Consider the following 72,089-nt stretch of genomic DNA (forward strand, 5'->3'; position numbering starts at 1 on the left):
TGAATTCGGAAAATTCTGTTGCTGTACATTTCAAAAGTGCTGAACAAATACTTATATTTACTATGTCCGTTGTCGCTCGCTCATTAATGTCTTATAATCGAAATTGGAGGTGTATATTATTATTATTATTATTATTATTATTATTATTATTATATTACCTCAATGATGTAGTTCAAGACCTACCTTCAGTGCCTTGAACTTGACATCATGGGAAAATCTAAAGAAATCAGCCAAGACCTCAGAAAACAAATTGTAGACTTCCACAAGTCTGGTTAATCTTTGGGAGCAATTTCCAAACACCTGAATGTACCACGTTCATCTGTACAAACAATAGTACGCAAGTAATAACGCCATGGGACCATGCAGTCGTCATACTGCTCAGGAAAGAGATGCATTCTGTCTCCTAGAGATGAACGTACTTTGGTGCGAAAAGTGCAAATCAATCCCAGAACAACCGCAAAGGACCTTGGGAAGATGCTGTAGGAAACAGGTACAAATGTATCTATATCGTGTATCTATATCCACAGTAAAAATGAGTCCTATATCGACATAACCTGAAAGGTCGCTCAGCAAGGAAGAAGCCACTGCTCTAAAACGGCCATAAAAAAGCCAGACTATGGTTAGCAACTGCACATGGGGACAAAGATCATACTTTTTGGAGAAACGTCCTCTGGTCTGAAACAAAAATAAAACTTCAGCCATAATGACCATCATTATGTTTGGAGGAAAAAGGGCGAGGCTTGCAAGCCGAAGAACACCATCCCAACCGTGAAGCATGGGGGTGGCAGCATCATGTTGTGGGGGTACTTTGCTGCAGGAGGCACTGGTGCATGTCACAAAATAGATGGCATCACGAGGTAGAAAAATGTTGTGCATATATTGAAGAAACATCTCAAGACATCAGTCAGGAAGTCAAAGCTTGGTCGCAAATGGGTCTTCCAAATGAACAGTGGCCCCAAGCATACTTCCAAAGTTGTGGCAAAATGGCTTAAGGACAACAAAGTCAGGTATTGGAGTGGCCATCACAAAGCCCTGACCTCAATCCTATAGAAAAATTCGTGGGCAGAACTGAACAAGCGTGTGAAAGAAGGAGGCCTACAAACCTGACTCAGTTACACCAGCTCTGTCAGGAGGAATGGGCCAAAATTCACCCAACTTATTGTGGGAAGCTTGTGGAAGGCTACCCGGAACGTTTGACCCAAGTTAAACAATTTAAAGGCAATGCTACCAAATACTGTCAGGATTTGGCCAGGGTTGTTCCGGTTTTTGGTCACTAGATGCCCCCACATTGTGCTTTTTGACCTTTTGTTTTCCCTTGATCCCCATTATTATTTGCACCTGTGCCTCATTTCCCCTGATTGTATTTAAACCCTTAGTTTTCCTCAGTTCTTTGCTCTGTGTTTGTATGTTAGCACCCAGCCCTAGTATTCTGTGAACTCTTGTTGATCCCGGTGGACTCTCTTGTGGAATTCTGTTTTTTGTTCTTGTTTATTTATTTTTGAGTATCTTTTGAGGCTTTTTATGCTTTACCTACCACCTTGTGGATTTTCCTTTTTGTCTTGGAGGATTACCTTTGTTCTTGTGGAATTCCTTTTGAGGTTGTGGAGTTACATGTTTTCCTGAAGGACTTCACTTTTTACTTCATTAAATACACCGTCTCAAGTACTGCTGTGTCTGCCTCATCTTCTGGGTTCTGCCGACTATTCGTGGCTCAGTTGGTTAAGTGACTGTTTCTCACTCCGGAGACCCGGGTTTGTAACCGGGTCCTGACAAATACTAATTGAGTGTATGTAAACTTCTGACCCACTGGGAATGTGATGAAAGAAATAAAAGCTGAAATCATTCTCTCCACTATTATTCTGGCATTTCACATTCTTAAAATAAAGTGGTGATCCTAACTGACCTAAGACAGGGAATTGTTACTAGGATTAAATGTCAGGAATTGTGAAAAACTGAGTTTAAATGTATTTGGCTAAGGTGTATGTAAACTTCCCACTTTAACTCTATTCCTTTTGTCCATGTGGGTGAGGGCAGTGTGGAGTGCAACAGAGATTGCGTCATCTGTGGATCTGTTGGGGCGGTATGTATGTATATATATATATACACACATTCTATAAATGCTTTAAGCCCATCCACCTTTGACTCCCTCCTTCTTGCAGAGACCTATTCCAGGTTATGGCACTGTGCAATGTCAATGTGAGTGTTGAGTTTGAACCAAGTCCACAAGTCTGTTAGTCGGCAGGTCATATTATTATATTATTAAAATTATTTTCAAATTGTCCATTCCAACTGTGGTGGATGCGTAATCAGAGGCACTAAAACGGAGGAAAGACTATTTATTGTTAGCTGATGTCTCTCACTAAGTATGTGTGATCAGGCCAGCACAGTACAGCTTGGCTAGGTCGCTTCAGTAGTGTGAAAAGAGTGAAGCATAATATGTTTATGGGGTTGCTTTATCTTAGAAATACTACAATGTAGCCAGAAAGAGAGATTTTTGGCCCGCTATAAAATGTGGTACATTTTTGGAACACACAGGTGACGCTGGGATTGAGTTCTTCGATTGAGGAGCTGCATCCCCATAGAGAAAGAAGCTTTGTGACATAATTTACACACCATTAGGTGATTATTTCTCTATATCTAAAGTTAATTATATATTTTCACTAGATGCAATCAAACTCTCAGATGTTAGTATTTGTTAGGTCCAAATTGTAAATCCTAACGTTATATTCATTATCTGAGTGAATTCCGTGAGTTATTGCGGCTTCCGTTTTACAACTACAGTTTGCTAGCTACAGTAGCTTTAGTTTACATTCGCTGGGCCTTGTTGGTTAGCCTTTGTTTCAACAGGGAAAAAGTCAACATTTTGCTTTATATTTGGGATATAAAGCCAACTTGGTCTCTTTGTTATTCAACGTCTGGCTGATGAGATAGCATCTTGTTTCGAAAATGAAAACCGAAGTCTCAACAGCAGCCAGCTTTGTTGCCAGATTGCTGAAAACAACTGGATACTTGTCAGATGACCAACTGAAAGAGTTCACCCATTCCTTGGAGGAAGCTTTAGGAGGTATGTAGCTAGCAAGCTTGGGTGAAATATATTTGTGTTGTTGACATCAAACAGCCAAGTAGACTACTAGCTACTTAGTTACTGTTAAGCAGTCTGTTTTTCGCCCATTACCCTATTTTACAGAGCACTACCAACTCCACTGGTTCCCCCAGGCTCCATGCAAAGGCTCAGGATTTGTATTTATTTGTATTTTATTTACCCAGGAAAGTCAGTTAAAAACAAATTCTTATTTACAAAGTCGGCCTACCCCGGACAAATCCGGATGATGCTGGGGCAATTCTGCGCCGCCATATGGAACTGACAGGGATTGACGGCACTTGCATTGAGATGCCAGTGCCTTAGACCACTGCGTCACTTGGGAGCCCAATGGGCTACAGATGGCGCTGACAGAGATGGTTGCCTCGCTTCAGGTCCTTAGATAGCTATGCAGTTATTTGTTTTTTTCTTTATTATTTCTTACATTGCCAGCCCAGAAAATCTCAAGTGTGTTATTACATACAGCCGGGAAGAACTATGGATAAAAAGCGCTGTCAACTTATCATCATTACGACCAAGGATATGTCTTTCCCGAAGCGGATCCTTTGTTCGGACCTCCACCCTGGACATGTGATCTTATCCCAGAGGCCGACCCAAAACAACATGGTCGCCGCAGGAGAGGCAGACCGAGTGGCCTACTGGTCAGACTCAGAAGGCGAGCACCGCTTCCTAGTATATTACTCGCCAATGTCCAAGATCACAGGGTGGATGAAATTAGGGCACAAGTTACCTGCCAGAGAGGAATCATAGATTGTAACATTCTCTGTTTCATGGAAACAAACATCTCTCTGGTAAGAAGGGCGGGGGTGTTTGCCTTATGATTAACGACTCATGTGCATCGGAGATGTCGTACCCGCTGTGACTATTAAAACCTTCCCTAACCAGAAACCGTGGACTAATGGCAGCATTCCCATAAAACTGAAAGCGCGAACAACTGCTTTTAATCATGGCAAGGTGACCAGAAACATGACTGAATACAAACAGTGCAGCTATTCCCTCCACAAGGCAATCAAACAAGCAAAGCGTCAGTATAGAGACAAAGCAGAGTCACCATTCAACACCTCAAACACGGTGTTGAATTGTATGTGGCAGGATCTACAGTCAATCACGGATTACAAATATAAAACCAGCCCCGTCGCAGACATCGACGTCTTGATCCCAGACAAATGAAACAAGTTCTTTGCTCGCTTTGAGGATAATACAGAGCCGCTGACATGGCCCTCTACCAAAGCCTGTGGCCTCTCCTTCTCCGTTGCCAACGTGAGTAAAACATGTAAACGTGTTAACCTCTTGCTCCTACCTGACACGCAGGCGTCCCATCTAGACATCTGGAAATGCAAATGCACTATGCTAAATGCTAATAGTACTCGTTAAAACTCAAACATTCATTAAAATACACATGCAGGGTACTGAATTAAAGCTACACTCGTTGTGAATCCAGGCAACAAGTCAGATTTTTAAAATGCTTTTTGGCGAAAGCATGAGAAGCTATTATCTGATAGCATGTAACACCCCAAAAGACCCGCAGGGGACGTAAACAAAAATCATTAGCATAGTCGGCGCTACACAAAACGCACAAATAAAATATAAAACATTCATTACCTTTGACCATCTTCTTTGTTGGCACTCCTAGATGTCCCATAAATATCACTATTGGGTCTTTTTTTCCCGATTAAATCGGTCCATATATAGCCTAGATATCGATCTATGAAGACTGTGTGATCAACGGAAAAAATAGCGTTTTATAACGTAACGTAATTTTTTAAAATGAAAAAAGTTGACGATAAACTTTCACAAAACACTTCGAAATACTTTTGTAATGCAACTTTAGGTATTAGTAAACGTTAATAAGCGATCAAATTGATCACGAGGCGATGTATATTCTATAGCTGTACGTCTGGAAATAATGTCCGGGTAAATCTCAACCAAAATATCCGGTCGGCGACCGGAAGAACTGCGCTGCCTTGTGTCTGTTTGACCAAGAAACAAATCGTAGGCAAATGACAAGACTGTTGACATCGTGTGGAAGCTGTAGGTATTGCAACCTCAGCCCCATTTAATGTGGATCACGTTTAACAATGGGTTGAAGTGGTGCATGGATATATTTTCCCATTTTCAGTGATCAGATTTTCCTGCACTTTTCGATGAAACGCACGTTCTGTTATAGTCACAGCCGTGATTTAACCAGTTTTATAAACGTCTGAGTGTTTTCTATCCACACATACTAATCATATGCATATACTATATTCCTGGCATGAGTAGCAGGGCGCTGAAATGTTGCGCGATTTTTAACAGAATGTTCGAAAAAGTAGGGGGTAGGAGTAACAGGTTAACCCTTGCAAGGCTGCTGGCCCAGAAGGCATCCCTAGCCGTGTCCTCAGAGCATGCGCAGACCAGCTGGCTGGTGTGTTTACAGACATATTCAATCAATCCCTATCTCACTCTGTTGTCCCCACATGCTTCAAGATGGCCACCATTGTTCCTGTTCCCAAGAAAGCTAAGGTAACTGAACTAAATGACTACCGCCCCATTGCACTCATTTCTGTCATCGTGAAGTGCTTTGAGAGACCAGTCAAGGATCAATTTGGACATTTTCACTTAGGGGTGTACTCACTTTTGTTGCCAGCGGTTTAATGGCTGTGTGTTGAGTTATTTTGAGGGGACAGCAAATTTACGCTGTTATACAAGCTGTACACTCACTACTTTACATTGTAGCAAAGTATAATTTCTTCAGTGTTACCACATGAAAAGATATACTCAAATATTTACAAAAATGTGAGGGGTGTACTCACTTTTGTGATATACTGTATTTATATGTACATATCCTCATTCACCCCTTTGCATCTGTGTGTATAAGGTAGTTGTTGTGAATTTGTTAGATTACTTGTTAGATATTAACCTGCGTAGTCGGAATTAGAAGCACAAACATTTCGCTACACTCGCATTAACGTCTGCCAACCATGTGTAGGCGACCAACATTTTGATTTGATGTCTCTGGATCAACCACAAAATGGACCCAATTGATTGGCAAGGCAGCTTGCACCATTGGACTCGCTGGAGAACAACTCTTCTCCCCCCGCTGCCCAGTGAACTGACAATGTGGGTCGATCCATTTGAGGTGTCCTTTCGGATAGGAGAGGATGGCTCCATCTGTGTCCTATACGAGTCAACTCCACCGGTGCCAACTTATGCTAACACAACAGACATGATCAGCTGCAAGGAAGAAATTAGATTCGAGAGGTCAAGCCCCTCCAAGTCGTTCAACGTGATGACAGTCTCAGGCTAATATTTCTTTATGTTCAGAGCTTTACCTGAGCACTTGTGTATCATTTCTGCCTAACATTTTGATGTAATTAATTCTGACATTTATGATGTTAGTATTACTGCCTACACCCAAATTGTTAATTGTGAATTTCATCTGTAAAGGATCTGTAAAATGATCCACTGTCCTGAAACAAAAGTTATACAGATTTATTTTACAATGGTCATGTTCTTGTGTATTTGCAATAAATTCCTCATACGCAATTGTTTTGTGATGGTTTCTCTATCAACAATGGTCTTGTGGTGGGTGGGCAGGATCATGGTTGTGTTCAGGAGGCATGAAAACAGGAAACATTGACACAGAAAATGAAAATGCATGTTCTTATTGGAAACATCTATTTTCTCCTGTTTAGTGCAGATTAACTTCTGTTACAGCAATGAACCATTTCCACATACTTACCTTTTTCAGTAAGACAGACACATTCGTACAAGCAGCACTGTTTCAGTGTCTAAGCACAACTAGTCCTGTGTAGCAGGTCCTACAAAGACTCCCCTGAAACCTACATATTTTTTAAATATCTACAGCTGTAATGAATTTCCTGTAATGAGACTCCGGCAGCAGACTTCCGAAGAGGAGAGGCGAAACGGATCAGAGGACCAATATGCGGCGTGGTAAGTGTCCATGGTTCTTTTTAATGCGTTAAGGTACACATGAACAACTGACTACAAAAAAACAAGAAATGTGCAAACTCAAAACAGTCCTATCTGGTACAAACACAGAGACAGGAACAATCACCCACAAACACACAGTGAAATCCAGGCTACCTAAGTATGATTCTCAATCAGAGACAACTAATGACACCTGCCTCTGATTGAGAACCATACTAGGCCGAAACATAGAAATTCCCAAAACCTAGAAAAACAAACATAGACTGCCCACACAAATCACGCCCTGACCATACTAACTAAATACAAAACACAGGAAATAAAGGTCAGAACGTGACAAAAGCAGCCTTCACTGGAAACACATCTCTGTTGCAGTAATCAAACGATATCCTCAAACACACGGAGGCCAAGATTCTGAGTAGCAAATAAATGGGGAATACATGGAAAATGTCAGTCACACCTTACACAAAAACAATACATTTTTTGGGAGCATGTTTGTATCTATTATATGTCAGATATTAACATTATATACACTCACCGGACAGTGTATTAGGTACACCACACCGTTCACGAAAATGGATCGCTCCTACAGAGAGTGAGTCACTGTGGCTGTGGCTTGCTACATAAAGCAGGCATTGAGGCATTCAGTTACTGTTTTTTATTTTATTTTTTATAATATGTTTATTATTTTACAATAAAAAATATAAAAAAAGACAGCAATACTAACAATGACATTCATTGTACTGTTGAATGGGATGGCCAATTTAGAGGACAAAACAAAACTTAACTCACACATACACAAAATAAAACAAAATCCTATTAGGTGGTACATGTATAAGAAGACAGCATATAGTCATTACAAGCAGTGTAGTTAAGCTAAAAATAGATATTGAGTGGAGTACAGCACAGAGTAGCAGCAGATCGTCAACCCAGTTATGAAGCGGGACTAGACCATTTATCCAGTATCGGCTGCCATATTTTGTAAAACATTGGACTTCTATTGGAGGTATTGTATCGAATCATTTCCATATGTATTACATTCCCTAAATCCCGTAACCACATTTCAAAGGTGGGTACAGTCTCCAGTTTCCAAAATTGCAATATGAGCCTTTTGGCTAATAGAGTACAAAGAGAGACAGCTTTCCCTTCGTGGTTATTCCCATCAACTGTACCAAAAAGAGCGGTCAATGGGTCTGGGGTTAGAACTCTATCAAAGGCTCTAGATAAATAATCAAAGATGAGAGCCCAGTAAACATGTAATTTAGGACATGTCCAGAATAAGTGGGTCAACGTCCCCTTATCCTGCTTGCACCTCTCACACAGTGGTGAGGTGTCCGGGAATATTTTATGCAGTTTTACTTTTGAGTAATGTAACCTGTGTATTACCTTAAACTGTACAAGGTTGTGTCTGGCATTCACTGAACTGTGGTTTATATTCCTGAGAGCTTCTACCCAGTCCTCATCTGAGATTTCTGACCCAAGTTCTTGTTCCCAAGCCCTTTTAATGGTGTCTGTGGATACCTCTATGTGGGCCTGTAGCACATCATACAGTCTAGAGACCGACCCTTTTGAATGGGGTTTGACAAGGATCAAGCTATCTAATGTAGGACTATTTGGCTTCATGCCATACTGTGGGATATGTGTCCTTACGAAATTCCTGATTTGGAGGTATCTGAAAAAATGTGTTGTTGGCATGTTGAACTTTCCCTGCAATTGTTGACATGAAGCTAACTGACCATCTATGTATAGATTACCAATTGTTGTGAGCCCTTTCTCCCTCCACTGTGAAAACACCACATCATCCAATGCGGGGTGGAAAGCATGATTCAGGCACATCGGGCTGTCAATGTATACAGTGGGTATGTTAAGAAAATACCTAATCTGTTTCCAGATCCTAAGCGTATGACAAATGACTGGGTTAGAGTCATAAGTGGATTTTTTCACATATTATGGGCTATTAACAAGTGCAGGGAGTGAGGAATGTTGACAGGAGGCCTGCTCAATCAAAAGCCATGCAGGCATATCCTTCTGTCTCATCGCAGGTAAGCTTTCCCTCCAGAAAGACACAATGTTCAGATTAGCAGCCCAATAATACAGTTTAAAGTGAGGAAGGCCAAAGCCCCCCTCTATTTTGTACTTGCATAAATGCTTCATTGAAATTCTGGCTGCCTTGTTATCCCATAAAAATGGAGTTACTATTGAATCCAGTGTCTTAAAATAGCTTTGTGGTATGAAATTGGGTAGACATTGGAAGAGGTAAAGAAACCTGGGTAGGACAACCATTTTAATAGCGTTTATACGACCAACCAATGAGATAGGCAGAGTTTTCCAAAAATCTATATTTTGTTTAAGCTGATGTTAGTGTTTATATATTGGAGAGTCGAGACCAAATCACGGGCGCTGGACAGAGTGGATTTCAGTTGTAACAAAAGGCAGTTTTAATGAGTCAATAGATATCTTGTGCCGCAGTTTTACGTGCACGGATCTAGTTCATATAACTCGGTAATGAGTCAGGTGAAAAAGAGAGCTTATACAAAGGTTACATTCATTTTTATACATAGAATAAAGTAGGTAGAGTCTTGTCGTGACGCCTTCTGAATGGTCCCGTAGGGTTGGAGGCGGACCCACTCTAGCCAGAGTAGAAGCCCCCATTGGTGCACAGCAGTCTTCTGTTCTGGGCACCCGACCAGTAGAAGGGTGGGAAAGTGTGTTTATACTAGGAGATGTTTGTGTCAGGGGTTCGTGAGGTAGAGGGGCAGTTTTTATGGCTGGGTGTATGTGTTCATGCGATGGAATGTCTTTGTTTCCTGGGGTCGGGAGACAACAACGCTGAGGGGATAGTGTTAGGGGGGTAGTTTTATTGCTGGCTGTGTGAGCTAGTTCCTGTTTTAGCAGGGGTACGTAAGATGACTTGAGTCAGGCGGATTAGCTTAGCGCTGTATAATATATGAGCTATGTATATGAATGTTTACATATATATATATGACACTGATATATTTTCATGTCCCAATTCGCTTTCAATAGCTGATCAAGGTCTCTTGTCACTACAATGCCAAGGCTTGTGAACTTGTCCATCACTGTTCTAAACGGGGTAGATTGCAGAAATTGCATATCCACAGGCCGTGATATTGGCATCAACTCACTTTTTGCCAGTTTATCTTGTAGCCAGAGAAGGAGCCAAATGTGTTTATCAAGTTAAGTAAGGGTGGAATAGAAGTTTTAGGCTTGGACAAAAACAAAAGAACATCGTCTGCATATAGGGAAATTGTGTGCTGTGTGTCCTTTATTTTAACAGAAGCTATATCGTCGGTACATGCCCGAATGCGAGTAGCAAGGGGTTCCATGGCTATAGCGAAGAGAGCAGGCGAAATAGGGCACCCCTGTCGGCACCCCTTGAACAAGCGGAATGACTGCGACATTTCTTGATTGGTTACCACGGACGCCATTGGGTTTGCATAAATAATTCTTATCCAATTAATAAATTCCTTTCCGAACCCGAAGTGCTCTAGAACCGACATCATATATTTCCACTCCATCCGGTCAAACGCCTTCTCTGCATCAAGAGCTATTACCACTGCCTCAACCTTATGATTGTGATACATTACATTGAAAAGACGTCTCAAATTGTAGTGTATATGTCGGCCCGGGATAAAACCTGTCTGGTCAGGGTGTATGATGTCAGAAATATATGTTTTCAATCGGTTTGCCATTATCTTTGTCAACACCTTGTTTTCTATGGGGAGTAACGACACGGGGCGATAAGACGACATCTCCATGGAATCTCTATCTTTTTTCAAGATCAGTGCTATGGCAGCCTCATAAAGTGTTTGGTGTTTTCTTTGGATTGTTTAAACATTCGCAACATAAGTGGAGCTAGACTGGCGCAGTACTTCTTATAGAATTCTATTACATGTCCATCGGGCCCAGGGGCCTTGCTGTTTGGAAATTGTGCTATCGCTGTGTTAATTTCCTCCAAAGTTATCCCTGCATCGAGTGCAGAAGCTGCCCACCTGTCTAGTTTAGGAAGTTCACATTCAGCGAGAAAGCGTTCCATAGTTTGTGGATCAGTAGCATCGCATTTTGATTGGTATAGCTCTGAGTAAAACTGCGCAAAGCATTTATTAATATCCTGCGGATCTGTTACTATTTTACCCTTCTTGTCTTTTATTTTGTGAATAGCTCTAGATGCCTGTACATGCCCTAGCTGTCTTGCTAATAATTTATGTGGTTTGTCACCCAGTTCAAAATAACTTTGTTACGTTCTAGCAAGTAAAGTGCCCACCCGTTTCGAAAGGATGGTATTGTATTCATATTTTAACTTTGTGATCTTCTCAAGGACTGTATACCAGAAATTCGTCCTAAAAACATTCTCCTGTTCCCCTAACTCTCTTTCGATTTCTCTTAGCCTAGTATTGGCGCGTTTCTTCCTCTCTGATGTATAAGAAATAATGTAACCTCTAATCACAGCCTTTAGAGATTCCCAAAGGGTGGAGTCGTCAACATCCCCCATGTCGTTAGGCCTGAGGAAAAAGGCAATCACTCCTTCAAATACTGACAAAAAGCCTCATCTTTCAGCAGGTATGCGTCTCAGCGCCACGGTCGCCGACCTGTCGACATATTGTCAAGTTTCAGCACCATGGACATAGGAGAGTGGTCCGTAATTAGAATAGGGTGATAGGTAAACGACTCAGCAGCTGAAATTAGTTTGGAGTCCAACAAAAAATAGTCAATTCTGGAATATGATTTATGAACTGATGAAAAGAAAGAGTAATCCCTGTCTGTTGGGTGCGTCAAGTCTCCAAATATCGACAATGTTAAGGTTTGTCATCAATGTATTTAGACAGACACTGGCATTTGATTGTTGAAGTGACCTTGATAGTTGTTTATCTAAAAGAGGATCTAACGTACAGTTAAAGTCCCCTCCAACAATAACACTTGTATCCGAGATATTTGGTATGTCCTTAAATAAATAATGGATCATCGAAGTTGGGTCCATATAAATTGACCAACATTACTGGTTTCGAATTCAGTGTACTAGCCACAATAATATACCGACCATTAGGATCTGAAATCGGGGTTGAGTAAACAAACGGAATGTTTTTCCTTATCAGGATTGCTACCCCTCTCGCTTTTGCATCAAAGTTAGACTGGTATATCTGACCGATCCAGCCGACTCGTAGCTTGGCCTGAGCGGAGCGTTTAATATGAGTTTCTTGAAGAAACACTATGTCAGCACCCAGTGATTTAATATGAGAAAAAACCTTAGCTCGTTTCACCACATGCCCTAAGCCATTACAGTTCCAGCTGACTATCTTTATTCCACCTTGTCTACTCTGTGCTCTGTCACTATGTGGCATTTCTTATTTTAGAGCAAATTGTTGCTGTCATACAAAACCCAGAAGAAAAACGTCCCGCCGTGCAGGAGCTTGTCATGCCACCTGTACTAATAATAAACGTGAACATAAAACACTTACCCCATCCCCCCTCTTGTCCCTTTACTGAGTGACTTCCCCAAACGAAGCACTCCTTGGCTAACACACAAACCTTAGGGTGTCTAGACATACAGCTTGAACTAACTCGTCGTCTATAGATGCTCCGCATATACGTTAATATTAAATAACACAACACTTAACTCTCATGTTAGGGGGTGAGTGGCGCTAAAACATGATGTGCCAAACAATGCTATATTAGCCACAACATCTCACCAATCATAAGTCCCAAATTCTGATCTTCTAATCGAAAAGACATAGTCCGGAAATCCAAACACATTCCTGGCCTGTATTTGGTCATTTAGCCAGCTGACACAGCCGTTCCGTATCCTCAGCCAGGGAGCTTGCTTGTCAAGAACAGATCGGCCTCTTTTGGGTTGTCAAACGTATGTGTTGATCCTTCGACTGTGACCTTAAACCGGGCTGGGAAGAGGAATCCATATCGGATGTTGGCCGCCCTGCATTTGTTGCGTACCTCATCATACTCTTTCCGTTGCTTCCTCACCTCCAAGGTAAGATCTGGGTAGAAAGACACCCTGGCCCTGTTGAAGTTAAGGGGGAACTTTTGACTAGCCAGCTTGAGGATGAGATCCCTGGTCTGGGGATAGTGCAGCCGTACAATGAATGGCCTTGGTGGCCCACCCTTGGCCGGCTTCGTTGCCTGAGATCTGTGTGCGCGGTCGATCAGGATGGCCGTTTTGAAGTGTTCACTCCCCAGCAGGGCCAGTATTAGCTCCGAGACAAATTCAGTGGGTTTCCCTTTCTCAGTGTCCTCCTGGATGCCACATATTCAGATGTTCTGGCGACTTGAATGCGACTCAAGCATTTCCAGTCGGGCTTTCAGGGTTTTGTTGTAATTTTTCAACGTTGTGCACTGTTTATCTATGTCCTGTAGCCTGGCCTCGTGATCGACTGTCGTCTGCTCAACCTCATGCCACCCTTCTCTGAGTTGCCTTCACAGTTTCGGCCAAAGTCCCAATACTCTTTGAGATATCAGCCAACTTGTGTCCACCTTCTTGCTTAGTGAGTTTATGGCAGCCAGTATGTCACTTTGCGTAGGCTCTGTGGGGATCTCTTGGAAGCTAGCCTCTTCAGCTAACTCCTCGTGGGTTGGCGACGTTGAAATTGGTTTGTTGTCTATCTCATTCAAATGATCTTGTTTATCGCTCCCTGGTGCCTTTTCCCTTTGTCATATTTGTTTGAAGATATAGGTCGTGAGAGGTTAAGATAAATACTCATTTGTTTCAAAATGGAGCGGAACTCTAGCAAAGGACGTCTACTCCAAAGCACGCTCTCTAGCGCCCCCCCAGTTACTGTTTGATTGAACGTTAGAATGGGCAAAACGAGTGACCTAATTTACTTTGATTGTGGTGCACAGGATCCAATATCTCAGAAACGACCACCTTCCTGGGATTTTCACGCACAACTTTACCGAGAATGGTGCGACAAACAAAACATACAGTCAGTGGATGTTTCAACTGTGGGTGAAAACAGCTCGTTGACGAGAGAGGACGAAGGAGAATGGCAAGAATCGTGCAAGTTAACAGGCGGGCCACAAACAGACAAATAATGCCACAGTGCAACTGTAGTGTGCAGAACAGCATCTAGGAACACACAATGTCACAGATGGGCTATTGCAGCAGATGAACACACCGGTTTCCACTCCTATCAACTAAAAACAAGAAGCCACTCCATTGGGGACGCGATCACCAATACTGGACAATTGAGGAGTGGAAAAACATTGCCTGGAACATGACAGCGAGTTCAGTTTACTTGAGTGGCCTGCGCAGTCCCCAGACCTCAACCCAATAGAGCATCTTCAGGATGAGATGGAACGGGCTACTCGCAGCATGAATGTACTGTCATCCAATCTGCAAGCACTGTGTGATGCTATCGTGTCAGCATGGACCAACATCCCTGTGAAATGTTTCCGAGACCTTGTAGAATGCCCCGAAGGATTCAGGCTGTTCTGGAGGCAAAGGAGGATCCGACCCGGTACTCGACCCGTGTACCTAATAAACCCGGTACTCAACCCGTGTACCTAATAAACTGTCCGGTGAGTGAAAATTGTCTCTGGGAACTCACTTCTAGGGCCACACATCTGTTGTATAAAACATTTACCAAAGACCTCATCTCTTCACCTTCGATTATGTACAAGTGAGTTTTGCAAAAGTATGCTGACAGTATGATGGATATTATAAATTAATGAAATTACACCATCCTGTTATTGCATTGAAATTGTTTTAGATATCTCACTTACACCATGCCAATTGGAATAATGGATTGGAACAAATAAGGATATAAACCATGCCACATAAACCATGCCAGAGGAGAACCTTGACTGTATATATTTTCAAGGAAAATGGAGGAAAACTGTCAAGGTACTCAGGATGAGGAATGTTTTTAATTTGTGTTAAAGCTAATGGAGATAGTTGAATCGTTATGTGTACAGCCTAGTTTGAGTACAACAGTTTAATATACAAGCCTTACATATACTTTTAGGTATGCATTTGTCTTAATATTGGCTTCTCCCTTAGTTGGACAAGCTCTCAAGTAAACTGTTTTCATCACATTGACAAAGTATGAGCATCTCTGGATGTGGACACCTGCAGAGTCTGAAAACATTATAGGAGGGGCAGACAGTAGATGCTGACTTGTAACAAACACTTCTACACAAAACATGTTCAAATGAAACCACAAGAGACCAGGGGAAACCTTTTTGATTGGGTTTTTTAAGTAAGAAAGGGAGGTGTTAGTAAGAAGAATTAGATGTTTAATCACTTCATGCAAAAGGGTTCTGTCCAAAATTCCAGTCATCATATGCCATTGCTCTTTACTTTTAGGTTCCATTTCTCTCCACTGACCACACCATTCAGTATTTTCCAGATAAACAGTTATTATTTTTAAAAGCCAGCCTTTTTCCATGAACTTTTTTCCGACATACATAGCACAGCGGGTTTGTCAGTCCATCCAATATGGACAAAGGTCTAATTTTTCATTCAAAGTGAACCTTTTCAACATAATGGTTGATTTCATGGGGATGCAGGTGTATGTGCCTACAGGTTGGGCATGCTACAGCATACAGAAAGGCAAACAAGTGGGTGTGATATGCATTTTACACATGTTCATCTTTTCATCACATTCTAAAATGTTCTACTCCATGACATTTTATAATTTCAACGGTATTTTACAATAAAATCATTGCAGTTAAATATTTTGTTTTCAAATGTTATGAACCAGTATGATTTAGTTGAAATGACATGCATCCCTGGCCTACTGTCAGCTTTCACAACTGTATACAGCAAAGCTGTCAAAACAAAAGAGATGAGACTTTGACAGCAAGAATCGGGTTAAGGTTGATTCTTATTCTTGCTCAGTACTACACTGGCAGCTTCTCTGTAAAAGTGGATGGAAAATTATCCTTCTTCTCACTCAGATCTCAGCCCTGTACTCAGAACCCTAGCCCGCTCTCCTCAGTACTGCTCTGCTCCCCTCCCAGCTGTTAAAACCTCTTGGGGCTAGGGGGCAGAATTTTCACTTTTGGATAAATAGCGTGCCCAATTTCAACATCCTGCTACTCATGCCAAGAATATAAGATATGCATATTATTCATAGACTTTGATAGAAAACACTCTGACGTTTCTAAAACTTTTTGAATCATGTCTGTGAGTATAACAGATCGTATGTAGCAGGCAAAACCCCAAGGACTAACTGTTCAGATATTTGTTTTCTTCCTCTCTCTGTTCCCTTTATTGTTATTGCCAAGGGATATTTGTTAGGAGCCTGTTTTCGGTTCCTACCGCTTCCACTGGATGTCACCAGTCTTTGGAAGTTTGTTGAGGTTATTCCTTTGTGCAATGAAGAAGTAGGCCAACTAGGAACTGGGTACACTTTTGTGAGTTGCGCAAGACGTGAAAAGTGGCGCTTGTTTGTTTTTATTCCTGTATTGAACACAGATAGCCTAGTCTGTAATTTGATCGATTATTATTGTTTAAAAATACCTAAAGTTATATTACAAAAGTAGTTTGAGGAATTTTGGCAAAGTTTATAGGCAACTCTTGAAATATTTTGCAGTGACGTTGCGTTTTTTTTAAGCTGTTTTTTTTCTGGATTTTCTGGATTTTGGATATATAGTGGAGCAAAAACATATTTAGTCAGCCACCAATTGTGCAAGTTATCCCACTTAAAAAGATGAGAGGCCTGTAATTATCATCATAGGTACACTTCAACTATGACAGACAAAATGAGGGAAAAAATCCAGAAAATCACATTGTAGGATTTTTAATGAATTTATTTGCAAATTATGGTGGAAAATAAGTATTTGGTCACCTACAAACAAGCAAGATTTCTGGCTCTCACAGACCTATAACTTCCACTTTAAGAGGCTCCTCTGTCCTCCACTCGTTACCTGTATTAATGGCACCTGTTTGAACTTGTTATCAGTATAAAAGACACCTGTCCTCAACCTCAAACCGTCACACTCCAAACTCCACTATGGCCAAGACCAAAGAGCTGTCAAAGGACACCAGAAACAAAATTGTAGACCTGCACCAGGCTGGGAAGACTGAATCTGCAATAGGTAAGCAGCTTGGTTTGAAGAAATCAACTGTGGGAGCAATTATTAGGAAATGGAAGACATACAAGACCACTGATAATCTCCCTCGATCTTGGGCTCCACGCAAGATCTCACCCCGTGGGGTCAAAATGATCACAAGAACTGTGAGCAAAAATCCCAGAACCACACGGGGGGACCTAGTGAATGACCTGCTGGGATCAAAGTAACAAAGCCTACCATCAGTAACACACTACGCCGCCAGGGAATCAAATCCTGCAGTGCCAGACGTGTCCCCCTGCTTAAGCCAGTACATGTCCAGGCCCGTCTGAAGTTTGCTAAAGAGCATTTGGATGATCCAGAAGAAGATTGGGAGAATGTCATATGGTCAGATGAAACCTAAATATAACTTTTTGTCGTGTTTGGAGGACAAAGAATGCTGAGTTGCATCCAAAGAACCCCATACCCACTGTGAAGCATGGGGGTGGAAACATCATGCTTTGGGGCTGTTTGTCTGCAAAGGGACCAGGACGACTGATCCGTGTAAAGGAAAGAATGAATGGGGCCATGTATGGTGAGATTTTGAGTGAAAACCTCCTTTCATCAGCAAGGGCATTGAAGATGAAACGTGGCTGGCTCTTTCAGCATGACAATCCCAAACACACCGCCCGGGCAACGAAGGAGTGGCTTTGTAAGAAGCATTTCAAGGTCCTGGAGTGGCCAGATCTCAACCCCATAGAAAATCTTTGGAGGGAGTTGAAAGTCCGTGTTGCCCAGCAACAGCCCCAAAACATCACTGCTCTAGAGGAGATCTGCATGGACGAATGGGCCAAAATACCAGCAACAGTGTGTGAAAAACTTGTGAAGACTTACAGAAAACATTTGACCTCTGTCATTGCCAACAAAGGGTATATAACAAAGTATTGAGATAAACTTTTGTTATTGACCAAATACTTATTTTCCACCATAATTTGCAAATAAATTCATTAAAAATCCTACAATGTGATTTTCTGGATTTTTTTTCTTCTCATTTTGTCTGTCATAGTTGAAGTGTACCTATGATAAATTATAGGCCTCTCTCATCTTTTTAAGTGGGAGAACTTGCACAATTGGTGGCTGACTAAATACTTTTTGCCCCACTGTATGTACAGAAAGACTCAAGGCCAAATTACAGAGGAGGAACTGCTTGATGCAATTGGGGCCTTTAAGGATGGGAAAACTCCAGGGCTGGATGGCATACTAGTGGAAGCATACACAACTTTTTTTTATATACTCAAAGGACCATTATTAGCATGTTTTAACCACTCCTGGTGGTAGATTATCAGACACCATAATTTGCAAATAAATTCATAAAAAAATCCTACAATGTTGTAAAGGATTTCCTCCTCTTCTTCCGAAGAGAAGAGGCGAAAAGGATCGGAGGACCAATATGCGGCGTGGTAAGTGTCCATGGTTCTTTTAATAAGAAATAGTACACATGAACAACTGAATACAAAAACAATAAACGTGGAATGAACGAAACCCAAAACAGTACCGTGTGGTGAAGAACAGACACAGAAACAATCACCCACAAACACACAGTGAAACCCAAGCTACCTAAGTATGATTCTCAATCAGAGACAACTAATGACACCTGCCTCTGATTGAGAACCATACTAGGCCGAAACATAGAAATCCCCAAATCATAGAAAAACAAACATAGACTGCCCACCCCAACTCACGCCCTGACCATACAAAATAATGACAAAACAAAGGTTAGGTCAGAACGTGACAAATGTGATTTTCTGGATTTTTTTTCTCACTTTGTCTGTCACAGTTTAAGTGTACCTATGATGAAAATTACAGGCCTCTCTCATCTTTTTAAGTGGGAGAACTTGCACAATTGGTGGCTGACTAAATACTTTTTTGCAACACTGTATATGGATGGAATTAATCGAACAAAAGGAACAATTGTGATGTTTATGGGACATATTGGAGTGCCAACAAAAGAAGCTCGTCAAAGGTAATGCATGTTTTATATTTTATTTCAGCGTTTTGTGTAATGCCTGCAGGGTTGAAATATGCTAACTCATTTGTTTACTGCTGTTGCAGATGGTGCAGGCTATCAGATAATAGCTTCTTATGCTTTCGCCAAAAAGCATTTAAAAAATCTGACATGTTGGCTGGATTCACATCGAGTGTAACTTTAATTGAATATCTTACATGTCATTTAATGAAAGTTTGAATTTTATAGTATTTTATTTGAATCTGGAAGAAACTGCATTATCCCTGGCAATTGGCAAGTTGAGACATTTGCATCCCGCCTATCCCTAACTATTAAGACACAATGATGAACCTGAGGACTTTCTTTTTCACCATCATTCTGGTGCCGTGGATGCTCTCTTCTGCAGCAAGAAATGGAAACGTGGAAGCAAGGAAACCTAAGGTAATTTTTTAAGTGAATACCTTTTGTAAATGTTTGTACCAATTGTTTGATTATTTGATTTTGTTTAGGGTTTATGAACATGTTTTTTTGGGGCAGGATCCCATACCTCTAAACTTTCTTAGCAGAATTTGTTCTATAATTTTGAAGCTTACGCTTTGCATATGAAAGTCCCATGTACAAGGTGCCAAACCCTATCCCTGCATAAATGATGACTCGACATAGAGTACATTTAGTTTGTGAAGACTATACCTTGGGAGTCTGAGAATACAAAAAAAACTTGCTCAGCAGATGATCAAACTGTTTGTAAAACTTCATTGGTGTGAATTAAATTACCCAGTTTGTCTTTCTTGTGAGGTGATCTGGAGACATTTTTTCTAAACAATTCCACAGAAAGAGGTTATGACCATCCCAGACTATGACAATACTGGAGACTCAGATACAAGCCCAGCAGCAGCTCCTAAAGAAGAGGGTGGTGAGTTTATTTACTGAAATTCAAGCTATTCACAACCACTTATTTATTAATACCATATGCTAGGTCTGACATATGCTATGTCTGACATATGACTTATGACATTTGTCATAAGAAACCAGCAACCTGGAATACAGAAAATATCCGAGCTCTGAAGCAAGCTTCCAGAAAATTGGAACGGAAATGGCGCCACACCAAACTCTAAGTCTTCCGACTAGCTTGGAAAGAAAGTACCGTGCAGTATCGAAATTTATTTTTGATACTGTCGCAAAGCTAACTAAAAAGCATCATTCCCCAAGAGAGGATGGCTTTCACTTTAGCAGTAATAAATTCATGAACTTCTTTGAAGAAAAGATCATGATCATTAAAAGTTACGGACTCCTCTTTAAATCTGCTTATTCCTCCAAAGCTCAGTTGTCCTGAGTCTGCAAAGCTCTGCCAGGACCTACGATCAAGAGAGACACTTAAGTGTTTTAGTACTATATCTCTTGACACAATGATGAAAATAATCATGGCCTCTAAACCTTCAAGCTGCATACTGGACCCTATTCCAACTAAACTACTGAAAGAGCTGCTTCCTGTGCTTGGCCCTCCTATGTTGAACATAATAAACGGCTCTCTATCCACCGGATGTGTACCAAACTCACTAAACGTGGCAGTAATAAAGCCTCTCTTGAAAAAGCCAAACCTTGACCCAGAAAATATTTAAAAACTATCGGCCTATATCGAATCTTCCATTCCTCTCAAAAATTTTAGAGAAGGCTGTTGCGCAGCAACTCACTGCCTTCCTGAAGACAAACAATGTATACGAAATGCTTCAGTCTGGTTTTAGACCCCATCATAGCACTGAGACGGCACTTGTGAAGGTGGTAACATTTTAATGGCATCGGACCGAGGCTATGCATCTGTCCTCGTGCTCCTAGACCTTAGTGCTTCTTTTGATACCATCGATCACCACATTCTTTTGGAGAGATTGGAAACCCAAATTGGTCTACATGGACAAGTTCTGGCCTGGTTTAGATCTTATCTGTCGGAAAGATATCAGTTTGTCTCTGTGAATGGTTTGTCCTCTGACAAATCAACTGTAAATTTCGGTGTTCCTCAAGGTTCCGTTTTAGGACCACTATTGTTTTCACTATATATTTTACCTCTTGGGGATGTTATTCGAAAACATAATGTTAACTTTCACTGCTATGCGGATGACACACAGCTGTACATTTCAATGAAACATGGTGAAGCCCCAAAATTGCCCTCGCTAGAAGCATGTGTTTCAGACATAAGGAAGTGGATGGCTGCAAACTTTCTACTATTAAACTCGGACAAAACAGAGATGCTTGTTCTAGGTCCCAAGAAACAAAGAGATCTTCTGTTGAATCTGACAATTAATCTTAATGGTTGTACAGTCGGCTCAAATAAAACCGTGAAGGACCTCGGCGTTACTCTGGACCCCGATCTCTCTTTTGAAGAACATGTGAAGACCATTTCGAGGACAGCTTTTTTCCATCTACGTAATATTGCAAAAATTAGAAACTTTCTGTCCAAAAATGCAGAAAAATTAATCCATGCTTTTGTCACTTCTAGGTTAGACTACTGCAATGCTCTACTTTCCGGCTACCCGGATAAAGCACTAAATAAACTTCAGTTAGTGCTTAATACGGCTGCTAGAATCCTGACTAGAACCAAAACAATTTATCATATTACTCCAGTGCTAGCCTCTCTACACTGGCTTCCTGTCAAAGCAAGGGCTGATTTCAAGGTTTTACTGCTAACCTACAAAGCATTACATGGGCTTGCTCCTACCTATCTCTCTGATTTGGTCCTGCCGTACATACCTACACGTACGCTACGGTCCCAAGACGCAGGCCTCCTAATTGTCCCTAGAATTTCTAAGCAAACAGCTGGAGGCAGGGCTTTCTCCTATAGAGCTCAATTTTTATGGAACGGTCTGCCCACCCATGTCAGAGACGCAAACTCGGTCTCAACCTTTAAGTCTTCACTGAAGACTCATCTCTTCAGTGGGTCATATGATTGAGTGTAGTCTTGCCCAGGAGTGGGAAGGTGAACGGAAAGGCTCTGGAGCAACGAACCGCCCTTGCTGTCTCTACCTGGCCGGTTCCCCTCTTTCCAATGGGATTCTCTGCCTCTAACCCTATTACAGGGGCTGAGTAACTGGCTTACTGGGGCTCTTTCATGCCGTCCCTGGAGGGGGTGCGTCACCTGAGTGGGTTGATTCACTGTTGTGGTCATCCTGTCTGGGTTGGCGCCCACCCCCTTGGGTTGTGCCGTGGCAGAGATCTTTGTGGGCTATACTCAGCCTTGTCTCAGGATGGTAAGTTGGTGGTTGAAGATATCCCTCTAGTGGTGTGGGGGCTGTGCTTTGGCAAAGTGGGTGGGGTTATATCCTTTCTGTTTGGCCCTGTCCGGGGGTGTCCTCGGATGGGGCCACGGTGTCTCCTGACCCCTCCTGTCCCAGCCTCCAGTATTTATGCTGCAGTAGTTTGTGTCGGGGGGCTAGGGTTAGTTTGTTATATCTGGAGTACTTCTGCTGTCCTATTCGGTGTCCTGTGTGAATCTAAGTGTGCGTTCTCTAAATCTCTCCTTCTTTCTTTCTCTCTCTCGGAGGACCTGAGCCCTAGGACCATGCCCCAGGACTACCTGACATGATGACTCCTTGCTGTCCCCAGTCCACCTGGCCATGCTGCTGCTCCAGTTTCAACTGTTCTGCCTTACTATTATTCGACCATGCTGGTCATTTATGAACATTTGAACATCTTGGCCATGTTCTGTTATAATCTCCACCCGGCACACCCAGAAGAGGACTGGCCACCCCACATATGCTCTCTCTAATTCTCTCTTTCTTTCTCTCTCTCTCTCTCTCGGAGGACCTGAGCCCTAGGACCGTGCCCCAGGATTACCTGACATGATGACTCCTTGCTGTCCCCAGTCCACCTGACTGTGCTGCTGCTCCAGTTTCAACTGTTCTGCATTATTATTATTCGACCATGCTGGTCATTTATGAACATTTGAACATCTTGGCCATGTTCTGTTATAACCTCCACCCGGCACAGCCAGAAGAGGACTTCCTAGGTTTTGGCCTTTCTAGGGAGTTTTTCCTAGCCACCGTGCTTCTACACCTGCATTGCCTACTGTTTGGGGTTTTAGGCTGGGTTTCTGTACAGCACTTTGAGATATTAGCTGATGTACGAAGGGCTATATAAATACATTTGATTTGATTTAGCACTGACGTCTGTAGCCAAGAAGTGCTTAGAAAGGCTGATAATGGCTCACATCAACCGTAGACCCACTCTAATTTGCATTCCGCCCCAACAGATCCAAAGATGATGCAATCTCTATTGCACTCCACACTGCCTTTTCACACCTGGACAAAAGGAACACCTATGTGAGAATGCTATTCATTGACTACAGCTCAGCGTTCAACACCATAGTGCCCTCAAAAGCTCATCACTAAGCTAAGGACCCGGGGACTAAACACCTCCCTCTGCAACTGGACCCTGGACTTCCTGACGGGTCACCCCCAGGTGGTAAGGGTAGGTAACAACACATCCGCCTCGCTGATCCTCAACACGGGGGCCACTCATGGGTGCGTGCTCAGTCCCCTCCTGTACTCCCTGTTCACTCATGACTGCACGGCCAGGCTCGCCTCCAACACAATCATTAAGTTTTCCGATGACACAACAGTGGTAGGCCTGATCACCGACAACGACGAGACAGCCTATAGGGAGGTCAGAGATCTGACCGTGTGGTGCAAGGACAACAACTCTCCCTCAATATGATCAAGACATAGGAGATGATTGTGGACAACAGGAAAACGAGGACCGAGCATGCCCCCATTCTCATCGACGGGGCTGTGGTGGAGCAGGTTGAGAGACTAAAGTTCCTTTGCGTCCACATCACCTACAAACTAGAATGGTCCAAACACACCAAGACAGTCGTGAAGAGGGCACGACAAAACCTATTCCACCTCAGGAGACTGAAAATATTTTGCGTGGGGCCTCAGATCCTCAAAAGGTTCTGCAGCTGGACCATCGAAAGCATCCTGACGGGTTGCATCACTGCCTGGTATGGCAACTGCTCGACCTCCAACCGGTACTACAGAGGGTAATGCGTACGGCCCAGTACATCACTGGGGTCAAGCTTCCTGCCATCCAGGACCTCTATACCAGCCGGTGTCAGAGGAAGGCCCTAAAAATTGTCAAAGACTCCAGCAAGACTGTTCTCTCTGCTACTGCACAGAAAACAGTACCGGAGTGCCAAGTCTAGGCTTCTAAACAGCTTCTACCCACAAGCCATAAGACTTCTGAACATCTAATCAAATGGCTAACCAGACTATATGCATTGCTCCCCCCTCTTTTATGCTGCTGCTACTCTCTGTTATTATCTATGAACAGTCACTTTGATAACGCCAAAAGTTTTGAGAATGACACAAATATGAATTTTCACAAAGTCTGCTGCCTCAGTTTGTATGATGGCAATTTGCATATACTCCAGAATGTTGTGATCAGATGAATTGCAATTAATTGCAAAGTGCCATGCAAATGAACTGAATCCCCCAAAAACATTCCACTGCATTTCAGCCCTGCCACAAAAGGACCAGCTGACATCATGTCAGTGATTCTCTCGTTAACACAGGTGTGAGTGTTGATGAGGACAAGGCTGGAGATCACTCTGTCATGCTGATTGAGTTCAAATAACAGACTGGAAGCTTGAAATGGAGGGTGGTGCTTAGAATCATTGTTCTTCCTCTGTCAACCATGGTTACCTGCAAGGAAACACGTGCCGTCATCATTGCTTTGCACAAAAAGGGCTTTACAGGCAAGGATATTGCTGCCAGTAAGATTGCACCTAAATCAAGCATTTATCAGATCATCAAGAACTTCAAGGAGAGGGGTACAATTGTTGTGAAGAAGGCTTCAGGGCGCCAAAGTCTAGCAAGCGCCAGAACCGTCTCCTGAAGTTGATTGAGCTGCGGGATCAGGGCACCAGCAGTACAGAGCTTGCTCAGGAATGGCAGCAGGCAGGTGTGAGTGCATCTGCAAGCACAGTGAAGTGAAGACTTTTGGAGGATGGCCTGGTGTCAAGAAGGGGAGCAAAGAAGCCACTTCTCTCCAGGAAAAACATCAGGGACAGACTGATATTCTGCAAAAGGTACAGGGATTAGACAGCCGAGGACTGGGATAAAGTTTTTTCTCTCTGATGAAACCCTTCTGATTGTTTGGAGCACCCAGAAAAAAGCTTTTCCGGGTGAAGACAAGGTGAGCGCTACCATTAGTCCTGTGTCATGCCAACAGTAAGTATCCTGAGACCATTCATGTGTGGGGTTGTTTCTCAGCCAAGGGAGTGGGCTCACTCACAACTTTCCCTAAGAACACAGCCATGAATAAAGAATGCTACCAACACATCCTCCGAGAGCAACTTCTCCCAACCATCCAGGAACAGTTTGGTGACGAACAATGCCTTTTCCAGCATGATGGAGCACCTTGCCATAAGGAAAAATTGATAACTAAGTGGCTCGGGGAACAAAACATCGATATTTTGGGTCCATGGCCAGGAAACTCTCCAGACCCTAATCCCATTGAGAACTTGTAGTCAATCCTCAAGAGGCGGGTGGACAAAGAACACCCACAAATTCTGACAAACTCCAAGCATTGATTATGCAAAAATGGGCTGCAATCATTCAGGATGCAGTCCAGAAATTAATTGATTTCTGGACTGCATGCCAGGGTGGATTGCAGAGGTCTAGAAAAAGAAGGGTCAACACTACAAATAGACTCTTTGCATCAACTTCATGTAATTGTCAATAAAAGCAATTGACACTTATGCTATACTTCAGTATTCCATAGTAACATCTGACAAAAATATCTAGACACTGAAGCATCAAACTTTGTGTAAATTAATAATTGTCTCATTGTCAAAACTTTGGGCTACAACTGTACATATTACCTCGACTAACCGGTGCCCCAGCACATTGACTCTGTACTTGTACCCCCTCGCTATTTACTGCTGCTCTTTATTTTTTTAAACTTTTATTTTTTTTGGTATTTCTCTTAAAACTGCATTGTTGGTTAAGGGCTTGTAAGCAAGCATTTCACTGTAAAGTCTACATATTTTCAGTTAGCGTTTGGTTAACTGGAACAGATGTGCCAGGTACCTCAAGATACAATATGTAGTGTGATTATCAATTATTATAGTCCAAATTGTACACCAATGACAATTCAATTCACACTTTATTATATTATCATATTGAGGATTTCAGCAATATGTGTTAATGTTAGATAGCGGTTACAGAAGACGGAAATGCAGTGTCCCACTTTTCCTGAAATCACCCTACTATAGATGGGTTGGCTGACAACTTCACGAAAACTAAGTGTACGCGGCAATGGGGCAGGAGTCAGAGTTGTTGTGATTCTGGATGGCCAGATAGCTAGCAACAATGACAAAGAAAATACCATGTAGGGAATCGTGACTCATTTCATCTTGTTTTCGATACCATGTCATTTTGACTTATTGCATGTAACTGCAAATATGGCTCAAATTCACTAGCCAGCTAACCAACAACTTTACTGATGTATTTAAGAGACAAGTTCTCATTGTGCAAATGTATGTTTTCAATAAACATTGGAGACAAAATAGTTTACATGTTGTCAAAAATCTAAGCCAACCCAGTCTGCCTTGCCCCAAAGTTGCAAAAGCGTCAGTTTTGTGGCGCAGCGGTCCAAAGCACTGCATCTCAGTGCTAGAGGCGTCACTACAGACCCTGGTTCGATCCTGGACTGTATCACAACCGGCCGTGATTTGATTCCCAAAGGGTGGCACACCATTGGCCCAGCGTCATTAGGGTTTGGCCAGGGTAGCCAGTCATTGTAAATAAGAAGTTGTTCTTAATGGACTTGCCTTTAAGGTTAAATGAAAAAAAGACAGCCCCACTTTAGCTACTCCATGCTGTCTTACTTCAGCTAGCTATGGTTGGTAAAGCAAGATAACAACAAAAAAAAAAAGACAATTACAAAATTGAAACCTAATATGGGAAACTTTATTTTTATGCACCAGTACATAGTATGCACATTTACGTCACAATGCATTATTTATGACAATTTTATAACCTTAACATCAAAACAGCAAAAAAATATGTCACTGATCTTACCGTGTGCTCCGTGGGGTGTGCATCCTGTTTGAAGCTTGCTCTGCACTCTCGCTGATGACACAATTTTAGGGCTTTCTGTATAGTGGTCTAATGTTGGTGGGGTATTTCAGCCTGTTTTAATGTTAATCCTGAATCACTATCATAAAAAGTTTGAGTTTACATTTATTTTTATTTCACCTTTATTTATACAGGTAAAACAATTAAGAACAAATTCTTATTTACAATGACCTATCAAATATCAATAAACAATACTATAGAGATGTACAGCGCATTCGGAAACTACTCAGACCCCTTGACTTTCTCCACATTTTGTTACAGCTTTATTCTAGAAACAGGATTTCTTAAAAATCCCCCTCAATCTACACACCCCATACCCCATAATGACAAAGCGAAAAAAGTGGTTTTTAGAAATGTTTGCAAATGTATTACAAATTAAAAACAGAAATACCAAATTTACATAACTATTCAGACCCTTTACTATGAGATTTGAAATTGAGCTCAGGTGCATCATGTTTCCATTGATCATCCTCGAGATGTTGACAACTTTATTGGAGTCCACCTATTGGTAAATGCATTTATATATCATTTATTTTGACTGTTGATACTTCACCCCTTTTCTCCCCAATTTCGTGATATCCAAATTGATAGTTACAGTCTTGTCCGTACAGAAGTTGCAGAGATGGGACTCGGGGAGAGGTGAAGGTCGAGAGCCATGCATCCAAAACAACTGCGCCAAGCCGCACTGCTTCTCGACACATGCTCGCTTAACCCAGAAGCCAGCTGCACCAATGTGTTGGAAGAAATACCGTACAGCCGGTGACCGAAGTCAGCGAGCATGCGCCCGGCCACCACAAGAAGTCGCTAGAGTGCGATGGGACAAGGACATCCCAGCCGGCCAAACCCTCCCCTAACCTGGACAAAGCTGAGCCAATTGTGCGCCGCATCATGGGTTTCCTTGTTGCAGCCAGCTGCAGCACAGCCCGGGATCGAACGCAGATCTCTAGTGAGGCCTCTAGCACTGCGGTGCAGTGCTGTAGACCACTGTGCCACTCAGGAAGCCCTTGTGGTAAATGTAATTGATTGGATATGATTTGGAAAGGCACACCTGTCTTTGTAAGGTCCCACAGTTGACAGTGCATGTCAGAGCAAAAACCAAGCCATGAGATCAAAGGAATAGTCCGTAGAGCTCCGAGACAGGATTGTGTCGAGGCACAGATCTGGGGAAGGGTACCAAAACATTTCTGTCGCATTGAAGGTCTCCAAGAACAGTGGCCTCCATCATTCTCATATGGAATAAGTTTGGAACCACCAAGATTCCTCCTAGTGCTGGCTGCCCGGCCAAACTGAGCAATCGGGGACAAGGGCCTTGGTCAGGGAGGTGACTAAGAACCCAATGGTCACTCTGACAGAACACCGCTGTGGAGATAGAACCGTCCAGAAGGACAACAATCTCTGCAGCACTCCACCAATCAGGCCTTTACTGTAGAGTGGTCAGACGGAAGCCACTCAGCAAAAAGTACATGAAAGCCCACTTGCAGTTTGCCAAAAGGCACTCGGACCACTAGAAACAATATCTTCTGGTCTGATGAAACTATTTGGCCTGAATGTTAAGCGTCACTTCTGGAGGAAACATGGCACCATCCCTATGGTGAAGCATAGTGGTGGCAGAGTCATGCTGTGGGGATGTTTTTAAGCAGCAGGGACTGGGAGATTGGGGGAAAGATTAATAGAGAGTGCAGAGATATCCTTGATTAAAACCTGCTCCAGAGCGCTCAAGACCTCAGACTGGGGCGAAGGTTCACCTTCCAACAGGACAACGACCCTACGCACACAGCCAAGACAACGCAGGATTGGCTTTGGGACAAGTCTCAATGTCCTCAAGTGGGCCAGCCAGAGCCCGGACTTGAAACCAATCATATATCTGGAGACCTGAAAATAGCTGTGTAGCGACGCTTCCCTTCCAACCTGACAGAGCTTGAGGATCTGATAAGAAAAATGGGAAAACTCACCAAATACAGGTGTAACAAGCTTGTAGCGTCATACCCAAGACGACTTGAGGCTGTAATCACTTCCAAAAAAGGTGCATTAACAAAGAACTGAGTACTTATGTAAATGTCATATTTTTAATAAATTTGCACACAAAAAATTACTTTTTGGCTGTCATTATGGGGTACCGTGTAGATTGAGGAAAAACACTAATCCATTTTAGAATAAACCTGAAAATTAACAAAATGTGGAAAAAGTTAAAGGGTCTGAATACTTCCCGAATACACTGTACATACACACACAAAGTAAACACGAAAAGCAAAGCACACCCATATAAAACAAACATTCAGTAAAAAGTCCCTCTAATATCCACCTGAATTGCCCTAGAGCAGGGATGTCAAACTCATAGTCTTCTGTAGCTCAAATGGTACACCATTGCACTTGCAATGCCAGGATTGAGGGTTTGATTCCCAGGACCACCTGTATGCAAAATATATTCACGCAAGACTAAATCGCTTTGGATTAAAGCGTTTGCTAACAGGCATATTTTAATCCATGGAGGGTTTAGTGCCTGCAGGTATTTCCTTTCAATTAAGCACTAGACAACCAGGTGTGGGTCTCTAATTAGTTCCTTACTAATTAGAGACCTTAATACATCAAGTACAAGGAAGGAGCGAAAACCCAGACACTTGGATTGAGTGACAGCGGTGCGCTGGAGACACCAAATCCACCAACTTTATGAAAACTTTGAGATCACGAGGTGCAAAAAAAAAAACTAAAAGCAGATTTACCTAACTATGGAGATTGAAGGGATCTCCTGGGTTAGCCATCCCTGAGTCCGAGCTGAAATTTACTTCAAAGTGCATTTCAAGAAAACATTGGAGAGATGCTCAGCTATATAGAATTAATAAACTGATATGTGCTCAAGGGGTAATCCTACAGATTCACATCTTTCAATGAGAAACTGATTTTAATTAGATCAGTAAGGTCAAATAATTACATTAACATATATTGCTAAGAATGAGAGTAGTGGGTCTCTAACCCATGCCACCAGCACCAATGACAAACACACTAAGCACTCTCCAATAAGGGATATCCCTAGGACATGTGCTTATTGGGCCAGTATAGTAAGGCCCTGTCCACAAGCAAACCAAAACCCTCGGCACTTGTGTACATGTGAAACAGTCTAGGTGTAAATAATAGGGTGAATGCACTTAAGTAAATCTCAGCTCTGTTATAAATACTCAAGAAAAACTACAACATTAAAAACAGGGTCATATGCCCCACCAACATTAGACAACTACACAAAAATCCCTAAAATAAGTAATAAAATCAGAGAACAGTCAGATTAACATAACTGACAGACAAGGTGGTGTAGCAGGACGATAGGAATGACATGAACCAAGAGGTTGGGAGTTAATGGATCGGTGGTTCAAATATCAGAATATTGATGGGCTCGGCCACAGTAACATGGGGTGACGTGCAATGATGAAACAAATGTTTTGGAGAATGTTTCTTTGGGATCATCAGGAGACTTCCAGATAACTGACAAAAATGTTCTGGCAACGTAATGAAACGTGTCTAGAACATTCTTAGAGTTTGCCATGTTGTGTATGTTTGGTGGAACATTGGAATATTCTCCCAACCTTTAGAAAACGTATCTAGAACATATTGAATATTCAGTGAACATGGCAACCACGTTCTGGGTAAGTTGTGTTTCACATTAACGGAATGGTCTCTTGGAAAGAGTCCTTGCACTTCACTGGAACATTCCTATGAAAACGGTAGACTCTTAAGGGAACTTCCTCAAGTTATGAACATTTGTTGTTAGCAGGGTTGAGAGGTGGAAAAAGCATGCGCCTATTCACCTGGTGGTCCCATGGGCTGCTAACTCCCCTCTCTCTTGCTGCCTTATTCCTGTGCTGTTCTGTACCCTCAATAATGGCTTGAATAATAGGCTCGGTAGGAGTTTTATATGCAGAGAAAACATGCCATGTTCTGATATGAGATTGTGGCAGTTAGCATTCAGACCTTATGACTACACTCCCAGTCAGTAGCCTTTTGGACGTATGGGCATTGATTTGGACAGCTAACGGGTTATTTGTTGAATGAACATACCCCTGATCAATTCATCCCAGCGTCTCATATTTCATTACAAAATTACTGTTATATTACAGCTGTTATGATCAACACATTTCAGCAAAGTCTATAAGGCAAATCACCTTGTCATCACTATCGACATCTGTAAATTAACCAAAACATTGTGACATGTAATTTGATTACTGCACTAGTGTCAGAACATCTTTGCATTTTTTTTTCTCTCCATAGGATAGCTCTAAAATGCTGCACTGTTTGCAGTGCCACGTATCGAGTCCTACACCACAAGTTAATCGAGTGGTTCCCCACGTGCTGGCACGCATAATTGGCAGGAAACCAAATGTCTATGCAAATGCACATTAAAAAAAAAGGTCTCTTTTTTTTTTATTAGGAGAAATAAGAACTATTCTGCCCTACAAAACAAAAAAGGCATTAACTGCTCATAGTGTAGAACTGTGAAAGATGGCTTTTATTTACCTTGTTTCACAGTAACTGCTAACATGACCCTCACTTTCTCCAAAACACAAGAGGCAGGATACTTGTCCACATGTATATCATGAAGAAAAAAAATTAAACATAGCTCATTTGACCAGTTACTGCCTTTGCCTCATAGGGCAGTATTAGTTGTGAATAGGCTATGCTGTGGTTGTTTTGTTTGCCCTGTTCCATATGCATCCTTTAAAACAGATGTATAGGATCTCTTAAACTTATCACATCCAAAAAGAAACCTTCATAACACATCTGGAAATAAAAATCACACCGTTTGAATGGACCCAATTATTCCAAAATACAGTAATGACATGACTAGAAATGATGTATATAAAATAGCTGTAATATTCTAGCAAGTGAATGCTGCATAGTTATACATGACTTCATTGTCAAAGATGTGTATCATTTATAAAACAGAAGAAAATTACATTTCATAATGGTTCAAAAGAAGAAAAAAATATATACACACTGTAGGTTCAACTCAACACTTATCCATTCCTTCCCTTATCAGTCAAGGGGTGGCCTATACTGTGCAGTGTTAGACAAAACAACCCAGATTTTTGGATGTTTAGGTAATACACCAGCATCCTCTTATGTAAACATATATTAAACATAAATATTATTTCCCAATCTCAGAAAAGTATCCCAAACAATCCCAATCCTCCCAAACTGAGCACAGCCAAGACAAAGCACAGTCTCGATTTGAGATGTAACTGAAACTGTTTAATCATGTACATGGAGGACAAAAGGACTAAGACTCTTGACGGCCGTTCACATTGGGTAGGCAATAAGTGGTCGAATCTCTGACCGGTGACCTCGAAGGATCTTCTGGGCTTACCTCACCTTGTCTATGATTGAGTCAACCTTCACCTCGAACCTCCGGTTGCTCTGGCTCAGTCAGAGGTCTTCCTGCTCTTTGACCAGCCAGACCCCATTTCTGGGCCTCTTCAGAGTTTGTCCTCAGCCTCATCAGTCCTTCACATTTTCTGGTCCCTCCAGCAAGGCATTCTGTTGCATTCCTTCAAAACCCGGTCGTTGTGCAGCATGGCAGGAACAGGGACTCCAATGATATTGACTGGGCAAGGCACAAAGTTCACTCTCCTCAAAGTGACTGATTTTTCGGAGTTTCCGGTACCTTCCAAATGCAGTGCTTGTGTCCCTGTTAGAGATGGTGGCCGATGTGAGTTGGGTACCGTTACCTCTTCTGACCACACCTGTGTGGAACTGCAGTCTTGCTGTGTGGCCTGTAGAGGGTCCAATTATGTTTGTCAGTCTTATGTATGACTGCATCTGGACAGGGCCAACAGCCAAGTCCGGTGGTTTTGAGAGGACCGTCTGTTTGAGAGACTCCTTTGACAGATTTGTCAAAAGAATCTTGGGTTGATTCTTCAGGACGACTTTCGCAGCTGCACTTAACAAAGCATAGTTGATTTCAGTGTTCTTGTCCAGGGGTTTTCGACTCTTCTTTTTGCCAGTCTTTTTAACCTTTGAGGTAGCAATGTCCAGAGTACTCTGCGTCTTTACTAAAGGCCTGAGTACTGAAGTACAAGACCTGTAACCATAGACATCCTTACTTTTAAGTACAGTAGGCTTGTGACCTTCATCTTTGAGTCCCTCAATGAAAGTGGCCAGTTCCTTTTCACTGTCAAAAAGGTCATCTGACATAGGACTGAATGCCTTCAGGGTCTCCAGTAGAGTAGTTTGGCCAGCTGAGGTGAATCGTGACCATGACAAGACAACCTTCTCTGCAGCTTCCTTACAATTCATGGCATATACCATCTGTTAGCATTGGCAATACTCACGTCCGAGATGAGCCCTGTGGGAAAGAAATGTAAAAAAAAAAAAAATTAGAAAATGTGCAGTGACTTCGTACTAAAACTTCTGTAAATCATTGACATTCAAAAACTTTAATATGGGACATTTAGGTTGCTGATTAACATATGATTCAAAGTACCACAGACAAAAAGGGGAAACCCAGACACGTCACGGGGAAGTACAAATCTGAAGCATTTGTTTAGAAAATGGTTCTAAATTAAACTTGGCTGACATTCTTTTAATTCAATCTCAATACAGCTTTTGGTTCCGTATGCGCTCTTTTTTCATGCATAACAAAATTATGCTTCAACTAGCGAGTTAATGCGACCACTCTGACTTTAATTAATAAGGTGACTGGGAATCATTTTGTAAGCCTTCTGCCGTGTTTGAGAAGTCAAGGCCCTTTGGATGACTTCTGTACACCTGCCACATTTTGCACATTTGATATTCTTGAGTTATCTGCGCCAAGCAGAGCAGGCAGGGCCTTTGCAACTCCAGACACCGTGTACACATGCAGCTTCAGAGCCAGTACTGTTCTTCCTTCAGACAAGCATGCATAAACTTTCATTTTTAAATCTCCTTCACATTCGCTTGTAAAATGTACAAGCTCAACAATACAGTAGCTCCCACAACACACAACAGCTGGATAGCATGTCTTTGTGCTCGCTAGCTAAATATGCCAACAGCCTCCATGGAAATTCAACATTGTGCTAATTTTAATAGCATTCTGATAAGAGGCTCAATGGTATTTGCCTGTTTTTAGCACCCCCTTGAGCACTAAGCCGGTAATTCAATTTTTTTTATTTCACCATTATTTAACCAGGTAGGCTAGTTGAGAAGTTCTCATTTGCGACCTGGCCAAGATTAAACGCAGCAATTTGACACAATAAGAGTTACACATGGAATAAACAGTCAATACAGTAGAACAAAAGAAAACAGAAAGTCTATATACAGTGACTGCAAATGAGGTAGGTTAAGGAAATAAATAGGCCATGGTGGCAAAGTAATTACAATATAGCAATTAAACACTGGAATAGCATAAATCCCAGGATGCGAGAAGGATGGTATGGAGATTTTTAAAAATCTATATCTGTCTCTGTATCTATCTATATTTTTTTAAATCGGGGAAATCACACAGCCCTAATGGAGGCATTGTTATTAGGATATTTGTCACGTAGAGGGGATGACATGTTATAGACATCAGTTGGTCAGAAAGATGGTTTTATACAGAGGGTGGTTCTATAACGGAATGTGTACAAGTAGCTTAGTTAAAGGGGATGAAGTGGAAAACCTATAAGAGGATAGCACTCCAAGATGAGGGATACACATGACAGCAAGCTGTTCAATACTGAGCCATACCGACTGACAAGTGGTGTGGATTGGGAAAGTTCGGCTCAGTCCCACAGTGTTATCAATAGCAGTTTTTACGTTATCCCGACAGCTACCGGATTTTGGCCAATAAAAACATGAAGCCATAAAACTTGCTGACCAAATTGACGAGAAGAAAGCATTATTTTGCAATGATTTTTTAAAAATTAATTGGACATACCAGTGGAGGTACAGTGGCTTCAGAAAGTATTCGCACTGATTGACTTTCTAGATTTGTTGTTACAGACCAAATTTAAAGCGGATTAAATTTAGATTTGTCATCACTGGCCTACATACAATGCCCCATGTCAAAGTGGATGTCAATGTTTCTCTACAAGTTCATAAAAATCTGAAATATCTTGAGTCAATAAGTATTCCGGAGTTCTAAATTGAGCAGCTGCTGAAAAATGAGCTCCTGTATATATTGAGATTTAAAATGTTTTTTTTTTTTTTTTAGAGTGAAGTACATCACAAAAATCAAGAGAAAACTGCAAGACTCAATAGAAGACAAAACAAGGAACAAACCAAAAAAGACAGGCTTTTGAAAAATTAACTATTTTTCATAAAATTGTACAGTTATCTTAGCTAGCTGAATTGCTAGCAGAATTGTTTACTTGTTGCTAAGCAGTTGCTAGGGACTCTCCTGGAAGAAGCTAGCTAGCTTACAAAGAATAACAACAAAAAATATCTAGTTAACAGAAGAAAGGAAGACAAAATAAGGACAAAAGGACAGAAGAAAAAGGAAAAGAAAGAGGACAACAAAGTGAAACAGTCAGCACTTCTATTGCAACTTCGTATTTCGTCGTCCTAACGTAGTCTACACTGCTATCTGCCCAGCAGCTAGCCAGCTAGCATACGTCCACCGTCTACCGAATAGCAGCACTGTAGAAACTATTACACTCAACGACTTGATTAGTGTAGTGTTAGCTAGCTACATAGTTGTCTTTGCTGTCTTCGTATCCAAGATAATTGTGTAGTTTAGAGCGTGTAGTCTTAGAGTGATTATCTTAATTTACCGAGGTTAGCTAGCCAGCTATTTGTCGTCCTTAACGTAGGAGACACTGCTAGCTAGCCAACAGCTAGCCAACGTCTACTGAATAGAACTTCCGCACTCAACAACCCGGTCGCATTCCGCTTCGCTCCACAGGTAGTATCACATTTTTCATTTCATTTCATTACAGCACAACGGTTTGATTTGTTTGATCGTAGCTAGCTACATAGCTAGCTACATAGCCGTCTGTGTATCAAAGATAATTGTGTAGTCTAGAGCGATTTTCTAGGTTAGCTAGCCAGCTATTGTCGTTCTTTTAACGTAACGTAATCAACACTGCTAGCTAGCCAGCTAGTCCCCGAATAGCAGCACTGTAGAAACTATTACACTCAACGGAACAACTTGATTAGTGTAGTGTCAACAACGCAGCCACTGCCAGCTAGCCTACTTCAGCAGTACTGTATCATTTGAATCATTTTAGTCAATAAGATTCTTGCTACGTAAGCTTAACTTTCTGAACATTCGAGACGTGTAGTCCACTTGTCATTCCAATCTCCTTGCATTAGCGTAGCCTCTTCTGTAGCCTGTCAACTATGTGTCCTTCGTCCGCCCACGTGTTCTCGCACACCCCGAGAGCTTCTGGTCAGCGGGGTGGTGGCATCGGGATCCTTATCTCTCCCAAGTGGTCATTCTCTCTTTCTCCCCTTACCCATCTGTCTATCGCCTCCTTTGAATTTCATGCTGTCACAGTTACCAGCCCTTTCAAGCTTAACATCCTTATCATTTATCGCCCTCCAGGTCCCCTCGGAGAGTTCATCAATGAGCTTGATGCCTTGATAAGCTCCTTTCCTGAGGACGGCTCACCTCTCACAGTTCTGGGCGACTTTAACCTCCCCACGTCTACCTTTGACTCATTCCTCTCTGCCTCCTTTCCACTCCTCTCCTCTTTTGACCTCACCCTCTCACCTTCCCCCCCTACTCACAAGGCAGGCAATACGCTCGACCTCATCTTTACTAGATGCTGTTTTTCCACTAACCTCATTGCAACTCCCCTCCAAGTCTCCGACCACTACCTTGTATCCTTTTCCCTCTCGCTCTCATCCAACACTTCCCACACTGCCCCTACTCGGATGGTATCGCGCCGTCCCAACCTTCGCTCTCTCTCCCCCGCTACTCTCTCCTCTTCCATCCTATCATCTCTTCCCTCTGCTCAAACCTTCAACCTATCTCCTGATTCTGCCTCCTCAACCCTCCTCTCCTCCCTTTCTGCATCCTTTGACTCTATGTCCCCTATCTTCCAGGCCGGCTCGGTCCTCCCCTCCGTGGCTTGACGACTCATTGCGAGCTCACAGAACAGGGCTCCGGGCAGCAGAGCGGAAATGGAGGAAAACTCACCTCCCCGCGGACCTGGCATCCTTTCACTCCCTCCCCTCTACATTTTCCTCCTCCGTCTCTGCTGCTAAAGCCACTTTCTACCACTAAATTCCAAGCATCTGCCTCTAACCCTAGGAAGCGCTTTGCCACCTTCTCCTCCCTCCTGAATCCTCCTCCCCCCCCTCCTCCCTCTCTGCAGATGACTTCGTCAACCATTTTGAAAAGAAGGTCGACGACATCCGATCCTCGTTTTCTAAGTCAAACGACACCGCTGGTTCTGCTCACACTGCCCTACCCTGTGCTCTGACCTCTTTCTCCAGATGAAATCTCGCGTCTTGTGACGGCCGGCCGCCCAACAACCTGCCCGCTCGACCCTATCCCCTCCTCTCTTCTCCAGACCATTTCCGGAGACCTTCTCCCTTACCTCACCTCGCTCATCAACTTATCCCTGACCGCTGGCTACGTCCCTTCCGTCTTCAAGAGAGCAAGAGTTGCACCCCTTCTGAAAAAACCTACACTTGATCCCTCCGATGTCAACAACTACAGACCAGTATCCCTTCTTTCTTTTCTCTCCAAAACTCTTGAACGTGCCGTCCTTGGTCAGCTCTCCCGCTATCTCTCAGAATGACCTTCTTGATCCAAATCAGTCAGGTTTCAAGACTAGTCATTCAACTGAGACTGCTCTTCTCTGTATCACGGAGGCGCTCCGCACCGCTAAAGCTAACTCTCTCCTCTGCTCTCATCCTTCTAGACCTATCGGCTGCCTTCGATACTGTGAACCATCAGATCCTCCTCTCCACCCTCTCAGAGTTGGGCATCTCCGGCGCGGCCCACGCTTGGATTGCGTCCTACCTGACAGGTCGCTCCTACCAGGTGGCGTGGCGAGAATCTGTCTCCTCACCACTGGTGTCCCCCAGGGCTCTGTTCTAGGCCCTCTCCTATTCTCGCTATACACCAAGTCACTTGGCTCTGTCATAACCTCACATGGTCTCTCCTATCATTGCTATGCAGACGACACACAATTAATCTTCTCCTTTCCCCCTTCTGATGACCAGGTGGCGAATCGCATCTCTGCATGTCTGGCAGACATATCAGTGTGGATGACGGATCACCACCTCAAGCTGAACTTCGGCAAGACGGAGCTGCTCTTCCTCCCGGGGAAGGACTGCCCGCTCCATGATCTCGCCATCACGGTTGACAACTCCATTGCGTCCTCCTCCCAGAGCACTAAGAACCTTGGCGTGATCCTGGACAACACCCTGTCGTTCTCAACTAACATCAAGGCGGTGGCCCGTTCCTGTAGGTTCATGCTCTACAACATCTGCAGAGTACGACCCTGCCTCACACAGGAAGCGGCGCAGGTCCTAATCCAGGCACTTGTCATCTCCCGTCTGGATTACTGCAACTCGCTGTTGGCTGGGCTCCCTGTCTGTGCCATTAAACCCCTACAACTCATCCAGAACGCCGCAGCCCGTCTAGTGTTCAACCTTCCCAAGTTCTCACGTCACCCCGCTCCTCCGCTCTCTCCACTGGCTTCCAGTTGAAGCTCGCATCCGCTACAAGACCATGGTGCTTGCCTACGGAGCCGTGAGGGGAACAGCACCTCAGTACCTCCAGGCTCTGATCAGGCCCTACACCCAAATAAGGGGACTGTGTTCATCCACCTTTGGCCTGCTCGCCTCCCTACCACTGAGGAAGTACAGTTCCCGCTCAGCCCAGTCAAAACTGTTCGCTGCTCTGGCTCCCCAATGGTGGAACAAACTCCCTCACGACGCCAGGACAGCGGAGTTAATCACCACCTTCCGGAGACACCTGAAACCCCACCTCTTTAAGGAATACCTAGGATAGGATAAAGTAATCCTTCTCACCCCCCTTAAAATATTTAGATGCACTATTGTAAAGTGGCTGTTCCACTAGATGTCATAAGGTGAATGCACCAATTTGTAAGTCGCTCTGGATAAGAGCGTCTGCTAAATGACTTAAATGTAAATGTATTCAAGCCCTTGGTTATGGGAAGCCTAAATAATTTCAGGAGTAAAATTGTGCTTCAGTCACATGGACTTTTGAATGACTACCTCAGCTCGGAAGCCCACACACAATATATGTTTTAAGTCCCTCAGAGCAGTGAGTTTCAAAACAGATTTTTGCCACAAAGACCAGGGAGGTTGTCCAATGCCTTGCAAAGAACACCCATTGGTAGATGGGTAAAAATAAAATAAAGCAGACAATGAACATCCCTTTGAGCATGGCAGTTATTAATTACACTTTGGATGGTGTATCAATAGACCCAGTCACTACAACGATACAGGCATCCTTCCAAACCCAGTTGCCGGAGAGAAAGGAAACCGATCAGGGATTTCACCATGAGGACAATGGTAACTCATATATATATATATATATATTTAGTCGGCTACCAATTGTGCAAATTCTCCCACTTAAAAAGATGAGGTCTGTAATTTATCATAGGTACACTTCAACTATGACAATGAGAATTTTCCCCCCAGAAAAATCACATTGTAGGAGTTAATGAATTTATTTGCAAATTATGGTGGAAAATAAGTATTTGGTCACCTACAAACAAGCAAGATTTATCACAAACCTGTAACTTTATTAAGCAGTTAGATAAAACTCCTTCGTAAAAGAATGTTTTAAAATTAAAACAGGTGAATTGACACTCAGCAGGTTCAAGCAAGCTAAAAACCCACATGGAAGCAAAAACTAACTAGCAGAAATGGCTAAGTTAGAAATAATTTAAACACTTTGCTGCAGGCTACAATTTAGTAGCTAACAAAAAATTACTGTCTCAAAATATTCACCCCGCCCAGTATTGTAATCAAAACTTAACGGAAAGTATGTAGTCCTTGGCTAAGACAGTGTAGTAGTGTGGGCTCAATAGCATCGCATTAATATGCAACATCTTGAGAATCAGCTGCACATGTTTTTTTATTTTATTTCACCAGGTGGACTAGTTGAGAAAGTTCTCATTCGCAACTGCGACATTGCCAAGATAAAGCATAGCAATTCGACATACAGAGTTACACATGGAACAAACACAACATAGTCAATAATTAGGCCATGGTGGTAAACACAGGAATGGTAGATGTGCAGAAGATGAATGTGTAAGTAGACACTGGGGTGCAAATGAGCAAGATAAATAAATAAATACTGTATGGGGATGAGGTAGATAGACCATCTGTAAACAGCCCATCTATGTACAGGTGCAGTCATCTGTGAGCTGCTTTGACAGCTGGTGCTTAAAGCTAGTGAGGGAGATAGGAGTCTCCTGCTTCAGTGATTGTTGCAGTTTGTTCCAGTCATGGGCAACAGAGAACTGTAAGGAAAGGAGACCAAGGGAGGAATTGACTTTGGGGGTGACCAGTGAGATATACCTGCTGGAGCACATACTACGAGTGGGTGCTATAATGGTGACCAGTGAGCGGAGATAAGGCGGGGCTTTACCTAGCAGAGACTTGTCTAGATTTAATTTAGGATTGGAGATGTTTACCGGTAATGTGAGTCTGGAAGGAGAGTTTACAGTCTAGCCAGACACCTAAGTATTTGTAGTTGTCATCGTATTCAAAGTCAGAGCCGCCCAGAGAAGTGATGCTGGACGGGCAGGCAGTGATCGATTGAATAGCATGCATTTAGTTTTACTTTCATTTAAGAGCAGTTGAAGGCCACGGAAGGAGAGTTGTAATGGCATTGAAGCTAGTCTGGAGTATAGTTAACTTATTTGGGAATGGGGGGCAGTATTGAGTAGCTGGGATAAAAAAGGTGCCTAGAGTAAACTGCCTGCTACTCAGGCCTAAAAGCTAGAATATGCATATAATTAATATATTTGGATAGAAAACATTTTGAAGTTTCTAAAACTGTTTGAATGATGTCTGAGTATAACAGAACTCATATGGCAGGCAAATCAACCAGGAAGTAGAAAATCTGAGGTCTGTAGTTTTTCAAGTCATTGCTTATCGAATATACAGTGTCTATGGGGTCATATTGCACTTCATAAGTCTTCCACTAGATGTCAATGGTCTTTAGAACCTTGTTTCAGGCTTCTACTGTGAAGGAGGGGAGAAAGAACTAATTTGAGTCAGGTGTCTGGCAGAGTGCCATGAACTCAGTCTCACACGCTCCCATGTTAGTTGCGTTCCATTGCATTTGTACAGACAAAAGGAATTTTCCGGTTGAAACATTGAAGACTTATGATAAAAACATCCTAATGATTGATTCTAAACTTTGACATGTTTCTACGAAATGTAATATGACTTTGTCAGAACTTTCACCTGGACTTGCCTGCGCGTCATGAGATTGGATTTGTGTGCTAAACAAACAAAAAGGAGGCATTTGGACATAAATGGACTGTATCGAACAAAAACAAACATTTGTGGAACTCTGATTCCTGGGAGTGCATTCTGATGATCAAAGGTAAGTGAATATTAATAATGCTATTTCTGACTTCTGTCGACTCCACAACATGGCGGGTATCTCTGCTAGAGGTCGACCGATTAATCGGAATGGCCGATTTCAGGTTTTCATAACAATCGGAAATCGGTATTTTGGGCGCCGAATTCCGATTATTATTATTTATTTATACATTTTTATTTAACTAGGCAAGTCAGTTAAGAACACATTCTTATTTTCAATGACTGCCTAGGAACTGTGGGTTAACTGCCTTGTTCAGGGACAGAACGACAGATTTTCACCTTGTCAGCTCAGGGGTTCCAATCTTGCAACCGCACAGTTAACTAGTCCAACGCTCTAACCATTGCACTCCACGAGTAGCCCGCCTGTTACGCAAATGCAGTAGAAGCCAAGGTAAATTGCTAGTTAGCATTAAACTTATCTTGTAAATATCATAAATCACTTGTTATAACTACTAATCCAGTTTAGCAGGCAATATTAACCAGGTGAAATTGTCATTGCACGCAGAGTCAGGGTATATGCAACAGTTTGGGCTGCCTGGCTCATTGCGAAATAATTTGCCACAATTTTACGTAATTATGACATACATTGAAGGTTGTGCAATGTAACAAGAATATTTAGACTTAGGGATGCCACCTGTTAGATAAAATACCGACCGGTTCCGTATTTCACTGAAATAAACGTTTTGTTTTCGAAATGATCGTTTCCAGATTCGATCATATTAATGACCAAAGGCTCGTATTTCTGTGTGTTATTATGTTATAATTAAGTCTGATTTGATAGAGCAGTCTGACTGAGCAACAGCAGGCCCGTAATCATTCATTCAAACAGCACTTTCGTGAGTTTTGCCAGCAGCTCTTCACAAGCACAGAGCCATTTATGACTTCAAGCCTATCAACCTAATGGCTGGTGTAACCAATGTGAAATGGCTAGCTGGTTAGCTGGGTGTGCTCTAAAACAGTTTCAAACATCACTTGCTTTTAGATTTGGAGTAGTTATTCCCCTTGCGCTGCAAGGGCCACGGCTTTTGTGGAGCGATGGGTAACGATGCTTAGAGTGTGGCTGTTGTTGATGTGTTCCTGGTTCGAGGCCAGGTAGGGGCGAGGGGGACGGAAGCTATACTGTTACACTGGCAATACTATAGTGCCTATAAGAACATCCAATAGTAAAGGGTATATGAAATACAAATAGTAGAGAGAGAAATGGTCCTATAAATACTATATTAGCTACAACCTAAAACCTCTTACTTTGGAATATTGAAGTCTCCTGTTAAAAGGAGACACCAACTTTCATATGTTCTCATGTTCTGAGCAAGGAACTTAAACATTAACTTTTTTACATGGCAAATATGACGTTCTTCCAACACTTTGTTTTTGCATTATTTAAACCAAATTGAACATGTTTCATTATTTATTTTAGGCTAAATTGATTTTATTGATGTTTTATATTAAGTTATAAGTGTTAATTCAGTATTGTTGTAATTGCCATTACAAACAAAAATCTATCTATCTATCTATCTATCTATCTATCTATCTCTATCTATCTATCTATCTATCTATCTATCTATCTATCTATCTATCTATCTATCTATCTCTATCTATCTCTATCTATATCTCTATCTATCTATATCTCTATCTATATCTCTATCTATCTATATCTCTATCTATCTATATCTCTATCTATCTATATCTCTATCTATCTATCTCTATCTATCTATCTCTATCTATCTATCTCTATCTCTCTCTCTATCTCTCTATCTCTATCTATCTATCTCTATCTCTCTATCTCTATCTATCTATCTCTATCTATCTATCTCTATCTATCTATCTCTATCTATCTATCTCTATCTATCTATCTATCTATATCTATATCTATATCTATATCTATCTATCTATCTATCTATCTCTATATATATATATATAAAAAGATTAATCAGTATCGGCATTTTTGGTCCTCCAATCGGTATCGGAGTTGAAAAATCATAATCGGTTGGCCTCTAGTATCTGCATGGCTTGTTTGTGTCGGACTACCGTACCTCAGATTATTGCATGGTTTGCTTTTTCCGTAAAGTTTTTGAAATCTGACAGCGGTTGCATTAAGGAGAAGTGGATCTAAAATTCCATGCATAAGTATTGCTCAGCAATGTGTATTATGAGTATTTCTGTAAATTGATGTGGCACTCTGCAAAATCCCCAGATGTTTTGGAACTACTGAATGTAACGCATCAAAGTAAACTGAGATTTTTGGATAGAAATATGAACTTTATCGAACAAAACATACATGTATTGTGTAACATGAAGTTCTATGAGTGTCATCTGATGAAGATCAAAGGTTAATGATTAATTTTATCTCCAATTCTGCTTTTTGTGACTTCTCCTTAGCTGGAAAAGTGTGTTTCTCTGTGACTAGGTGCAGACCTAACAATCGTTTGGTGTGCTTCCGTCGTAAAGCCTTTTTGAAATCTGACACTGTGGCTGGATTAACAAGTTTCTTTAAAATGGTGTAAAATACTTGTGTGTTTGAGGAATTATAAATTATGAGATTGCTGTTTGAATTTGGCGCCCTGCACTTTCACTGGCTGTTGTCATATCAATCCCGTTAGCCGGATTTCAGCCGTAAGGAGTTAAGATGCATTACCATAATTTCAAGGCGATTTGTCATTCTGCGCAGTGTCGGTGGATGCCCTAATGTGTTATGTCCCAAAGCATATGGGTCTGATAAAGTTCTCAAATGGAAGGTAAACTTAAATCTTCCCGGTCACGGTGTCTGATACCACATTTTCCTAACGGAAACCCTGATCAGTGACAATGTATGGCTGCTATTTACGTGAAGGTCCTGCGACCCCCAGCGCATGACAAAATCAACAGTAGAAAACCAAAATATGTGGATCTGTTTAACGTAGAGGTCGGACGATTAATTAGGGTAGATTTCAAGTTTTCAAAATTGGAAATCGGTATTTTTGGACAGCGATTTGCCAGTGTTTTATTTTTTTACACACACATTTAACTAGGCAAGTCAGTTAACACATTCTTATTTTCAATGACGTTCTAGGAACGGTGGGTTAACTGCCTTGTTCAGGGGCAGAACGACAGATTTTTACCTTAACAGGTCAGGGATTCAATCTTGCAAACTTACAGTTAACTAGTCCAATGCTCTAACCACCTGCCTCTCATTGCACTCCACGAGGAGCATGCTTGTTACACGAATGCAGTAAGCCAAGGTAAGTGGACAGCTAGCATTAAACTTATCATAAAAAAATCATAATCACTAGTTAAACTAGTAATATCAACCGTGTGTAGTTATCTAGCGTGTCCTGCTTTGCATATAATCGATGTGGTGCGTATTTGCGAAAAAGCACTGCCCTTGCGCCAATGTGTACCTAACCATAAACCTCAATGCCTTTCTTAAAATCAATACACAGAAGTATACATTTGTAAACCTGCATATTTATTTAAGAAATCCAGGTTAGCAGGCAATATTAACCAGGTGAAATTGTGTGACTCCTCTTGCGTTCATTGCACGCAGAGTCAGGGTGTATGCAACAGTTTGGGCCGTCTAATTTGCCAGAGTTTTACGTAATTATGACATAACACTGAAGGTTGTGCAATGTAACAGGAGTATTTAGATTCATTGATGCCACCTGTTAGATAAAATACGGAACGATTCCTTACTTCAAAGAAAGAAAAAACGTCTTGTTTGAGATGATAGTTTCCGGATTCGGCCATATTAATGACCTAAGGCTCGTTTTTCTGTGTGTTATTATGTTATAACTAACCCTGATTTGATAGAGCAGTCTGACTGAGCGGTGGTAGATGTTAACTCAAACCTTGTATCATTTCAACAAAGTTTACTATAGCATATGAACACCCACAAAAGGTTGCCATTACACTACAGGCTAGGTCAATCAACCACTAGACTTCCTACGCAGGCGCACTCTTGACTGAGTGATAGCCCCGTAATAACAGAAATATTGGGATACCTAAAACAAAACTTAACATTAGACACCAACAGGCTCGTCAGCATTCATTCAAACACTTTTGTACATTTTGCCAGCAGCTCTTTGCTGTGCTTCAAGCATTGCGCCGTTTATGACTTCAGGCCCATCAACTCCCGAGATCAGGCTGGTGTAACCAATGTGAAATGGCTAGCTAGTTAGTGGGGTGTGCGCTAATAGCGTTTCAAACGTCACTCGCTCTGAGACTTGTAGTTATTCCCCTTAACCCGTTACTCCTACCCCCTACTTTTTCGAACATTCTGTTAAAAATCACGCAACATTTCAGCGCCCTGCTACTCATGCCAGGAATATAGTATATGCATATGATTAGTATGTGTGGATAGAAAACACTCAGACGTTTATAAAACTGGTTAAATCACGGCTGTGAATATAACAGAACGTGCGTTTCATCGAAAAGCACAGGAAAATCTGATCACTGAAAATGGAAATATATATCCATGCGCGACTTGAACCCACTGATAAAGGTGAACCACATTTAATGGGGCTGAGGTTGCAATACCTACAGCTTCCACACGTTGTCTAGAGTCTTGTCATTTGCCTAGGCTTTGTTTCTTGGTCAAACGAAGAGACAAGCCATTTGTTCAAGCCTCCGACCGGATATTTTGGTTGAGATTTACCCGAACATCATTTCCAGACGGACAGCTAAAGAAAATACTTTGCCTCGTGATCAATTTGATCGCTTATTAACGTTTACTAATACCTAAAGTTGCATTACAAAAGTATTTCGAAGTGTTGTGAAAGTTTATTGTCAACTTTTTTAATTTAAAAAATGACGTTACGTTATAAGACGCTATTTTTTTCCCGTTTATCACAGTCTTCATAGATCGATATCTAGGCTATATATGGACCGATTTAATCGAAAAAAAGACCCAATAGTGATTATGGGACATCTAGGAGTGCCAACAAAGAAGATGGTCAAAGGTAATGAATGTTTTATATTCTATTTGTGCGGTTTGTGTAGCGACAACTATGCTAATTATTTTGTTTACGTCCCCTGCGGGTCTTTTAGGGTGTTACATGCTATCAGATAATAGCTTCTCATGCTTTCGCCGAAAAGCATTTAAAAAATCTGACTTGTAGCCTGGATTCACAACGAGTGTAGCTTTAATTCAATACCCTGCATGTGTATTTTAATGAACATTTGAGTTTTAACTAGTACTATTAGCATTTAGCGTAGCGCATTTGCATTTCCAGATGTCTAGATGGGACGCCTGCGTGTCAGGTAGGAGCAAGAGGTTAATCTGCAACGCTGCTTCGATGGTGGCTGTTGTAGATGTGTTCCTGGATCGAGCCCAGGTAGCGGCGAGGAGAGGGGCGGAAGCTATGCCGTTACACTGGCAATAGTAAAGTGCCTATAAGAACATCCAATAGTCAAAAGGTATATGAAATACAAGTGGTATCGAGAGAAATCCTATAATTCCTATAATAATGGCAACCTGGGATTATTGAAGACTCATGTTAAAAGGAACCACCAGCTTTCATATGTTCTGAGCACGGAACTTAAATGTTAGCTTTCTTACATGGCACATATTGCACTTTTACTTTCTTCTCCAACACTGCTTTTGCATTATTTAAACCAAAATTAAATATGTTTCATTATTTATTTGAGGCCAAATTGACTATTGATGTATTATTTTAAGTTATAATAACTTCATTGAGTATGGTTGTAATTATTATTATTTAAAAAAAAAAAAAATATTTTTATTTTTATTATTTATAATCGGGCGATTAATCGGTATCGGCTTTTTTGGTCCTCCAATAATCGGCATCGGCGTTGAAAAATCATAAATCGGCCGACCTCTAGTTAAGCAATTGATGGTGTTGACTAAACATTCTCTAACGTCACCAGTGTGGTAAACAGGGTGTAATAACCCCAAATTGATGTGGTCAAACAGTCCGCTTGTGTAATGTACACTGAACCAAAATAAACACGAAACAATAAGATTTTTACTGAGTTGCGGTTCATAAAAAAATAAGTCCATTGAAATCCTAATCTGTGGATTTCACGACTGGGAATACAGATAAAAATCAGTTGGTAAGAGTGTGGATCAGAAAACCAGCCCGTATCTGGTGTGACCATTTTTGCCTAACGCAGCGCGACATCTCCTTCGTTGATCAGGCTGTTGATTGTAGCCTGTGGAATGTTGTCCCACTCCTCTAATGGCTGTGCACAGTTGCTGGATATTGGGCGCAGGGTCAATCTGACATTTGCATTGGCCATGCAGCATTTACGGTGATATGGCCTGAGCAGAAGTCAGGGCATTCATTCATACTTCCTACAGGATGTATCGCCCCCACCTACCGTCAACCAATTATGTCTATGCTGAAATATACAGAGCCCTCTGCCTTGTTAACAAATTTTTGAGGCTCCGCAATTGCATCCGGAGGCTCCGCAATTGCATCCGGAGGCTCCGCAATTGCATCCGGAGGCTCCGCAATTGCATCCGGAGGCTCCGCAATTGCATCCGGAGGCTCCGCAATTGCATCCGGAGGCTCCGCAATTGCATCCGGAGGCTCCGCAATTGCATCCGGAGGCTCCGCAATTGCATCCGGAGGCTCCGCAATTGCATCCGGAGGCTCCGCAATTGCATCCGGAGGCTCCGCAATTGCATCACACCCTCCATATGGAGGGTCCTGGTCCAGCTGGTCTAGTCTGTCGATGCTGCTTGCTGGTCTCGCAATTCTTGTTCCTCACCAGCTTAAGTCCTCTTCAGTGTATTCCGGCTCAAATAAATAGGGCTGTAGGTCCCTATGTAAAATAATAGATTGTTGTTCAGTTCTTCTTGGAAAGAGTAATCTGACACACCCAGCGTAGCTAATTATTTAGCAGTTGCGAATAGACTGGACAGTAACATAGCTCCCGTGAACCTGCAAACTTAGTCCATCCCCATTTTGAAAATAATGTCGGGAACAGGGAAGTATGGCTCACGTCAAAGCTGTTTATAACTAACCCAAGGTAAACCACTGACTGTTGTTTCCAAAGGGAAACAATTAGTCATAGTGGGCAGAACAAGCGAGGGAGCGGAGCCAAGCAAGAGCTAGCGAGATCCTATTTGCGCTTTCTCACATTCTGTTAGGGACCCCCTACTCTGAAGTGTGCAATGAAGCAATTCACCCATGCACTCCTAAACAATTACATTTTTGGAAACCTTGGCAAGTAGTGACAAAACTTGGTATCTTGTTCATAAAAGACAGTAGTTTTCAGAACAGAAAGCTGTATTGAGATCAAATGTTTCATTGATCAACACATTTGCAGAACATCAGCCAAAATAAATCTTGTCCCATCTCCTCCCACTGGGCTTCCTCACCATCATATTTTGTAGTGAATGGGAAAGCCAAGCAGATGCGTCACACTTAAAACATCTTATGGCTTGAGGGCAGTATTTTGACGTCTGGATGAGGAGCGTGCCCAAAGTAAACTGCCGGTTACTCAGGCCCAGAAGCTAGGATATGCATATAATTGGTAGATTTGCATAGAAAACTCAAGTTTCCAAAACTGTTAAAATAATGTCTGAGTATAACAGAACTTAAATGGCAGGCAAAAACACGAGTAAAATCCATCCGGGAAGTGGGATTTTGTTATGTGGATAGTTTCAATTGAATGCCTATAGAGTATCTAATGGGTTAGGACCCAGATTGCAGGTCCTATGGCTTCCACTAGACGTCAGACTTATGCCTGAATGTCTAGTTCTGAAAAATGAAAAATGAGACCTTTGTCATTGGACTGTAGAATCATGCAGTGCTGGTTTGCACGCGTGACCGAGTGTGCGCCCTTCGTCGTTTTTCCTTTCTATTGAATACACCATTGTCAGGTTGAAATATTATCAATTATTTAGACAATTGATAACCTGAGGATTAATTATAAACATCATTTGACATGTTTCAACAAATTTTACAGGTACTATTAGGATGCATTCATTTGCATGTTTTGACCGCTTTTGAGCCAGTAGATTACGAACAAAACGCGCCAACAAAACTGAGTTCTCAGGATAAAAAGAGGGACTTTATAGAACAAAATGAACATTTATTGTTTAGCTGGGACTCTTGTGACTGCAATGATATGAAGACCTTCAAAGGTAAGTGATTCATTTTATTGCCATTTCTGACTTTTGGAATTCCTATACTTGGCTGTAAAATGTTTGTATGCTTTTTTATGCGGGGTGCTGTCCTCAGATAATCGCATGGTGTGCTTTCACCGTAAAGCCCTTTTGAAATCTGACAAAGTGGCTGGATTAACTAGCTAATCTTTAAGCCGATGTATAACACTTGTATTTTTTATGAATGTTTATTATGACTATTTCTCCATTTGAATGTGGCACTCTGCAATTTAACCAGCTGTTGTCGAGGTGGGTCGCCTGCTCCAGAAAGGTTAACATCCAGGGATGTTGGTGGTGAAGTCTTTACAAAGCCAGGCAAAATGCAATAACCTAGATATCCTGCAATGTCCTGGCAGATAGGAACCCTGTTGAGACAAGTCCCATAGCTCTACTGAATGACATCAACTTGCATGATCGTGCCGTCGGCGAAACACAAAGGCCACAATTACTACAAAACATGACTCAAAACATTTTTTGATCAGATCGCAAGCTCAATTAAAGATGGCATCATTGGTTTTACTCTCCAGTCACGAAAGAGCAAAAATACAGCTACAGTTCATAATGTCTGAAACACCCTTTCATCTCTTATGTAGGGAGACTGGAAAAAACAGTATCATGGTGTTGTTCACCTTAAATTTACAGGTCCTAAATATTAAAAAATCCATCACCATTATCAGACAACTTAGGCTGTCCTACACCCGTGCCCGATTTTCATTTATCTAGGAGAGCCAGTTAAGAACAAATTATTTATAATGACGGCCTACACTGGCCAAACCCAGACAACACTGGGCGCTGCCCTATGGGACTCCTAATCATGGCTGGTTGTGATACAACCTGGTTTCAAACCAGGGTGTCTGTAGTGATGCTTCAAGCACTCAGATGCAGTGGTCTAAGGCATCTTCCTACATTATCCGAAAATGCTGGTGGAAAATAGTGTTTTAATTGAAGAGAAACTTCACTGCATTTGTTTTACTATGACAGTAAATATGTTTCAGTCCTCCCTAGCGACTCGCCATAAACGCCAGGCCTTTGCAGCCTGGACGGGGAATGCTTTATGTATGAGCCGCCCATGGCACGTGTATTACCGGGAATGCACTTCAAGCCAAGACAATAGTGCAGATCTAGCGGCCACTATTGACTGCCTAGGCTACACGAGTTGTCCCATCCCTCCCCCCCTTCAGCTAGGCATTATTCGGGAAACACTTTACGCCACGTTGATAACTACCCAAAGTGACTTTTTCGCAGCAGGTTATGAAAATAGACGTAGCATGTTAAGAGACTGAGGTTGGAGAAAATGCTACTCTAACCTGCTACCAAAATCATAAGATTGTGTCCTGGAATTATTCTGCACTTTGTGTTAAGGTTGTGTGTGTGTGTCACAATACCTATCAATTTAACTACTTTTTCACTAAAATATTTTTACACAACCAACCATTTCATAAAATGAGAGACAAGTTAAAAATCATGCTTGTGTTTTGTTCCACCTCGGCTAGTTACATTAGGGGCATCAAAAAAAAGTGTAGAGCCGGCCTTGCCACTACGCACTAGCCTATAAACATTGTTGCGATATATTGAGTAAACATACTTGAATTGAGTCACATTAGTTAGTCAGATAAGTAGATGCTCCTGTGCTCATTCGATTATTTGAGTAGTTAGCTAGTCGGTACTCCCAACAGCGGAAGAAAGTCATCAACATTAGCTACAAACAAAGTGGATAGCCGGTTAGTAGCATTGTTCGGCTGGCCAGAGAAGAGGCAGGGCATTTGAAACACGAGTCGACGTAGCTAAAGTTAGCTAGCTAGAAAGCCGTTACGTTTAAGGCCATACCCCCCCAAAAGCATTACATTCCTGACTCGGGGAACAAGAGAACATAATGCCGTATTGACAAACCGGCTGGTAACGTTCGTTAAAGCCAGCTAACGTTAGCTATTTAAACACCTATGCTATCACGGCTTGCTATCATTTCCCCCCATATAATAGTTTGTGTAACGTTACCTTCTTGTGCAAACCGCTGCTCCCTTGCGCCGATAACTCCAATCAAATTTGAACAGGGACACACTTTCTTTACAAAATACTAAAAGGAACTGCACTCACGCCTCCTCATCAAATATTGTTTTGACAGGTACAAATCTAGTCAAGCTTTGTCCAAAGTAAAATGGCAACTGATAGGGGTGTTTCAGTTTTTAAGAACTGAAAGAGAAGACGGGCGGAGTTTCGTCTTCTTCTTTGGTATAATGGCGTTCCCACATTTATTTGTGCATGCCGCCACCTACTGTGCGGAAGTGTGTGATGGTTACAGTTTGTATTAAAAGGACGGCAGAAAGAAAAAAATGGCATCACCAACATGTAAAACACCAGTTGCGATTTTAGCATGTAAATCTCGGTGGTGCAAACAAACCGAAAAAATCGGGGATGCATGCCAGCAAAGACACTACACAACACAACAATAAACAATACATTAATTGCACTATAAAGGTAGCAAATGATGCCCACAAACTGTTAGGCCCTACACAAAGATGTTCCAAAAGCAGAGTCCCAAAAGCAGTCCCTTACAACATAATCACCTTACCACTGTTACACCCGGCTTTCAGCGGACCCTTGTCTGGCAGTGAAACAGTTCATTCAGCCTCATTTGCTGCCTTTAAAAAAAAACATAGCTGATATGACTGACTTGCTTAAACAATTAAACAAATGTGTTTTCTAATGACAATTGAGAAGTAAAAACAATGGCATATGGGGACGACAAGCGGATAAGTGGCAATCCATAATTCCGATTAAGACATTAATGAGTGAACTAGGACGAACATAGTCAATATAACTATTTGATCAGCACTTTTTAAATGTACAGCGATGGAATTCAGAACATGGGCCGTTCTTAGTGTTCTCCCTGTACACCAAGTCAGAACTGTAGGCGAAATTAAGAGGGAAAAATATACCAAATGATTAGGGTGAGGCACATGGGCTACTAACAGACACAACATAAGCTGAAAACACTTATCTCCTTCACTAGCTTTAAGCAACAGCTGTCAGAGCAGCTCACAGATTACTGCACCTGTACATAGACCATCTATTATTTAGCCCAAACAACTACCTCTTTCCCCACTGTATTTATTTTATTTATTTATTTTGCTCCTTTGCACCCCATTATTTTTATTTCTACTTTGCACATTCTTCCACTGCAAATCTACCATTCCAGTGTTTTACTTGCTATATTGTATTTACTTTGCCACCCTGGCCTTTTTTTTGGCCTTTACCTCCCTGAATCTCACCTCATTTGCTCACATCGTATATAGACTTGTTTCTACTGTATTATTGACTATATGTTTGTTTTACTCCATGTGTAACTGTGTCGTAGGTATATGTCGAACTGCTTTGCTTTATCTTTGCCAGGTCGCAATTGTAAATGAGAACTTGTTCTCAACTTGCCTACCTGGTTAAATAAAGTTGAAATAAATCAACAAAAAATACACATAGTATTACTTTCTTAGCTACAGTATACCTATCTCCCTGGCATATTACATCATTTATGTAGCAGCATACAATACATTTTTGGACTCACGTTGTTGTGCTGCTCACTTGAACAGAAAGGTGGCTCGGTGGTCCATCGTGGGCAAATTTTGTCATCAAACTTTGTCATCAAAGTCTGTCATTCTCTGGATTTATGGTGCTTTCAAGACAACTGGCAATTCAGAAAAGAACAAGGTCAAATCATTGATCTTCAGGTCGTAGCTCTAGAAAGAGGCCCGACTTACAATTCTGAGTAGGATGATCTTTCAAAATGTATTTTCAGAGCTCGTTTTTCCCTGAGTTCCCAATTGTCTTGAACTCACAGAAGTCAGATTTCCCAGTTCCAAGTTAACAGTTGTTTTGAGTGTGTCAGAAATCATGTTGGATTGACAGCATGGCCAATGTTGAATGTTTATCATTTTAAGCTTGGAAAAGAGACCCTTAAACACAGACTTGGGACCTCACAGCCACTCCACTGAATAGCAGGCTAGTGATTGCTTTGCAATGCTTGCAGTTAGCCACTGATTCCTTCCAAACCATTCATTGTTGAATTTGCGATTTCCAACTTGTGTAACGTTTATGTCCAATGGTTGATATGTTTTATCTATAACTTCTCTTCTTATGACAAGGAATAAAAAGGATTTGCAAGTAGATTGTCGACTTGATTCATGATGACTGCTAGCTAATATTTTGAAAGTATGATGTTGACATGATCAGTCCATTCAAAGCTACTGTAGATATAATGTGACCAATGACCTTGAGCCTTCTTGGATGGGCACTTCTAATGTAACTCTATGGCAGCACCCAAGTGGCTTGAATTTTTGAGCTCTACCCTTATATTTGGCGGTGACAAAACACTAAGTCAATTACGGCACAAATAGAGAACATTACCCATAGGCTCCATATTTTCCGCTGGCTGCCCCACCACAGAAAGCACTGAGCGAGGCTGAAACACCTGCCTTTTGGAGCTGCCTTACTCAAGAAAAAAAGAAACCACGTTTGTTTGCGGCTTTATTAACTTTATTAACTTTTTTTTACATTGTTTGCAAACGGATCTGCGACACGTATTAATGCCCAAACAACATGTAAAACAGGCAAACCCAAATGACGGGTCGCCACTTAAAAACACCAACCCATTCCAGAACTTTGACCCTAGCTGATCGTACACCAGGCCAATAGACTGGGAAGACAGGACTCTTCTGTTCAACAGACCTTGTAACTCTTCTGCAGTAAACCTCATACACCCAAGCACTTCTCTACAGCTGTCCCCACATCTATTTTCTGAGATTTACGTTACATTTCTTCTGTACAGTTGATAACTATGGCAATGAATGTTAAGAAGCCAACCTTACCAATGCACACATTCTTATCAATCTGTATTGGATTAGGTTTACTACTCACCCTTGACACATCATCCTCTATTCCTCACTGCCTCAGCATGCATCACCTTCTGTTCTACTCTGACATTGGCAACCTCAACCCGCCTGTCGCACTGGGTACTTCTGATCCCCAGGTCTTTTATACAGGTAACGAGTTCAAACAGGTGCAGTTAATACAGGTAATGAGTGGAGAACAGGAGGGCTTCTTAATGAAAAACTAACAGGTCTGTGAGAGCCGGAATTCTTACTGGTTGGTAGGTGATCAAATACTTATGTCATCCAATAAATGCAAATTAATTACTTAAAAATCATACAATGTGATTTTCTGGATTTTTGTTTTAGATTCCGACTCTCACAGTTGAAGTGTACCTATGATAAAACATTACAGACCTCTACATGCTTTGAAAGTGTTATGCAGGTGAATGAGGACCCAAAAGCGACTTGGCGAAAACAGAGTCTTTAATCCAGTAAAGGAAATATGCAATACTCCTAGACAAATCGGAGCGGTAAATAAAGCATAAAAAACAATTCCACTCGTAATGACGAGAACAGACTGGAGACTCGATCATAAACTGTAGGTTGCCTCGGGAAGGCACTTGACCGTAGCAGACTCAGACACCTGCTCACCACGCAGCATCTGAGGGAAACACGACACGACAGGGCGATACAGAGACACAGCACGGTGAACAATATACAAGGATCCGACAGGACAGAAACGGAAGACAAGGGAAGAAATAGGGACTCTAATCAGAGGGCAAGATACGGAACAGGTGTGAAAAGATTAGATGATTGAGTAGGGGAATAGGAACAGCTGGGAGCAGGGATGGAACGATAGAGAGAAGAGAGAGAGGGAGGGAGAGAGAAAAAAGGGAACGAACCTAAAAAGACCAGCAGGGGGAAAACAAACAGAAGGGAAAGCAAAATGACAAGACAATATAAGACAAAACATGACAGAAAGTTGGAAAACCTGCAAAATCGGCAGTGTATCAAATACTTGTTCTCCCCACTGTATAATTTTTTTCCACCTATACTACACATTCCTTTGTCCCATGCCCACCTACACACTTCTCACATCTCGGAATCTCCGTCCTACACACTGTTGCAACGTGACCATAGGCTTGAAATCTAAAACACCTTAGTGTGTTCGGGCACAAAAGCTTTCGCAGGATAACTGACAAATCCTAACATGACTTTGTGGGGTAAAGTATCTGCTTCAAAACTCAAAAGGACTGACAGTGTCTTCTCAGTGTCACCATTCTTGCCACTGGGTCTACGTCACAAGCATGCCCATTAGACATTATCAGTGTCATTAAAAGGGAAAGTGATAAATGTTTATGTTTCTACATTTATAATGGGAAAACAATTGAAAATATAGCTTCGAGCAGCAATGAACATGGTTCACAGGATGTTACAAAGAACACAAGATCAGTTTGATAACAAAGAAAGCACACTATCATGTAGGAACTACCTTAATTCTATTCACTAATGTTTCCCTATTGGACGAAGGAACATTTTTGGAAGTTTAGTTTATTTAAGCCTATTCCTCTGGAGTCAGTTCCACTATTTGCATAAAATATTATTTAATAGCTGGCTATAATTCTGTGTTCATAACAAGTGGGGAACTCTGAAAATACTACTTGTAAACTGGTAGAAACTATTTGTGTGCGTTCACATGCTTAGAAATCGTTGAGAAGGACGATTGGCTAATAGAAAACAAGCTGCATTTACCATTAACTCCAGTTTCAACTGTTCTGCCTTACTATTATTCAACCATGCTGGTCATTTATGAACATTTGAACATCTTGGCCACGTTCTGTTATAATCTCCACCCGGCACAGCCAGAAGAGGACTGGCCACCCCACATATGCTCTCTCTAATTCTCTCTTTCTTTCTCTCTCTCGGAGGACCTGAGCCCTAGGACCGTGCCCCAGGACTACCTGACATGATGGCTCCTTGCTGTCCCCAGTCCACCTGACTGTGCTGCTGCTCCAGTTTCAACTGTTCTGCCTTATTATTATTTGACCATGCTGGTCATTTATGAACATTTGAACATCTTGGTCATGTTCTGTTATAATCTCTACCCGGCACAGCCAGAAGAGGACTGGCCACCCCACATAGCCCGGTTCCTCTCTAGGTTTCTTCCTAGGTTTTGGCCTTTCTAGGGAGTTTTTCCTAGCCACCGTGCTTTTACACCTGCATTGTTTGCTGTTTGGGGTTTTAGGCTGGGTTTCTGTACAGCACTTTGAGATATCAGCTGATGTACGAAGGGCTATATAAATAAATTTGATTTGATTTGATTCGATTTAATTAACTAAAAGTACAGCTATCATGCTCATAAATACATTATAGTTTTCAAAAACCATATTAACAGATAGTTTATAAATCATATTTTGTTGTTTTATTTACCTGCAGAAAATGTTGTAAGCAAGTTAATTTCCTTAGAATGTGACTTCAGTTCAGCTGCAGCATGTAGGAGAAGTCTGAGCTCAGAGATGATAAACGAGTTTCCCACAGGTAATTACCAATTGGCTGAGTGTTCAAGTGGAATTTTCCCACTCTTATGCTTTTTGAAAACAAATATACAAGATGTTATGAACATGTAATGAGGCATAACTGTCACGCCTTGGTCATTGTATCTTGTGTTTTTGTTATGTGTTTGGGTAGGCCAGGGTGTGACATGGGTTTATATGTTGTATTTCGTATTGGGGTTTGTATTAATTAGGAGTGTTTATTAGTAGGGGTGTGTCTAGTTAGGCTTGGCTGCCTGAGGCGATTCCTAATTGGAGTCAGCTGATTCTCGTTGTCTCGGATTGGGAACCGTATTTAGGCAGCCTGAGTGCGCGTTGTATTTCGTGGGCGAATGTACCTGTCTTAGTGTTAGTCACCAGATAGGCTGTATTAGTTTAATCCGTTTGTTGTTTTCTTCTTCCGTTATTTCATGTACCGTATTAGCTTCATTAAAAGTCATGAGCAACCTACACGCTGCATTTCGGTCTGACTTTCTACAAACAACAGACGAAGATCCTTACAGAATCACCCACCACGATTCACAGACCGAGCAGCGTGTGAATTGGCAGGAGCTAAAGGAGGACGATATGGACGGCAGAAGCAGGGATTATACGACGTGGGAAGAAATCGACAGGTGGGCAGCCGACCCAGAGCGAGTGCAAGAGCCCGCCTGGGATTCCCTACAGCAATGCGAAGAGGGCTATACACGGATGGAATCGAGAAGGAAAGCATTGCTATACAGAGCGAAAACTGAAGGTAACAGGGGAAAGCGCAGAGAGAGAGTGGCTGAGTCAGGAAACAGACCTGATCCTACTCTCCCTGTTAATCGTGAAGAGCAGTTGCAATGGGAGAGAATGCATCATTTGGAGATTTGGACATGGGAGGAGGAATTAGACGGTCAAGGACCCTGGGAGCAGCCGGGAGAATATCGCCGTCCCAAGGAGGAAATAGAGGCAGCTAAAGCGGAGAGGCGTATGTATGAGGAGGCAGCACGGCGACGCGGTTGGAAACCGGAAAGTCACCCCCAAAAAATATTGGGGGGGGCTAAAAGGGAGAATAGTTATGCCAGGTAGGAAACCTGCGCATACTCCCTGTGCTCACCGTTGGGCTAGAGAGACCGGGCAGGCACCGTGTTATGCTATGGAGCGCACAGTGTTTCCAGTGCGGGTGCAGAGCCAGCTGCAACACATACCAGCCCTTCCTATTGGCCGGGCTAGAGTGGGCATCGAGCCAGGTAAGCTTGGGCAGGCTCGGTGCTCTAGAGCTCCAGTGCGCCTGCACGGTCCGGTCTATCCAGAGCCACCTCTACACACCAGTCCTCCGGTAGCAGCTCCCCGCACCAGGCTTCCTGTGCGTGTCCTCGCGCCAGTACCACCAGTTCCAGCACCACGTACCAGGCCTCCAGTGCGCCTCGCCTGTTCAGCGCAGCCAGTGCTTTTCTCCCCTCCTGCGCTGCCGGAGTCTCCTGTCTGTCCAGCGCCACCAGTGCTACCAGTCGGCCCAGCGCGTCCAGTGCGCCTCGCCTGTTCAGCGCAGCCAGAGCTTTTCTCCTCTCCTGCACTGTTGGAGTCTCCCGCCTGTTCAGCTCAGCCAGAGCCTTTCTCCCCTCCTGCGCTGCCGGAGTCTCCTGTCTGCCCAGCGCCGCCAGTCGGCCCAGCATCACTAGTCTGCCAGGATCCGCCAGAAGTGCCAGTCTGCCAGGATCCACCAGAAGTGCCAGTCTGCCAAGATCTTCTAGATCGGCCAGACAACCTGAATCATCCAGGTCCACCAGCCAGCCTGGATTTACCGGAGCCTACTACCTGCCTGAGCTTCCTCTCAGTACTGAGCTTCCTCTCAGTACTAGGCTCCCTCTCTGTACTGGGCTCCCTCTCAGTTCCGAGCTCCCTCTCAGTACCGAGCTTCCTCTCAGTACCGAGCTTCCTCTCAGTACCGAGCTTCCTCTCAGTACCGGGCTTCCCCTCAGTACCGGGCTTCCCCTCAGTACCGGGCTTCCCCTCAGTACCGGGCTTCCCCTCAGTACCGGGCTGCTCCTCTGTCCCGGGCTGCCCCTCTGTCCCGGGCTGCCCCTTTATCCTGAGTTGCCCCTCTATCCTGAGTTGCCCCTCTGTCCCGAGCTGCCCCTCTGTCCCGAGCTGCCCCTCTGTCCCGAGCTGCCCCTCTGTCCCGAGCTGCCCCTCAGTTATGTGGGGATCAGGGTGAGGACTATTAGGCCATGGTCGGCGGAGAAGGTGGATTATCCTAGGACGCGAAGGGGAGGAACTAGGACATTTATGGAGTGGGGTCCACGTCCCGAGCCAGAACCGCCACCATGGACAGACGCCCACCCGAACCCTCCCTATGCTCTTGAGGTGCGTCCTGGAGTCCGCACCTTAGGGGGGGGGGTTCTGTCACGCCTTGGTCATTGTATCTTGTGTTTTTGTTATATGTTTGGGTAGGCCAGGGTGTGACATGGGTTTATATGTTGTATTTCGTATTGGGGTTTGTATTAATTAGGAGTGTTTATTAGTAGGGGTGTGTCTAGTTAGGCTTGGCTGCCTGAGGCGATTCCTAATTGGAGTCAGCTGATTCTCGTTGTCTCGGATTGGGAACCGTATTTAGGCAGCCTGAGTGCGCGTTGTATTTCGTGGGCGAATGTACCTGTCTTAGTGTTAGTCACCAGATAGGCTGTATTAGTTTCATTCGTTTGTTGTTTTCTTCTTCCGTTATTTCATGTACCGTATTAGCTTCATTAAAAGTCATGAGTAACCTACACGCTGCATTTCGGTCTGACTTTCTACAAACAACAGAAGAAGATCATTACAATAACCCTTTAGGTGTAATCCCAGATTATCTATTATATTGACCAGATACTCTAGTGGCCGCTCTAACAATGAAATAAAATGGTTTAAAACTGGAAGGCAGTCAGGGGGAGGCAAGATCAGGTGGGACCATTCTAGCCAATGAGAGGGCAGATACGCATCCAGACAACAAGCACAACGGTTTCCACTAGTTACCACTGCCACAAAGTCAAAATTGGCTATATTGTAAAAATGTATGGACTTTGCTTTCTAGTCTTAATTTAAGGTAAGCGTTAGGTATAAGGTTATCTGTGGGGTTAAAGTTGGGATTAAAATCACATTTTAAGAAGAGAAAATGTAGAAATAGGCAGGGTTTTGTGGCTGTGATAACTAGTGACGACTAGGCACAACTCCGATATAAAGTGTTTTTTCATCAAGTTGCCGGAATGTTACTTATACCAATACACTCGTAACAACCTAACTATTACGAAACGTTTATTTGATCAAATAAGCCACACATAGCAAATAAGCCATTCCATTTTTGTTAACCAAATTCAACACTCCTTCATTGCTCTCTATACAACAACTCCTCGCTTGGTGAATGGAAAAAATGACACCTGCTGGGCCCAGTTATCTCTCTCGTTTCAACTCTTCCTCTCGGGTGTAATCAGTGTTCCCGATAGATATACAATGTCAAATCAAATCAAATGTATTTGTCACATACACATGGTTAGCAGGTGTTAATGCATGTGTAGCGAAATGCTTGTGCTTCTAGTTCCGACCAGGCAGTAACATCTAACGAGTAATCTAACCATTTCACAACAACTACCTTATACACACACAAGTGTAAAAGAAGAAAACGAATATATACATATAAATATATAAATGAGTGATGGCCGAAAGGCATAGGCAAGATGCAGTAGATGATAGAGAGTACAGTATATACAAATACATATGAGATGAGTAATGTAGGGTATGTAAACATTATATTAAGTGGCATTGTTTAAAGTGGCTAGTGATATATTTTACATAAATTTCCATAAATTCCCATTATTAAAGTGGCTGGAGTTGAGTCAGTGTGTTGGTAGCAGCCACTCAATGTTAGTGGTGGCTGTCTAACAGTCTGATGGCCTTGAGATAGAAGCTGTTTTTCAGTCTCTCGGTCCCAGCTTTGATGCACGTGTACTGACCACGCCTTCCGGATGATAGCGGGGTGAACAGGCAGTGGCTTGGGTGGTTGATGTCCTTGATCAGCGCATACATATGAGATGAGTAATGTAGGGTATGAAAACATATAAAGCGGCATTGTTTAAAGTGGCTAGTGATAAATTACATCAAGATGGCAAGATGCAGTAGATGGTATAGAGTACAGTATATACATATGAGATGAGTAATGTAGGGTAAGTAAACATTATATAATATAAAGTGACTAGTGATAAATTGATTACATACTTTTTACCATTATTAACTTCTTCGAGATAGGGGGCGCTCTTTTAATTTTTGGATAAAAAACGTTCCTGTTTTAAACAAGATATTTTGTCATGAAAAGATGCTCGACTATGCATGTAATTGACAGCTTTGGAAAGAAAAAACTCTGACGTTTCCAAAACTGCAAAGATATTATCTGTGAGTGCCCCAGAACTAATGCTACAGGCGAAACCAAGATGAAGTTTCATACAGGAAATGCCCCAGATTCTGAAGGCGCTGTGTTCCAATGTCTCCTTATATGGCTGTGAATGCGCCAGGAATGAGCCTACCCTTTCTGTCGTTTCTCCAAGGTGTCTGCAGCATTGTGACGTATTTGTAGGCATATCATTGGAAGATTGACCATAAGAGACTACATTTACCAGGTGTCCGCCCGGTGTCCTGTGTCGAAATTATTGCATAATCTCTAGGTCCATGCGCGTTCCATTTCTTCAGAAGAGAAAGTCAACTGCCACGAAGGATTTGATGAAAAACACCTTGAGGGTTGATTCTAAACATCGTTTGCCATGTTTCTGTCGATATTATGGAGTTAGTTTGTAAAAACGTTTGCGTTTTAATGACTTAATAGTTTATATATATATTTTTTTTTCTTACCCAAACGTGATGAAGAAAAAGGAGTGATTTGTCAACACAAATAATCTTTTTGTAAAAACTGAACATTTGCTATCTAACTGAGAGTCTCCTCATTGAAAACATCTGAAGTTCTTCAAAGGGAAATGATTTTATTTGAATGCTTTTCTGGTTTTTGTGAAAATGTTGCATGCTGAATGCCAGGCATAATCCTATGCTACGCTATCAATACTGTTACACAAATGCTTGTTTAGCTATGGTTCAAAAGCATATTTTGGAAATCTGAGATGACAGTGTTGTTAACAAAAGGCTTAGCTTGAGAGCAAATATATTTATTTCATTTCATTTGCGATTTTCATGAATAGTTAACGTTGTGTTATGCTAATGAGCTCGTGGATAGATTTACACAATCCTGGATACAGGTTTTTTTCGTAGCTAAACGTGACGCAGAAAACAGAGCGATTTGTCCTAAACAAATCATCTTTCAGGAAAAACTGAACATTTGCTATCTCCTGAGAGTCTCCTCATTGAAAACATCCGAAGTTCTTCAAAGGTAAATTATTTTATTTGAATGCTTTTCTGGTTTTTGTGAAAATGTTGCCTGCTGAATGCTAACGCTAAATGCTATGCTAAATGCTACGCTAGCTATCAATACTGTTACACAAATGCTTGTTTTGCTATGGTTGAGAAGCATATTATTTAAAATCTGAGATGACAGTTTTGTTAACAAAAGGCAAAGCTTGAGAGCTTGCATATTGATTTAATTTCATTTGCGATTTTCATGAATAGTTAACGTTGCGTTATGGTAATGGGCTTGAGGCTGTAGTCACGATGCCGGACCCGGGATAGCTCGATGCAAGAAGTTAAAGTGGCTGGAGTTGAGTCAGTATGTTGGCAGCAGCCACTCAATGTTAGTGATGGCTGTTTAACAGTCTGATGGCCTTGAGATAGAAGCTGTTTTTCAGTCTCTTGGTCCCTGCTTTGATGCACCTATACTGACCTCGCCTTCTGGATGATAGCGGGGTGAACAGGCAGTGGCTCGGGTGGTTGTTGTCCTTGATTATCTTTTTGGCCTTCCTGTGACATCGGGTGGTGTAGGTGTCCTGGAGGGCAGGTAGTTTGCACCCGGTGATGCGTTATGCAGACCTCACTACCCTCTGGAGAGCGTTCCGATTATGGGCGGAGCAGCTGCCGTACCAGGCGGTGATATAGCCTGACAGGATGCTCTCGATTGTGCATCTGTAAAAGTTTGTGAGCGTTTTTGGTGACAAGACAAATTTCTTCAGCCTCCTGAGGTTGAAGAGGCTCTGCTGCGCCTTCTTCACCACGCTGTCTGTGTAGGTGGACCATTTCAGTTTGTCTGTGATGTGTACGCCGAGGAACTTAAAACTCTCCACCCTCTCCTCTACTGTCCAGTCAGTATAGATAGGGGGCTGCTCCCTCTGCTGTTTCCTGAAGTCCACGATTGTCTCCTTTGTTTTGTTGACATTGAGTGTGAAGTTATTTTCCTGATACCACACTCCGAGGGCCCTCACCTCCTCACTGTAGGCCGTCTTGTCATTGTTGGTAATCAAGCCTACCACTGTTGTGTCATCTGTAAACTTGATGATTGAGTTGGAGGCGTGCATGGCCACGCAGTCGTGGGTGAACAGGGAGTACAGGAGAGGGCTGAGAACGCACCCTTGTGGGACCCCCGTGTTGAGGATCAGCAGGGTGGAAATGTTGTTATCTACCCTCACCACCTGGGGGCGTCCTGTCAGGATGTCCAGTACCCAGTTGACGAGTTTGGAGGGTACTATGGTGTTAAATGCTGAGCTGTAATAAATTAACAGCATTCTTACATAGGTATTCCTCTTGTCCAAATGGGTTAGGGCAGTGTGCAGTGTGATGGTGATTGCGTCGTCTGTGGACCTATTGGGGCGGTAAGCAAATTGGAGTGGGTCTAGGGTGTCAGGTAGGGTGGAGGTGATATGGTCCTTGACTAGTCTCTCAAAGCACTTCATGATGGCGGAATTGAGTGCTACGCGGCGGTAGTCGTTTAGCTCAGTTACCTTAGCTTTCTTGGAAACAGGAACAATTGTGGCCCTCTTGAAGCATGTGGGGAAAGCAGACTGGGATAAGGATTGATTGAATATGTCTGTAAACACACCAGCCAGCTCGTCTGCGCATGCTCTGAGGACGCGGCCGGGGATGCCGTCTGGGCCTGCAGCCTTGCCAGGGTTAACACGTTTAAATGTTTTACTCACGTTGGCGACAGTGAAGGAGAGCCCACATGTTTTAGTAGCGGGTTGTGTCAGTGGCACTGTATTTTCCTCAAAGCAAGCAAAAAAGTTGTTTATGCTGTCTGGGAGCAAGGCATCGTGATCCTCAACGGGACTTGTTTTTCTTTTGTAGTCCATGATTGACTGTAGACCCTGCCACATACAGTACCTCTCGTGTCTGAGCCGTTGAACTGCGACTCCACTTTGTCTCTGTACTGACGCTTAGCTTGTTTGATTGCCTTGCGGAGGGAACAGCTACACTGTTTGTATTCCGTCATGTTTCCGGTCAACTTGCCCTGATTAAAAGCAGTGGTTTGTGTGTTCAGTTTTGCGCAAATGCTACCATCAATCCACAGTTTCTGGTTTGGGAATGTTTTAATAGATGCTGTGGGTACAACATCACCGATGCACTTGACCTACTCACTGCCACAGTCATGCTCTGGACAGCTTTCCTAAATTGACCATGTATTTCTCCGGGATGGATTACATCTGAGTGGGTATGGTACAAGCATTCTCTCCTCAAGCCTGGCTCTCACTATAGCCTCATACAGGGCATATGAGAATTGACAATGTATAGCCAGGGGGGTTGATACTTGGAATTGGTCGATTCCCTGCTCCCCTCCCAGCTTTAAATATCTCTACAGGTGCTGCTAACATGGATTAAACTTTTGATTAACTTTTATTGTACACTATTGTCAAGGTACTGTGTTGCCACTTCCTCACACAGGCATAGGGGTATTGTTAGAAGTAATCTCGCCTCCATCCCACTCAGGCCTGTCAGTAGCTACAGGAGGAAGTGTCGCTCATCTAATATTACCTTGAATGCTCTGTCTGATATGAGCTCTCGAAATAGTGGCCTTGGAATTATTCATTTGAATGCTAGAAGCTTGATCGAAAAATGAGATTTTATTGAAATACTGGTCTCACAATCACATGCTGACATATTGATTACATCTGAATCCTGGCTCTGTGTCTCTTTTCCAGACTCAGATGTTCTGTTAGCTGGGTATAATGTCTACAGAGCAGACAGAGTGGGTAGAGGTGGAGGTATTGCCATATATTTTAAATGCAACCTAGATGTCACTGTGTCCATTTCAACTTCTGTTCCAAAACAGTATGAATGCTTAGTTCTAAATGTGGTCCTTGGTCATAATGCACTGTTATCGCCCACCCTCAGCTCTGGTATCTGCTCGATGCAAAGTCCCCCTGCTCAAGCTAGCTCATGTCCAGGCCCGTCTGAAGTTAGCCAATGACCATCTGGATGATCCAGAGAAGGAATGGGAGAAGGTCATGTGGTCTGATGAGACAAAAATAGAGCTTTTTGGTCTAACCTCCACTCGCCGTGTTTGGAGGAAGAAGAAGGATGAGTACAAACCCAAGAACACCATCCCAACCGTGAAGCATGGAGGTGGAATGCTTTTCTGCAAAGGGGACAGGACGACTGCACCGTATTGAGGGGAGGATGGATGGGGGAATGTATCGCGAGATCTTGGCCAACAACCTCCTTCCCTCAGTAAGAGCATTGAAGATGGGTCGTGGCTGCGTCTTCCAGCATGACAACGACCAGAAACACACAGCCAGGGCAACTAAGGAGTGGCTCCGTAAGAAGCATCTTAAGGTCCTGGAGTGGCCTAGCCAGTCTCCAGACCTGAACCCAATAGAAAATCTTTGGAGGGAGCTGAAAGTCCGTATTGCCCAGTGACAGCCCCGAAACCTGAAGGATCTGGAGAAGATCTGTATGGAGGAGTGGGCCAAAGGGTATTCTAGTGGTTAGAGCGGTGGACTAGCAACCGAAAGGTTGCAAGTTCAAACCCCCGAGCTGACAAGGTACAAATCTGTCGTTCTGCCCCTGAACAGGCAGTTAACCCACTGTTCCTAGGCAGTCATTGAAAATAAGAATTTGTTAGTCTGACTTGCCTAGTTAAATAAAGGTACAATAACAAAATTTTAAAACAAATCCCTGTTGCAGTGTGTGCAAACCTGGTCAAGAACTACAGGAAACATATGATCTCTGTAATTGCAAACAAATGTTTCTGTACCAAATATTAAGTTCTGTTTTTCTGATGTTTCAAATAAAAAAAAGCTAATTAACTACTTAAAAATCATACAATGTGATTTTCTGGATTTTTGTTTTAGATTCCGTCTCTCACAGTTGAAGTGTACCTATGATATAAATTACAGACCTCTACATGCTTTGTAAATTGGAAAACCTGCAAAATCGGCAGTGTATCAAATACTTGTTCTCCCCACTGTATATCCATACACACATACCTATATAGACATACATACTTTTTTAAAGTATATACCTTTATTATTATTCGTCGCAAACCCTACCACCAATCCCCCAATTGGAATAAGCTAAGCTAATAAACACTTCGGCTTTTACCTTCAATTTATACATCTTATACACATTTTACAGACACAGTCTATTTTACAATAATTATTTTTTGTTTATTTTTAATCCTTCCTCTATTTCTGATGTCCACTGTAACTGTGCTATTTCACAAAACTTCTGAACATATATACATGTTACAGACCCCATATGTTTTACATGGTTTATCCTGCTATTAGTCCCACCCTTCAGCCCCATTCAACCCCTCCCATCTATCTCTCAACATCATCCATTTTGGATTTCTATTTGCCATATATTTTTCAACTGTGCTGTGATGCTTCACAAACGAATTGAACCTTTCTAATCTCATAGCTTCTACAGATTTTAAATTAAAAATAAACATTTTTGCTAAAATAATTATTATATTACTGATTGATTGACTATGGCTTTTCAAATCACCCAGTATTGCTGTCTGCAGCGTTAGTTCTAGGCAAATGTTGCAATTCTTCAGCCATTCCTGGACCTGTGACCAAAAACGAGCTACGTACGAACAATACCAAAATAAATAATCTAATGACTCAGCCTCCTCACAGCAGAATCTGCAGAACTGGGAAGATTGTATCCCCCATACATATAACATTATATTAGTTGCAAGAATATTGTATAGTAATTTAAATGGAAAAATGTGAAGTTTTGCATCCGGCATTGTTTTGCGTAACAATTCATAAACCATGTGCCATGGAATGGGTACATCGAAAGTCTCTTCCCAACTATTTTGCTATTTATATGGCACAGCTGTCAGTTTTTGGTCATTAAATGAAATTGGTATATGTTTTTATGTCACACTTTTCTTTAACCATTTCTGTTCTTTAATACAGGGCAGACATACAAGTTCCTTACTTTTTTCCTCTTCTACTTGCCTCTGTAATGCAGGTGAGTGAGGACCCAAAAGCGACTTAACAGAAACTGAGTTTATTAAAGTCCAAACAGAGAAAACATAATTCTCAATCCTTAACAGGAAATGTCCAAACAGGGAAAACATAAATCCTCTTAGTTGGGGAGAGTTGCAGGGCTTGTGGCAACAGACTGCAGGTCCCTTCGGGTAGGCGCGGGCCGTAGAGGATAGAGACACCTGCTCACACGCAGTATCTGAAGACGAGGCAGAATACAACAGAACGGAACAAGGGTACAGCAAACGGCAAACAAGAATCCGACAAGGACAGAAGCAGAAACAGAGAGAGAAATAGAGACTAATCAGAGGGCAAAAATAGGGGACAGGTGTGAAAGAGTAAACGAGGTCGTTAGGAGAATGAGGAACAGCTGGGAGCAGGAACGGAACGATAGAGAGAGAGAGGAATAGAGAGAGAGAAAGAAACCTAATAAAACCAGCAGGGGGAAACGAAGAGAAGTGAAAGCACAGGGACAAGACATGACAATACAATACATGACAGCCTCTTCCATTTTTGTGGTAATGCTGCAATTAATTGGTTGTAATTTTGGGTAGAGCAGACATTTCCATATGTCTGTGTTAGCAGCATGTGTGACATAACTCCACCAGTCCTATTTATGATATAATTCACAAAAATTATACTTTATTTTTATTTTATTTTTTAAATATCTTCGAAAAATACTTTTTTAAAAAATCAATTAGTATATCAATTAGTATATTTGAGTTTAACCACAATATTTGTTATATTATTTGTTTTGTCTTTTCAGGTGGATTAAACTGAAATCGCAACCAGCTTGTTTAAAAAATAGAGATATTTTGGAGATGATTTCCTTTTTAAACAATCGAAAGTGGGCCGGTGTAATCTGAATAAAGGGAAAAAGGCCCTTCTTGAACATAGGATGAGACATTTGTACCAATTTACTAGAGAACCAGTTTTGATTTAAGTGTATGACTGACGCCTTTAGTGAGAGGTCTAATGCTTTAATATTTAATACTTTCTGCCCTCCGAATTCATATTCGTTATATAAATAGGCCCTTAATTAGGCCCTTAATTTTATCTGGCTTGCTGTTCCAAATAAAATTGAATATTTTATGTTCATATATTTAAAAAGCAGGTCACTAGATGTAGGCAAAACCATAAGCAAATAGGTAAACTGTGATATGACTAAAGAGTTAATCAGGAAGATTTTTCCACAAATAGACGGTTATTTTCCTTTCCATGGTAGCAAGTTCTTATCTATTTTTGCTAACTTTCTATAAACATTTATTGGAGTGAGATCATTTCTTTCTTTTGGGATTTGTATACCGAGTATGTCTACATCTCCGTCAGACCATTTTATTGGTAAACTACATGGTAATGTAACATTTGCATTTTTTTTGCGATCCACACTTATCATAATTTGGTTTTATTAATCCAGAGAGAATAGCAAAAGTATCTAGATCCTCTATGAGGCCGTGGAGAGACTCTAATTGTGGTTTTAAAAGAAAATATTAATCATCAGCGTACAATGACACCTTAGTTTTTAAGCCACGGATTTCTAATCCCTTAATTTGTTTGATTAATAAATGAATTAAATTAATAAATTGTTTAATAAATAGGTTGCATCACAACACTGAAGTGTAAGAGGTCTCCAATGTTTTAAATGGACTGGATCTTTATATATACCACTTGGGTCCTGTTTCAGTAATAATGATATCAGATCTTCTTGTTGCGTGTTTGATAATCTACCACCAGGAGTGGTTAAAACATGCTAATAATGGTCCTTTGAGTATATAAAAAAGTTTTGTATACTTCCACTAGTATGCCATCCAAGCCCTGGAGTTTTCCCATCCTTAAAGGCCCCAATTGCATCAAGCAGTTCCTCCTCTGTAATTTGGCCTTCACATGAGTCTTTCTGTACATACAGTGGGGCAAAAAAGTATTTAGTCAGCCACCAATTGTGCCACTTAAAAATATGAGAGAGGCCTATAATTTATCATAGGTACACTTCAACTATGACAGACAAAATGAGAAGAAAAAAAATCCAGAAAATCACATTGTAGGATTTTTAATGAATTTATTTGCAAATTATGGTGGAAAAATATATTCCGTATGGAGATCTGCATGGAGGAATGGGCCAAAATACCAGCAACAGTGTGTGAAAACCTTGTGAAGACTTACAGAAAACGTTTGACCTCTGTCATTGCCAGCAAACGGAATATAACAATGTATTGAGATAAACTTTTGTTATTGACCAAATACTTATTTTCCACCATCATTTACAAATAAATTCATAAAAAATCCTACAATGTGATTTTCTGTATTTTTTCTCTCATTTTGTCTGTCATAGTTGAAGTGTACCTATGATGAAAATTACAGGCCTCTCTCATCTTTTTAAGTGGGAGAACTTTCACAATTGGTGGCTAACTAAATACTTTTTTGCCCCACTGTGTATGTTAATTTTACAATATTAGTAGTAAAAAAGGTTGGCTGCTTTTTAGGCAATTGAGAAATAAATGGTCCGGAGAAATAAAAATGCTAAATCTAGGTATTTTCTTGATGCTATGACAGAGTCTGTTGGTGATCCCTCTAAATTCTGGAAAACTGTCAAGTCACTTAAACGAGGAAACTCCTTGACTTCCCTGCCGAAGCAAATTACATCGGAATCTGGGATCATCAGTGACCGAACTGAAATTTGTGATGTTTTTAAATAAGTATTTTACTTCTGCTGGTTTACTTTTTGAAAAAAGAAATGTCCAACATGATCCTGACCACTTTATTGTTTCAGCCCCTCGGCCTTCAGCTGATGTGGACAAGAGTAAGCCGGTTATTAATTTTCAAAAAGTCACAGAAGATGAGGTCTTATCTGCACTATCTGCTATAGATTCTAAAAAATAATTAGGTGCTGACAATCTGGATCCATATTTACTCAAGTGTGCGACACCTATTATTGCTAGTGCAGTGACGCATGTCTTTAATCAAACAGTCGTAGGTAAGATTCCTAAAGCTTGGAAAACAGCTTTTGTTTTACCACTCCTCAAGGGAGGTGATGGTAGTGAATTGGATAATTATCGGCCCATCTCTAAGCTCTCCTGTTTTACTCAAATTCAAGCGTTATTGGTGAATAGGCAACTACAATATTTTTTAACTGTTAACAATACTCTTTCTAGCAATCAATCTGGCTTCAGACCTAAACACAGTACCACTACGGCCACTGTACATGTTGTAAATTGTATTACCAATGCCCTAGATAATTGAAAGTACTGTGGCCCCTTGTTCATAGATTTGTCTAAAGTTTTTGACACTGTAGACCATTGTGGTAAACTGTCGTTAATAGCACTGGGATCGGATGTCTGTCGTTGGTATCATGACTATCTAAAGGATTAAAGGATAGAGTTGATGTCATCCAGTCGGAGACATTGGAGTTGGTTAAAGGGGTCCCACAAGGTTCTATACCTGGTCCATTACTGTTCACTCTACATAAACAATATTGGGGATGAGATAAGAAAGTGTAAAATTAATTAATATGCTGATGACACTGTCATGTACTCTATTGCTGCAATGGCTGACCAAGCATTATCACAATTGGAGACAGATTTTAAGATATTACAAGGGTATTTTATACAGCTGAAATTTGTTTTAAATTGGTTGGTTGGTTGAAAAACCACTTGCACTTTTGAGATTAGATGGCTCTCAAAATAATCAGGTATCTGCATATAAATACTTAGTTTATCATCCAGCCACATCCCTGTCTTTTAAAATGCATGTTTACAAACTTCATAAACGGCTAAAAATCAAGCTTCCTCTATAGAAACAGGACATGTTTGTCGTCAACAAATAGAAGATACATTGTGCAAGATAGTTTTGTGTCTGTTATAGATTGTGGGGATATCATTTACATGCATACTACGACATCCACACTTAAATCGCTGGATGTTACTTATCATTGCGCACTTAGGTTTATTACGGGTGTGTCACGTTCTGACCATAGTTCTTTTGTGTTTTCCTTGTTTTAGTGTTGGTCAGGACGTGAGCTGGGTGGGCATTCTATGTTGTGTGTCTAGTTTGTCCGTTTCTATGTATGGCCTGATATGGTTCTCAATCAGAGGCAGGTGTTAGTCATTGTCTCTGATTGGGAACCATATTTAGGTAGCTTGTTTTGTGTTGGGGTTTGTGGGTGATTGTTTCCTGTCTTTGTACCAGATAGGACTGTTTTCACAGTTGTTGTTTTGTAATTTGAAGTGTTCAGTTTGGATTTATTATTAAATAAGATGAACACTCACACTTTGGTCCTCTCCTTCCCAGGAATAAAGCTGTTACAGGGTGCTAGCTACAGAACTCATAACTGTGTTTTAAAATCAAAAATTGGGTTAGACTTCGCTGTCCATGAGACAAGAACAACATGCTCTAGTGTTTGTCTATAAAGCACTTCTGAATAAACTACCTTCTTATTTATCATCACTCAACATGAGAATTATAATTCCTAAAACCAGGTCTCAAGCATAGATTACACTTGAGGCCCATGCGATTTTCACAGAGTTGGGTAAGGCTGCCTTTTCC

At 41.9% G+C, this 72,089-nt stretch overlaps 1 protein-coding gene and 1 pseudogene across 1 annotated transcript; one reads left to right on the forward strand and one right to left on the reverse strand.

The window, feature by feature from the left end:
- Nucleotides 1–2,946: 2,946 nt before the first annotated feature.
- LOC124017329 lies at nucleotides 2,947–6,386 on the forward strand (annotated as a pseudogene).
- Nucleotides 6,387–32,018: 25,632 nt separating this feature from the next.
- On the reverse strand, nucleotides 32,019–51,952 carry LOC124031667 (coiled-coil domain-containing protein 71-like). The gene is made up of 2 exons (XM_046343197.1): nucleotides 51,774–51,952; nucleotides 32,019–33,512 (listed from the first exon to the last, which is right to left on the reverse strand). Exon 2 carries the CDS (start codon nucleotides 33,473–33,475, stop codon nucleotides 32,666–32,668), a length of 810 nt encoding a protein of 269 aa, XP_046199153.1. The 5' UTR covers nucleotides 33,476–33,512; nucleotides 51,774–51,952; the 3' UTR covers nucleotides 32,019–32,665.
- Nucleotides 51,953–72,089: the final 20,137 nt, after the last annotated feature.

The sequence above is a fragment of the Oncorhynchus gorbuscha genome, linkage group LG03, assembly GCF_021184085.1.
Source record: "Oncorhynchus gorbuscha isolate QuinsamMale2020 ecotype Even-year linkage group LG03, OgorEven_v1.0, whole genome shotgun sequence".
Lineage (NCBI taxonomy): Eukaryota > Metazoa > Chordata > Actinopteri > Salmoniformes > Salmonidae > Oncorhynchus > Oncorhynchus gorbuscha.

Coding starts and splice junctions, on each gene's coding strand:
- LOC124031667 (XM_046343197.1), bottom strand. CDS start 33,475: ATGGTATATGCCATGAATTGTAAGGAAGCTGCAGAGAAGGTTGTCTTG.